This window comes from Sturnus vulgaris, chromosome 1 (assembly GCF_052056855.1).
Source record: "Sturnus vulgaris isolate bStuVul1 chromosome 1, bStuVul1.hap1, whole genome shotgun sequence".
Lineage (NCBI taxonomy): Eukaryota > Metazoa > Chordata > Aves > Passeriformes > Sturnidae > Sturnus > Sturnus vulgaris.
In genome coordinates this window covers 5,079,677-5,140,624 of record NC_142243.1, presented here as the reverse complement: position 1 = coordinate 5,140,624, position 60,948 = coordinate 5,079,677, and the positions used below count along the sequence as shown (strand labels likewise).

The following is a 60,948-nucleotide window of genomic DNA, read 5'->3' as shown; positions in this document are numbered from 1 at the left end:
ATGAACTCATCCCAGGAGTATCAGGAGTTGCAGGGGGATAAAACAAAAGCGGGAGGACCTGGAAGGGGAGAGATGTGACCCGCCCTGGGGCCGGGCTGAGGCGGCGCCTCATGAGGCGGCAACATGGCGGGCACCGCGTCAGGGCAGGAACGCGGGACACGCCCCCATTGGCCGCGCTCCCCTTGGCCACGCCCACCTCTACGCTCGCCTATAAAAGCCTCCCTCGGGCCGGGAGAGGGGCCGGCACTTCCGGTCGGACATGACGCCACAGTGTCAACATGCAAGATGGCGGCGCATCACCGGCAGAACACGGCGGGGCGGCGGAAAGTGCAGGTGAGGGCGCGGCGGGGCCGGCACGGCTCAAGGGGAGCCCGGAGCCTCGCGGGCCACGCCAGTGGCTGCAGGGTGTTAGGTTTCGGGGGTTTCTATGGCAGCGCAGTGGCCGCACTCTCCCACAGCAGCGCTGCGGTGAGGGGAGGCAGCGCCGCACGCCCCCAGGGTCTCTCCCCCGCCTCCGCTGGCCGCCGTGGCGGGGGCGAGCGGCCGCTTGAGGCACCGCGGCGGATGAGCTGCTGCTCGCTGCCCAACGGGGTCGGGTTCTGCAGCCCGCAGCAGGCAGAGCTGGAGCAGCTCAGATCAAAAGCGGCAGAGCACGGGGGGAGGTAAGTTGAGACCGAGAGAACGGTGCCCCCTGACCTGCTTTGGTGTTACGTGAATTCTCAGCAGCGACAGAGCTGCACATTCCTGCCGCGGCTGTCTCGGCTGTGTCCGGTGCCAGAGTGCCTTTAAACTAGGTATTAGGAAGAAATTCTTTACTGCGAGCGTGGTGAGACACTGAAATAGTTTTCCCAGTGAAGCTGTGGATGCCCCATGCCTGGAATTTTTCAAGGCCAGGTTGGACGAGTCAGTTCTGTGCAACCTGGTTTAGAGAAAGCTGTTCCTGCCCAGAGCAGGGAGTTGGAACTGGGTGATCTTCAAGGTCCTGTCTAATCCAAACCATTCCATGACCCTGTGATCTGCTTCACATCCTATTTCTGCTTGGTTTCGTAGTAAAACACTGTCCCTTTACACACATGAGCAAGTAGCAAGTTTCTCAAGTTTCAGAAGTATTCCTTGGCAGCTCCAGGCAGTATTTGTTGCAGGAAACCCATGGCACAGGCAGTAAGGTGGGTGTAGACATTCTCAGCACACTTGAGGAAGAATTAAACCCTCAGGCTTGGGCTCACGTGTAGCTATGAGTAGATTGTTGTAGCCTTGGTGGAGACTGGAATTACCCAAGTGTGTACAAAAAGTCAAGACTCTTTAATAATAAAAGTCACTAAAATGGTTTTATTTTATGGTTCTCAATGCTTTTCTTCTTGTTTGTGATACTGCCAACCCTTTAGATGTTTTTACAGCTTTCACGGTGGAAAAGATTGAATGCTTTATCAATGTGCAAAGCTGCCTAGTGGCAAGTGCCAGTTTCAGCTGTACCTATCCAGTGTGATGAAATGAAATATTGATTAGGCTTGATATAGCATTAGGAGCTTTCAGAACAGAGGTGGGTTTGTTTTTTGGATACATCATTTATCACACAGAGGAAATGGGCAACTCTTTGGAGCATTTAGTGTTTTCTGTGGTTAAGGGAAGCACTTTTTCAATTCTATATAAAGAATTCCCTTACCTTACCAGAAAAAAACTTGGATGTTCTTTAAAATATGAAGAATGCCTGTGCTATAAACGAGTTTTTGCAGGTTACACCCTTTTATTATACCTTGGTATTTGTTTGATGCACTCCTATTTATGAAGTAGTGTTTCCCTGACAGCAGCATTCATCAAAGAGCTCATTGTTTCCTTTTTTTACTACTACTTTTGTTCTCCAAGCATTGCTTAGCTCAAAAGCTTGTTTTTGCAGGTGGTTCTGTGCTAGTTGATGTTTTGTCTGTTCTCATTGTGCTGTGTGGTGGTGTTTCGCCTCATGTACAAATGACACTGGATGTACCTGACGCTGATCTGTGTCTCAGCAGTGCACTGGGAGTTTAGATTCAGATTTACTGTGTTTCCCAGAGAAGCTTCCCAGCCCAGGAAGTGTTCAAGACCGGGTTGGGCTGGGCTTGGAGCAACCTGGGATAGTGGAAGGTGTCACTGGCCATTGCAGGGGCTGCAATGAGAGCATCTATAAGGTCCCTTCCAACCCAAACCATTCCATGATAAACATTTTTAAAGCTTGACTAGAAGCTGAATTTTTTTCTTGACTCTTATTTTTTAACTGCTTGGTTAGTGACAGGACTTTGTTCGAGTAAAGGAGTTTTAAGTGACTATTTTATCCATTAGCTGCTAATTGAAAAATCAAACTACTCATTATTTATTTTCATTCCCAATGGCTGAGCATTTAGGGTGCTTCTGCATAGAGTTTTGGAGAGAGACAGACGTGGAGAAATTGGTTCCAAACCCATGAGGCTGGAAGAGGCTTTTACAAAAGACACCTCTCAGGCATGGAGGATCTTGATTCCTTACATGCAGGAGAGCTGGTTGAAGTTTATGGAAATCAGAACTATTATTAGCTTGGATGCACCTGTTCTACTGGTAAGCAAAGCCATCCAAAATAGTCAGTTTAGGGTGTTTCTGCATATAATTGCAGTTTCTAATGGTTTAATCAGAGTGGATGTTTTAGGCCTCAAAATAAATTCCATGCATAGAAAGAGGAAAGAAGTTTAACTCTTTAAATGGGAGTCAGGCATTTGAAGTATCCAGTGGCAGGTGTTTGTGAAGCTTAGCCCTGCCTTTCTGAAGGCTGCAGGAGTGAGGGTGACTCATTTGGGAAGGGAAGGGGGTGCAGAGGTGTGTCAGACACTGCTGTTTGGTTACTAGATGTGATATCTATGTTGTTTTTATATTTTATATATAATAAATGTAGAAACTATAATTACAAATATATTTATTTCATATATAATACTTAAGCAAACAAATAGCCAGTATGTTGATTCCTTTGTAAAAGGATAAAATGAGCTTCTTAACGCCTTCTGTTACTTTTATTCTGGAGCCTGGATAAAAATTAAAATATTCTCCTTAACTAAAAGCCATATTTTGAGGGATACATATGCTCAACCAAGATAGTAAAGCAATGTTGTTTTGGTTTTTTTTCCCTTGGTACTTCACTGCTGCTTCTTTCCTTCTGGATACAATTCAGATCTCATGGATTTTGAGAAACACCTTTTTCTTTTTTTTATTGCTCACTTGGAAACAAAGAATGAGTGCCCTCAGAGCTTAGCTGGTTACTATTTCCTCCACGTGGTTTGGTGGGATGTTCTATAAGCAGACTTTACCCATCTGTGAAGATAAATTCTGTTATAATGAATGCAATGTAACAAGGGTAACGTGATCCCATATCAGCAGATACACTTATCCATGCAGGAAACATTTGTAAGTCCTGCAAGAAATTCTTTTGGCTTTGTGTGACAAAATGTATCTGTTGGCAGTAGCTTTCCCTCTGAAGCTCTTCGGTAATCATGACATGATTAGTCCTGATCCATTTAGGGTACTGAATCCCATAAACTCTTTATCATGAGTGGATGTTTGTGCCCTGCTGCTGTGGAAGATTCTTACTCGTTATGGGAGCTTATAAAAGCTGCAGCAGTGCTGATGTCAAAGCATTGGTTTTTAGTAAAATATTTCACATCCCACAAGCCCTGCCCCTCGCAGGCAATGGTGGCAGTAAAGCCATGGTGATCTCTATGCCAGTTATTGTCTGTGCTTTGCCCCGGCTCTGTGCTCTGATGGAAAGGACAGAGCAGGGATGTGCTCCAGCCTGTCCTGTGTGGGGCAAATGCCACTGAGATCTCAGAGCCCTCACTTCCTGGGGGTCTCCACACCCCTTTCCAGGCAGATTCCAGTACTTTATCTTCAGTGTTAAGATCTGTATGCTTCAGTGTATTGGTTTGAAAGCAAAACCAGTGAGAGATTCTAAGTCAGTAATGCAATTTAATAGGGGAAAAAAAAAAAAAAAAAAAAAGAGAAAAAATAAAATACATGCAATAATACAAAAGAAAAACCTCTGTCAGAGTCAGAATGTAACCTGACACCCTGTCAGTCAGGGTGTTGGTAGCAGTCCCATTCAATGGTGGCTGCATCCTCCTGGATGACAGATGTGGTCCAGTTGAAGCAGTGCTCCTGTAGAAGGTGCAGTTTTCCTCCGAAGGTCCAGCGATGATGTGGAAATGGTCTGACTTCCCTCTGGGATCCAGTAGAAAGGTCTGCCCTCGGGTCCCAAACCCCAGTTTTTTTATCTAGGTAGGAAAGGCTTGGCTCCTGCCCCTGGCTGGGGCATCTCCCAATGGGATGTTGTAATCTTATCAGTCACACAATAGGACTTAATGGCCCATTGGCAGAATATATCTGCTGGAGGAAGGATGGGTTGTGAAAAGATAACGATGATCATCCCCCGATCTTATCAGATGGCACATCAGCAGAGGATATCTCCCACAGAGATAAGGATCACCACCCCTCCCACATTTCAACAGGTGGTGATAGAATAAACATTTTTGCATTGTACCCCAGGACATTCAGGAGCGGAGGTGAATTTTACCACAGCAGTTTCTCCTCAACCAGAACTTTAATGCTTTTATGTTGTTTAGATATGTTTGTGTACACACAGGCTTGAAAATATACTTTGTTTTTGTATTTGTTTTGTATACTTACTAAATCTACTCATATTTCTTAATTCTATGCTAAGTGACACTCAAAAAACCCAACCAAACAAAAAAGCACTTTATCACCTTTTCCCCCCCCCCCCCCAAATATGAACGTAATGGAAAACCACATATGGATTATCAGCAATCTTCCTCTGTTCTTATTAGTGAATGTTTTGGTTTTGTGGACTTAGCTGCATGTCCACCACTCTTACACAAGTTTCAGCTCTTTTAGTCAACTTGCTGTTGCTTTTATTGATGCATTTGAAGTTCCCCATGCATTTCAACAGATTTTGTGTAGCCCTTAATTTTTCCCTCTGTGTTAATATGAAATTAATGCATTTAAATACAAGCCTGGATGCTTCTGGTGTTATACCTCCCTTTCCAAAGGATTCCATGTGATGTGCAACAAATGTCTTATGGGGTTGTGTTGAGCCATATGTGCTGTGTGTCTTGTTCTAGTTTTGGTAATATACAAGATGTTTATTTCAGTTTCAATAACTGTTTAGCTGGAGTAGACCATTCAATATTTTTTATTTGGATGAGCAAATAGATTTATTAAATATTTTCATTGCAAACAGCTCACAGTTATTTGGATGTCATTAGGTCTCCAAAATTAGTTGGAGAGTCCATTTTTTGCTGTACCTCTTCAGTTCACACTGTTTTCAGGACAAATGGTTTGCCTTGTCCTTAGCCAGCTGCTCAAATTGCAGTGCTCATTTGAAGTGTTGATGTGGTGTCCCATCAACTTGCTGGCCACAGAATAATTTTCTCTCATTTTAATTTTCTTTCTTTGTCCTTGTAGTATTAGAAATTAAAAAAAAAAATTTAAAAGTCCATGTTTAATTTGGATTAGAATTACTTTTATGATTGAGGAATATCTGTCATGGCTTCTCCCCATGACATGGAGGAAGTTATCATTACCTAATAAAATAGGGATTTTTTTTTTTTCTTCTTACCATTACTCTTGCGATTTTTAAGACAGTTTATCAGGACAAGTATACTATTCCTTCTGTGGACAGTAAATAACACTTTGTAAAATTCGAAGTCTCAGGAGAGACAAAAATAACTGGTTGAATTCTGTGCACACTGGCAGTCACTGATGGGGAATTTTGTATCAAGCTCTTTTTCATTGTTTTGCCATATTTTTTTAATGTCAAAGATCTCTTGTATTTATACCCTCCCCCCCAAAAAAAGAACCTACAAGATGTTAATCTTGTTTAATTCAGTTGTTACCGCAGAGTTATTTTTTCAAGTTCCTCCAAGGGAGAAAGAAGGATGATTTTTGGTTTCCTGCTCAACTTCTGCTGAGGTCCAACTCAGGTCTACCAGGGAACAATAACACTGAAACAATGTAACCCCATCTCTTTATCCCAGTTCTTTTAAAATGAAAACAGTACTCGCCATAAGATGTTTGACTAAATTAATATGTGGAAGTCATTAAAGGCAATAGAGAGCAAATTAACTTTGAGTATTTCAGTGCTGGTGGTAATGAGAAATGGTTGTCAGTCTCCTCTGATCATGTCTTTGGGGAAAAAGCAGCATTTGGTTGAGCTGACTTCAATTTTGTCAAGATTAGTGTGAAGATATGACTCAATTTCCAAAGTCCTGTGAAAGTTTTAATCGTGTATAAAAAGCACCTTATTTACTAAAGTTAGCCATCACTTGGGGATTTTTTTTCATTTTTAAATACTTACTACTGTGTTTTTCTTGAGCTCCTTTAAATTAAAAAGAGTAACACCATTATGTGCAAAAAGCATCAGTGTTACCATGCTTAGGTGACTAACATAGTTTGACAATCTAACTTATGACTGGAATGAAGAGCTTCTAAATTATACCTGAAAATATAACAAATATGGGAGGTGACTGACAGAGGAGGAACAAATCTGAAAATTGAGGATTTCTCAAAGAATATCCTTCTAGCATTTGGGAAAACAAGAGGTGAAGGGCACTGCTGATCTTGGGCCTGATATTGTGTCAGGAAAATATTGTTCTCTCTAATGAATAACATTAAAGTTGATGACTTACCTCTAGGTTTGTGTCTTAGCTGCTCACATTTAGTATTTTTAACTGAGTGTTTTCATTGGCTTTATTCAAAGAGTTTGACAGCAGCATGAATTTGATGGGCAGCCCTTTGCCTTGTGTTTGTATCATGTTAAACCTTGACTTTGACTCGAACATTATTTTATACACATAATCTGTGTGAGTCTTTTAGCAATAGAGACATGATATGATTCAGCCCAGCTAAGGAGTGGCACATACATTTTGCTCCTTGCATCTCACAAAGAAATAATACCTCAAGTGCTTGAAGTGTTTTAACATAACACTTCTGCGTGGTTGATGGTGTCTTCTTTCAGCAGCATCTCTGGAGCTGCGTGTAGGTGGAAACTTGAGCATGGATAGCAAGAATGTTATGGATGAGTCTGGAATGGGTGAGAGAAGCTGAAAGTCTTGGAAATGAGGATACAGTCTAAAACTGGGAGGGAGAACTGTGATCCTGAAGGGGCTGAGAGTGGCTGACTGAAGGTCTTTAAGAGCATTGGGACATAATGCGATTATGTACACATATTGTAATATACAATTATCTCTTATGTACACTGCATTAGTAAGTGTAGTGAAGGACTTGTGGAATGGTAATGGAGAATGCTGAGGCAGAAGGATTCAGGAGGCTCTTAATTTTGATCCTTCAGCGTTGGTCTGTAGAGCAGCTGTTTCTCAAACACAGAATAGCACTGGACATGTGTTTTCTGGAAGCATCAGTGCTCTGGCTGTGCTGCCTGAGGATGGAATGATTGGATGAAGGTGTTTCCCACATTTACCAAATGGACCTGTCAGCTCTCATGGTAAAGAGTCTGAGCTGCTATAAAATACTTCTGTGATAAGGACCACTGAACATCTTAATTTGTTTGATTTATTTTGTGTCACTGAAATCTGATCTGGAAAACATTTTCTTTATGCTACTTTAACACAGTTACTGGAGTGAAAAATTACTTTCACATCTTTAGCCCAAGACTACTCCTTTTAAGCATTTTCAAAGCACTAGTACATGTGTATCCAGAGGATTCCTGCTTTGAGCAGGTTTGATTATACCAAGCATGAAATTTTGCCTTGTTCTGATTATATAATCTGGGAAGGTGCATAACTGGCATCTTCCCCTCCTTTTCCCTCAGCGTGAGGGCTTTCCTCAGAGTAGTATGTAAACCCAGGGATCAGGAAAGTGAGTCAAGTAGCTCTGAAGAAACTGCAGTGTCTTAGAATTGTATTTTCTGAACACTAATAATGGAGACTGCTGTGGCCATCCGGGGTCTCCTGAAATTTCCTTCTAGTTTTTCTGAACAAATCCATGAAATAGCCTTTACACACAGTACTGTCAAACATGGAAGGAAAGAAACTGATGGAACAATTTATCTGAAAGAGCACTAAGAGTTTGAGTTTCTTATTATATTGGCAGATAGGTAGTTCTTAAAAAATTGGTTTCAAAATAATAGTGACACCTACTGAATTTGTATCTGCAGTCTTTCAGTGCTTTGTGAGCCATGGTGACCATATCCTCTCTTTGTGAGGCTGGGAAATACTGGCATTGCAGCTATGGAAACTGAAAGTGGAACCCATTTGGAAAGTGAGACAGACTCAGTGTGTTGTCTAAGATCATTCAGAATGAGCACACACAACAAGGAATTGAAATGAGGATTCTCTGGGTCTAACTAAGCTTAAGTTGTAATGATTAAAAGAATCTTTTGGCCTCCAGTTCTATCACTGCTGAATCTTTTCTATGACTCTTCCTCATTGTTGTGGGCAAATTACTTTGGTGGTGCTGGTAACTCTCAAACTGACAGACTGTGCTTGTAAAACTCTTCATATTTTCCACTCAAGAACCTTACAAAGATGAAATCAGATGTTCAGATTTTATAGCCAAGTCAATATCTTAATACCATAATTGGATTTATGCAAATGTGTTTTAGGTTTCCTATGTGATTAGAGATGAAGTGGAGAAGTACAACCGGAATGGGGTGAATGCACTTCAGCTGGACCCAGCATTAAACAGACTCTTCACGGCAGGGCGGGACTCCATCATAAGGATATGGAGTGTCAATCAGCACAAGGTCAGTCAGCAGAGCCTTCCTGCCTCTAAACTTACTTTTTTTCCGAGTTACCCTGCTGGTAAGCTGCCTACATGGCTATACTTGATGCTGTTTTTTTAACAGCTGCCAATTATTATGATCACAGAATCCTTTTGATATTGGTCATACTGTGATATCTTACATAACTGTGTAGTTCTCACAAAAAATATTGAGAGAGTGATTTCAAACAACTCTGCATTAGGAAACTTTAGATCCATATGCAGGCTGATGAAGATACCACAACAGGATGTGATAGTCACAGTCTTCTCCATTGGTGATGTGCTTATTTTTTCTTAATTTGCAGCAAGACCCTTATATAGCATCTATGGAACACCACACAGATTGGGTAAATGACATTGTGCTCTGCTGCAATGGCAAAACATGTAAGTACTTAAAAGTTTCATAACTGCAGTATTCAAAAATTATATACAAGTAAATTATCTGGTGCTTTAATTATTTTCCATAGCATTATTTTCTTAGCATGTAAAATTAATTTGTGATGTATGTTGTAATTTTGGTAAATCGTGTAAGCAGCTGTTTTAATAAAAATTGAAATGTGTATATAAATGATTGTTTTAATCTCTTTTGCAAAACAAATTAGAGTAGTACAAATATGCTCTAAAGTAATATATAAGCCATTAAAATTTAGTCTTTATTCTTTCCAATTTAGTGATATCTGCTTCTTCAGATACTACTGTTAAAGTGTGGAATGCACATAAGGGATTTTGCATGTCAACACTAAGGACGCATAAGGTGAAAAACATTATCTGTAAATACTGTGTGTGATCACTGCCATTCTTACAATTATTAAGATGTAGACTTCAAAAGGATAACATTGATTGATATTGTTACATTTATTTTATTATAGGACTATGTGAAAGCCTTAGCATATGCAAAAGATAAGGAGCTGGTAGCATCTGCTGGGCTGGACAGACAGATATTCCTCTGGGATGTAAATACTCTCACAGCACTGACTGCCTCAAATAATACTGTCACAAGTAGGTACCTGGGGAGGGGAGGCAAATCCAATGCATTTTACTGAGTAGCATAATCTGTGAGGTCAGTTTAAAACTGTGGATGCCTTTTTCTATCGGTACATTTAAAAAATGGACAAAAGATTTGAAGGTGGGGTTTGTATGCATTCAGTCCATTTGTTGTGTTATGTAATAGCTGGAAATCTAGAGCAGCCAACAGTCATGGCATTTAGAATAGAGGACAAGTCTCTTTGAAGTGTTTTTCCTGGACTGTAACATGCTGGTTTCTCTAAAACTTGATAGAGCTTTAACTTGAGAAGCTTTTAACCTCTCAACCAGCCTTTTATAAAAATGTTCTCTTAACTTATTTGTTCCTACATTTTCTGTGTTTTATAATTTGGGGTTAGTTTTTTGTTTGTAGAGATGCTGAAAAAACAGACAGTAGAGCTCCTAAAGCAGGACTTGATACATTTGTCAAATCTCTGTCCGAGGAATACTTACTAGATAAACTAGACTAAAAAACCTAGATAACTAGACTAAAAAACACACAAAGTAACACAAAGCACTGATTACATATAAGGATATCATACTGGTGAGATCTAACTCACTAGAGATTGGAAGACAAGAGGAAACTGTAGGTTCTACTCATCAGAGTTAATTCTCAATGTCACCATCATCTTTCAGGAAGTCACCTGTCCTGCTTTACTCTCCCAGAAAGGCATTATGTAAATTGTGAGACCTTTCCTTTATACAGCAATTCCAACACTGAATTTTTTTAGAATGGTCAGGGTAGAGCTGGTTAAGTTGCTTTTCTGGGAAGTGTCACACCAGTCTTTAGGTTCAATCTGGGTCATGGAATCCTGGTTTATATTGGCTATTTTACAGTTGATTTTTTGAGAAAGAGTCTAGTGTGACCACAGTGTACTTTCCTGCTTGTTAGGTAGGTTGGAAAAATGGTGTTCCCGGTGACTGATCTTTCATTTTTTAGTTAGTTTGATATTTAAACAATAGCAGTCTCAGGTAATTACTGGGAAAGAACAGAACTATCTTGCACACTGCCACACGTTAATTTTCTAAATAGGCCTAGTTGCTTATTCAGTCATAGGTTAGGAATGACTCAAGGAAAATCTGCAAAACTAAAATTTGGAATTGACACAACATATTCCTAAGACATTTCAGGAATATGTAATTCTGTAAGTAAGAGGCAGGCATGTAGTTTTGTTGGTATGGGAGTTTTTATTTACTGTATTGGGCTGATTTCAAAAGATGTGTTTAATTTTATAGATTTGGTAATTTCTAAAACCAGAGGTGCATCTGCTAGAACAGAACTGTCAGTTCTGCATTTGTTGTCTAAAGAACTTTTTAGTTCAAGTATAGCCTTGTGCTGATATGTCTCAGTAGCCTTTGGAAGACACATGGCTTTAGAGAGCTGTGTTGCACTGTTGAATGCTATTGGGATTGCACATGACTAAAGAGATTTACTTTATATTTCCCTGAAATATAAAATCCTTCTATTTCTTCCCTTTTTTTACTGAAAGTGGAATTATTTTATAGCCAAACTTTGCTAATAACTGTAGGTTTTACTGTCTTCTACTTGAACAGAGTTTTTGAAGGAAGAATTTATCTGTGAGCTCACAGGAAAACTCAGTTGTGGGATAATAAAGAAACATAAAAACATTTCTTGTACACTGTAACATGATACAGAACTTAAATGATTCAAGTGAATCAGAAATGGGAGATGAGGAGTACTGAGGAGCTGGTGCTTGTTTTAAACCCACGATCAAATGGAAGTGGAGACATTACCTCTAAGGTGACAGGGAGAAATTTGCATTTCTGGAGTAGGAGCACAAATATTTCATAAGGGGGAGGAAAAGGAAGCAGAGGAGTTTTTTCTTTCAACTTAGTGCTCCCCAGTAACTGTTTCTGTTGGAAAGAACACAGCATGTGTCCTCACAGAACCTGTTTTCCTGAGTCCTCTCAAGCAGTATGGATTTTTTCAGAGTACAAATGAGAATTGTTCTTGTGCTTTAGTTTTCTGTCTGATTACCTGGAAGCAGTGTACACAGACCAGCAGTAAGAGGAAGCCGATTTTTAAAGAGTCTCTCAGTCAGCAGAGCTATAATTCAAATTAAGAGGCAGTCTCTTCCAGAAGAGAGTGAAGTTGAGCTTTGCTCTTGTTCTGGCATAAATTCTGCTTCTGTACATTTAAGATTTGCCTATTCCTGCTCTCCAGCTTTTGATAACTCTGTATATTATCCTTTCCTAAATTATTATGATTGTTCAACAGTGTGCTAACCTTCAAGAGTTTTCAGTTCTGTGTTTTGCTTTTAGCTGTTCTCTGGGGACAGTGGAAAACTCTCACTTTATTTTAGCTCCAAATAATAGATTTCGTTTGACAGTTTGCATTTGAATGCTATAATGCAGTGGCTATGAGGACTCTGAAGTAAAGCTGCATAATTCATCATAACATCATAGAATATCCTGAATTGTAAGGGACCCTCAAGGATCATTGAGTCCAATTTCGGGCCCTGCATGGGACAACCCCAAACATCTCACCCAGTGCCCAAGAGCGTTATCCAAATGCCCCTGGGGTTCTGGCAGTCAGGGGAGCTTGGTCACTGTACTGCCATCCCCGGGGGGAAGAACCTCTTCATGATTGCCAGCCTAAACCTCCCCTGACACAGGTTTCTCCACTGTGACAAAATGTGATATTACATTATGATATTAGGTTACAAGTCCTGTGTTGGAAGCTTAGCTCTCTCATATAAATAAATCATTGTATGAAATTTCACATTTTTACTGGCCATGCAGCTTGTTGCTATTCTCAGCCTTCTTGGCATACTGATGGTATGGATTTGAGGCTTGATGAAATGCCTGATTGTGCTCTCTAAATAGATGATTTTCATTTGCTGTGTCTGTGCTTTGCCAAGTTGAGGGACTGGTACTTTAATCTCCAGAAGTGGGTTAGGCTGGTTGGTATAGAATTCCTCAGCTCTGATGGTAGGTGTGATGCTAAGGAGCTACCATATGGTTTTCACAAATACAGAGGTAGCATCCCTGCTCAAATAACACATTTCAGTGCTGCAGTGTAACTTCTCTGCATTTCTGCTGATCTAGAAGAAGACCTTTAATACAAAATGTAAACTTTTACTGTTACTTAGCTTTGAAAAAAATCTCTGCACTTAAACCCAAATGCTGTGTGTTACAAGACTGTGAAGAAGTCATATTCCAATAACATAGGTGAGCAAGAGTAGCTTGATGGCACAGATCTGTGGTGCCAAAAGGTCACCCAGATTGTAATGACCATAAATCTGAGGGAATGCTTTGTTTTTATGCAGTAGTAGATTAAGAATTGGAATGGGGTTTTCCCAGCACTATGTTGATTATAATCTTTCTTATATATGGGGCAGAGTGGCACTATTTTCATGAGTCAAAGAGTATTAAAATACCAGTTTTGAGTGAATAAGTATGTTTTTCAAATAACAGCATTAAAATTGAAAATATGAATTTTATTTTGAAATAGCTTCTTCCCTGAGTGGGAACAAAGACTCAATCTACAGCCTTGCAATGAATCAAATGGGAACAGTTATTGTATCAGGGTCCACTGAAAAGGTAAGCAAAATTTGGTGAGGTTCATTTCATTTCAGTTCGATTTCAGTATAAAGAGACAATTTTATTCATTGTAAGTGTCATGTCTGTAGCAGCTTTTGTGTTTTCAATAGTGAGGGCAGACACTTCTCTTAAGTGGGAGTGCAAGTGTGGGATACAAATCCTGCCTCAGTCTGAAGATGTGATGTATCCATAGAGCTTTAATACATAGGGGAGACAATCAGATCATCTTGTGTAACCCTCTTTGTCAGAGATCATTAAATTTCCCCACAAGAGCTCTGATTTTGAGGGCACATGACTCAGATGAATATCAAGCAGTTGCTGCAGGTAGGAGAGAAGGTGCCAGCAATTTGCAAGATCCCTGCAGGAGGTGGGAAATGAAGTGAGCTAATGAAGCTCAAGTGTTCCCAAGAGACAGCCTTTGCTCTTTGTTGTCAAGGAAGGTGAAACAGGATCAAGTATCTGTGAGTTGGGGTTTTTTTTACCTGATCTAACCTTGAGAGAATTTTATTTCCAAGACAATATAAAAATGAAAATAGGATACACCAGTGAATTATCTGAGAGGATTCTCAGAAGCACATTTTTTACCCATGTCACACTGTCTTGTTTCTAGTCACTTCTATTCTTTAATTTCTTTAAGACAGAAGAAGCCAGAAAAATGAAATTAAAATCAGGAGAATATCACATCTGATTATTAGATCTGCTTAAGATACAGTTATGTCTGTCTTGTTCTAACAGATATTTTTAGTGATGGATGTCCATATGTTCGAATAAGGGTTGGTTCATTTGGAAAAGTTAAATTTCTGCAGAGGTAACACACTGGTGGAAAGAATGGTGTTAATGTCATTTATCCAATGTCTGTTCCCATAGGTTCTAAGGGTGTGGGATCCAAGGACTTGTGCAAAACTAATGAAACTCAAAGGGCACACGGACAATGTCAAAGCTTTGTTGTTGAACAGAGATGGCACCCAGGTATGTGCTTTAACCTGAGACAAAGGCATTTTACAGAAAGCAGAAATGTCACTGATCCATTTCAATGGAATTATTTAACACCATAGATTACAGATGTTTAGTGGTTAAGGGGGGAGGCTGATGGGTGAAAGTTGTTTTTATTACATCTGGGTGTGGAGTGGGTCATTTACATAAAATACTGGAAATCGTGACTAGAGTTATTACCTTTTTAGCACCATTTTAGTGGAAAAAATATAACTATATGAATTACCATATCTTTTTATGGGGAAAAATAGTTTGAAATCCTCAAGTAGCTGTTTGATTGAAGTGTGCTGGTTGTTGCTCAGTGTCTTTCAGGCAGCTCTGATGGGACAATCCGCCTGTGGTCCCTGGGGCAGCAGAGGTGCATAGCCACGTACCGAGTCCATGATGAAGGTGTTTGGGCTCTGCAGGTCAATGAAGCCTTCACTCATGTGTATTCAGGAGGAAGAGACAGGAAGATTTATTGTACAGATTTACGAAATCCAGATATCCGGGTGCTGATCTGTGAAGAAAAGGCACCAGTTCTTAAGGTAATGATTTAATTGTTAATGTTGAATTCAGAAAACTGTGGAGTGTTTGAGGTTAGAAGTGATGTCTGAAGATCATCTGGTCCCCTCCTCACCCCTGCCCAAGAGCACTGGAGCCTGGAACCACATCAAGATGGGTTTTGAGTATCTCCAGGAATGGAGAATTTACCACCTGTGCCAGTGTTCTGTCACCCTCACAGTATAAAATGGTAATTGAGTCTTCTCGTGAAACAGTGGCTTAAGGTATAAATTGATTAAGAAATTCACATTGGCTAACAAGTGTTGACTATACCACGTCTTCAGCAGATTGGCTCTGTCTCCTAAATTATGTCTAAAGTTGAATTGCCTGAAGAAAATGGATGCCTGGCAGCTGCTGAAAATATGCAAATTCAAAAATTATTGAAATTGAATATGCTTCACACATGAGAAGTTGACTTTATCAGGCTGTAGTCCAGTTTTAAGAAACTGAGTTGGCATTGCCAAGATTTTGTACAAAAGTGGATTTTTCTTAGCAGCAGCATATGTGCACAGGACTGTTTTAGAATCTGCTACATACTCATGGGAACCAGGAGTAAAGTTGTTTGTGGGTTTTTTGAACACCTAAACATGATGTTTGCATTCACAAGTCTGAATCTGTCAAAGAGATTGTTTTTTTGAATTTTTTTGCTCTCTCTAACTTTAGTGACATGACCTTGGAACCTGCAGGTGTATAAGGCTTTCCTTGGGAGTGAATAGCAGCTTAGTGTGTTAAGATAAAGTCCTGGATATGTTAATTTAGTTCTGGAAAAGTCAGAATGTGAGAATTTCAGTTCAAAATGGAAAATGAGGGTGCTGGTCAACTGTACAGAGGTCAGAAGGGGCCTCTAATCTTGGCTACAGTGATGCATTTATCTGAGAAATGTAATATGAGAGCCAAATGTTTAAAATTCTGCTTTTTCATTAGTATAGAACTTCAGATTGAAAGTAGTGCTGTTTCTGAGATACTTTGAATTATAGGAGTGGGTCTACATAAAACAATACAAATTATCAAAAGGAAACTAAGTTAAGCATGACTGAAAGTTTGTTTCATTATTTAGATGGAACTGGATAGATCAGCTGATCCTCCTCCAGCACTTTGGGTTGCAACAACTAAATCCTCTGTGAATAAATGGGTAAGTGATAGATTTTACAGTGTGTGAATAAAACTGGGTAGTCATGGGATTTGCAGTCTTGGTTTGGGAGCTGTTGGGCTGTTGATTTCAGTTTGACTAGCATGTGCTGTGATTTGTAAGCTTCCTTTAAAATAAATAATAAAATACTAATATTGAAATTGCTCAATAGGTATAAAGCTTTGAATTACTTTCTTTGCTCTATATTTATGATATTTCTAGAAATAAATTATATTTCTTGGAGCTGGATAGTTAATGTCTAAATAGCTGCATGAACTGGCAGTTGTTACAGCTAAAAGCAGAGTTTATAGATGATTATGAATGTGTCATTATTTTCTTTCTTTCTTTCTTTAGACTTTGAAGGGAATCCATAATTTTAGAGCATCAGGAGATTATGATAATGATTGTACTAATCCCATACCACCCCTGTGTACACAGCCTGACCAAGTTATAAAAGGTAAACAGCTGTTTTGCAGAGAACCTTGTAAAATCTGTTATCTTTAGCAAGAGTGATGGAGCTTTATGATTGACTCAGTTTTTTAAATATTTTGATACTTTGATTTCAACCAGAACAATGTAGTTATTGTCTATCCAGTGTTGGTTACAGTTAAAATCATGTTTAAACCTTGGTGACATCCAAAGTTTACACAAAAAAAGTGAAACCAAAGAACAGCATATATCATGTTATGCTATTTAATTTAATGTGATATTAGAAAAAAAATGACAGTAGTAACCTTAATTCTTGTCTGTTTGCCAGGGGGTGCTAGTATTATTCAGTGCCACATTCTTAATGACAAGAGGCACATATTAACCAAAGACACAAATAATAATGTGGCATACTGGGATGTCTTGAAGGTAAGGATGTAATTTCAGATTTTCTATTGTTGGATGATTAATTATTTTTTTCCACTTTCTAATATATATATTTTTAGTGTTTGAGATTTCTGTGGTAGAAAGTCAATCATCTTTCTGTCTCAGGGTATCATGCAAAGTTTGCCCTTTGAAAAAGGAGGGGGCATTTCTGAACTTTTGTTGCTTTCCCTGATGTGAGGCTGATATCTGCATTCAGGTCAATTCAATCCAGTATTGACATCTGCATTCTCCTGAAATTCAGACCCTTGAATTTTTTTCCAGGAAATAGTAATGTCTGTTTTGAGAGGGTTTGTTTCAAAGAGAGCTTGTGTTTGCTGGGAAGGCAGGAATGGCAGGAAAATGAGCAGAAGGAAGCCTGGCTCCTGCCTAGTGTTGCCTGGGGAGACTTGGTGGGACTTTTCTTTATGTTGCTTTACCCAATGATTGGTCAGAGGAGAGGGGAAAGTGCAGAGAGAAAGGACTCAAATCCCACATCAGTGAGATGGTCAGCAATTTCTTCTCTGGCAAAAGCCTGTTTAAATTCTAAATGTTTTCTTCTTGAACTATGCAGTGCAGCAGCCAAGATCAATAATGAGGTAAAGCACGCTCAGCCAACTTACTGAGTTGTTGACTGAAGCAAAAAATAAATTAAGTTGGAGGCTATAGAGTTATAATAAAAATGTTCTAGATTATTTTTGGAAACGTTTTCTTTATTTCAGTATGTATTTAAGTGTGCAGTGTTAGATCTCAGGACAAAAGTCAAATGCTAATGTTAATTTTTACTTTCATTCAGGTTTTTTTTTCTTAGGCTGTGAGAAGTCACTTGATAGATGTTTAAATACATATTCACTGTAGAGGTGAGATTATTTGCCAGGTCAGAGTGTTGTTCCCTGCACTTGAAAGCTGAGACTTTATTGAGGATGCTGGAAAAAGAGAGAGAGATTTTTCCTGCCTGTAGCTGCACCCTTCAGGCTTTGCTTCCTGAAACTTTTCCTGGATTTTGAGACAATAAATTCCAAGGTTGCAGTCCTTAGTGTTTGCCTAAAATAAGTATTTCAGGATGACTCTGCAAGTGGATTATAATAATTTGGATTTTAACAGAATTACTTAAAGGATTTTTGAAGTAGAAGCAAAGCCAGAAATAAAACATCTGCACAGAAATTCACTCACTGCTGTTCCCATTTCAGTAGTTGAGCTGAATTTGTTGCTTGATGTGCAGGAAATACTGGTGTTTGATGGAGTCCTGAAATACTGGTCATGATGGGGAGAAAAATGAGAGGGTATTAGAAGTCTACTCAGTGCAGGGAAAATATTTTCTAGTAATTTGAAGTAATATTTCCAGACCTCTCTACTGGCTTGATGCCACCACCTCAGAGATAAATAAAGAATAAAAATTACTTACCATATAAATTGTTTGACTTTTAAAAAGGATTTCACCTCTAACTTATATGTTTTTGGACTGCAGTGCTCATGGAGAGATCATAAGTCACAATCATTCCAAATGTATATGAAAATCAAGGAAAAGACTTGGGGTGTTGATATGACTGAGAACTTGTACATTTATTTTGGTCAACAGGCATGTAAAGTTGAAGACCTTGGGAAAGTAGATTTTGAAGAAGAAATTAAGAAGAGATTTAAAATGGTTTATGTGCCAAACTGGTTTTCAGTGGACTTGAAAACTGGGGTGAGATACAGCTCCTAAATCTGTTGTTTTAATGTCATATTGCACTCTTTTCATATATTGTTTGTTCAAAAAGGTTTTAGTTTGTTAGCTTTAGAAGAACATTCATTGCTTATCTGATGGGTTAAATTTACTTTCAAGTAAAAGAGCACATTTTACCTCTTCTTTATAATCTGAAGAACAGATTTTTTTATTTTTTGCTTGTGGTATAGCTCATCAATACTAATTATGAATTAATACATTTGGTAAACAAATTTATTATTTTGTTATAAATATTAATACAGTATTAATAAAGTTATTAATAAATATTGTATTAATACAGTTTTGTAAACAAAGTGTGCTGTCATACTTTCAGAAATTCTTTGGTTTGTATTCCCAGCTAAGTAGGAGCAAAGTTAAAAATTTATAGACTTATTTAATCCCAAACAACTACTACATTCCTGTGGTCTTTTGCCAACAGATGTTGACAATTACTTTGGACGAAAGTGACTGCTTTGCAGCCTGGGTTTCAGCAAAGGATGCTGGATTTAGCAGTCCTGATGGTTCTGATCCAAAATGTAAGTTTTAACTAATATTAATGTTTTATTTTAACAAAGAAATCAGCATAAATTCCAGTATATATGTTTTGAAGTATTCCAGTGCCACGTATGTCAGTATCTGGTTGGATTTTAGGGCTTATTTTCTTAATACTAAATTCTGTACCATACTCTTCAAAAACAGTATTTCCTTCTTTTCTGAAACAGTCATGTTCAGGGTTTTCATTTATTTTGGTTTTAAACCTCCAAGATGCAAAAGGGAAACAGTAATTATAACCTAATGTAGAGAATGTTAAAGCATGTGAGTGATCCAACAGCAGAGATTCTAAAATCAGCTTTTCCTGAAAGATTGATTGCAGCATGCAGCTCTCAGATTGTGGCAAGCAGATATCTGTGTCCAGAGTTTGCTTTGGGAACAGAACTGCTCAAATTCCTGGGGAATTTTCAGCTGTGGATCAAATGGACATTATTATGTTGTCTGTGGGTTTTTTGTGTGATTGAAGTTCTGCCTCACTGTGTCTTGGCAGTAAACCTTGGAGGGCTTCTGCTGCAAGCACTTCTGGAGTATTGGCCTAGAACACATATCAATCCAATGGATGAAGAAGAAAATGAGATAAACCATGGTTAGTAGTTTAATATTTTCCTTTTTTACTACTTGTCCACACATTGTTTGTTTATATATCTATTCCTTAAACAGATACATTTTTTTGTCTTACACGTATCTCTCTGTGCATTATAGACTTCATGGCTTTTAGCACTTCTAAATTTGCTTAAAAAAGTGTGTTGTACTTCTGAAAGTATCAGCAAAAATCTTACGTTTGTCTGTAAAAAACATAGGTGAATAAATTATTCTGAAGTTGCAGAAACATGATGAAAAATATTGATGAAAAACAATTACTGGCAAACTGAGGCTTGGCTTGGAAAGGAAACACTAGATAATTACAGTAAATAGCAATGATTCAGTTATCAAACATTAGCTAGTATTCTCTTGACATAATTCCAGTTTTCTTCTAGGTATTGTGAACAAAATAAAATAAAAGCTTTATTGGAAAAAATGCATTCAGTGTAATAATATGTGGAGTAGGTCTATAGAAAACTCCTTCAAGTGGTGTTTAAGGTAATAGTGCTAAGTCTAATCAGGCCTTAGATGAAAGCCACAGCCATGTGAAATATATGATAGGAGTTCCAGAGTCTCTTATTTTGCCAAATTCAGCTTCTGAGTTGGAAATGAATTCAACCCAAGTCAGCACTGACTGAAAAGCCTCATCTTTGGTGATTAAGAAATTACTTTCTATGGATGGATGGTGCAATTAAGAAAACTGTGCATTCAGCATATCTTGCTGTTTTGTGACAAGACTGTGCCAAGAATTAGTTACTTTCTTCTTTCAAAATTGGCCTCCATGGAGGGTTAGAGCACTTGGCAGACTCTTCTGGATCCCATTGCTGATTCTCAGTGTTGTGTATTGGCAGTTTACAGCTTAGAGCCAGACAAGGTATGACAAGTGTCACTCACAGGCTTTTGTGGTGTTGGGTTGTTGATGCTACACTGCTTATTCTTGTGTAGAGTTGTGGATTAGTGGAATGTTTGGAGTATTCACAACAGAATCAGCTTTCATTGCTCTTCCAAAAGAAAAAAATTAGGAGACTGGCACTGAGCAGTGACTTGAGAAGATGAAGTGTACCTGTTGGACATCAGCATTTTTGTTATAGAGATACAAATTTAAGTAAACACAAAATACAAGCAGTGTTGTTTCTCTCAATTATACAGAGAAGTGTTATGAAAAAAATCTTTCAAACTATAGGATTTTTCACTTGCTGTAACTTCAGTATCATGTTTACCCCTTCCAATATAGATTTTCTTTTTTGGTTTCTTTGCTTGTTACAATTTCTGACCTTTCTTTGGCTATGTGTGTTTCTGGTTAGGAAGCTGAGGAATCATTCATCTCATGAGCCTGTGCCATTTAAATTTCTTAGTGTCACTTGAATTCAACATCTCTTCAAATACAGTAGCGAGGTGCTACAGTGTAATGGAGATGATTTTTCCCAAGTGCAAGTCAGGCATCCAAATTCTTCTACATTGTTTCAAGATACCTACTGATTAGAAGCTGCACTGTTCAAGGGGTGTATAAATAATGATGATTTTTTAAAATCTTGTCCTATCCACTTGATATGGAATCAGGTTCTTCAGTCTTTGAAGACCACACTGCTGTAATTAGCTGTAATAAACTGAATTTATAACACAGGAACTTCAAGGCACTGTGAGTCTGAGCTTTCCTAGTACACTGTTTTGACATCTGGCAAATCCAGGAAGAAGAGCAGTGCCAACAGCCCTTCAGAGTTCTACATTGTCACTCTAGAGAGAAGAATTGTCTTGTCTCAGCAGAGTCTCTTTAGTTGATTCCTAATATTAATATTGTTCAGTTTGACAAAAGAAATGGGAAAAAACCTCATAATTGGTTTTTGTCTCCTGGGCTTTATTTTCCTTTTTTCTTAGGTTTTTGGAATAGGCCTTCCACAAACCTCTATTGGTTTTTTTTTTTTTTACCCTCTAGTGTTTCTTTTTATATACTTGCTGTATCTTGGAAATGGGGATTTTCTTGGTTTTCATGAAGCATATGATCTTATTAATTTACAAAATGTTTCTGCTGTAGGTGCAATGTGTGACCAGTTTTAAGGCCTAGTGCAGTCTCACTGCTGTTTTACATGTGGTTTTTTTCCAACAGTGAATGGGGAGCAGGAGAACAGAGTCCAGAAAGGAAATGGATATTTCCAAGTGCCACCACATACACCAGTTATTTTTGGTGAGGCTGGAGGACGCACTTTGTTCAGGTATAAGAACTCACAAATACAAATTCAGAGGCTGAACAATCCTTTTCTTAGTTCAAGCAGGAGTGTTATCAAACATATTCTTTGGATCTGTTCTGTACATTTAAGATGTGCCCTTGGCAGGCAAAATAAGCAGCTGATGATTTGGCATTGTCCAACTGAGCATGAGAGTTTGAACATCAGCAAGGTGTGGGGTTTTAAAGCAGTAAGAATTCTGTACACTCCTTAGTGTGGTATTTTTGGGTGCCCATTTTCTGCAAACTGATAAACTATATTTTAGAATGAAATTGTGCTACTTTAGATTCTTGTGTGTTTTGCTGGTCTCTGAGTATTAATTACTCAGGAACTGCTACTCACTAGAGTTGGCTTCTGCTCCCAAAATTAGTTGATGATCCTGTAGAAGGTCCTAATCTCTGGCAGGGAGGAACACAGGTTCTATATTGCAGTGTGTGTACTAATTACCCTTCTGTTTCTCATTCTACATTGAAAAACCTAACTGTGATATGTGATACATCAGAGACTGTTTAATAGTGTTGCAAAACAAGTGCTGAGCTTGCAAACACCGAATTGTTTGATATTTACTGGCATACTGGATTTTAAATGTAAGGAGTGGGGCATGTTTGATTTGTTGGTTTTGTTTTCCAGTCTGAACAGGCCCCAAAATGATGTAACTTTGGTCAGTAAAACAGGGAAACCATTTTCAGCTTGGAAAACTGACTCTTTTTCCTTCCATATCAATGAATATTTATATTGTACCTGGGGCTTAATATTTGTCTGCATTCTGTTCTGGTGGATCTTCCCTGTTACACAGCTGCTCCTCTAGAGAACACTGGAAAGACCCCACTGGGGGGGACAAGCCATGTTTATGGGACCTAAAAGGTGGCTTGCAGGATTGACAGAATACCTGATTGAAATTTATAAAATGAAAAGTGGATTTTTGCATCACTGCATGTGCACATTTCCTGAAATTGGTTTTATTCTTTCTTTTTAGTGAGGGCTTAGCAGATGCTTCACATGCAAAGCTCATTTTTCCTAAGGAGGAGAGAATTGCTTTATGCCAGGTGCCTTTCCCCTTCTCCTGACAGTTCTGTATTCCAACACACAAACATAACACAATCCAGAGCAAAGTACTTTAATACATTTTCTGTGTCATAGCCATAGTCTCCTGAGATCCTACTCCCTGTTTCTGCTCTGGGATCTGTCTTCCTACAGCTCTTTCTGGTCTTTACAGAAAGTAAGTGATCTCTTCCCCAGTAAGTTCATGATCCTAGCAGAGTTCAGGCTCTCTGCCCATTAAAAGGACAGAACCTCTTCTGAAAGCTTTTTAATGTAAATTGCAATAATTGTTGTTACAGTAAAGGTTATTTCTGTGTGTCTCAGGTTGTTATGTCGAGATTCAGGAGGTGAAACTGAATCCATGCTTCTTAATGAAACGGTGCCACAATGGGTAATTGACATCACTGTGGATGTAAGTATCGGGTGTATAAGTTTGTTTTTTCTTTCTTCTTAGTTTTTTTTAATGTACTACAATTAACTTTGCAGTACCTGAAATATTTGACATTTTTGCTGTGTTTGTTTTTAAAATGAGTGGTCTCAAGGTCTGTTATCAAGACCCTTCGAGATGCATCATTTTTTGATGTGTCCAGTTCAAGTACTTTTACTCGATTTCTTTTGAAGGACTGTCTTAGATAAAGAATTCGAAATTCTGTGCATAATTGGTATCCTTTTTCAGGTGATGAACTCAAGAACAGAGAATACATTTCATATTGCTGCTGCCTTTTGATACTATCTAATTGCCTTTGAAATAAATGATAATTTATATTCAAAAGCTAGATGATCTGTGCATCATCTAAATTGAAGTGTCTCAGGAGTATGAGTAATTTGGAAGTTGGCTGTGGTGGAGATGTTGATTAAGAATCTCTCATGAGTTTTGATAATTAGGAGCTGAATATACTTCACATAGCAGCTGCTGCAAATAGGAGCTGATAATGGTTGATCCTAAATTAACACTTATGAAACTTGTTTCCTTCTAGAAAAATATGCCCAAGTTCAATAAGATTCCCTTCTACCTCCAACCTCATTCATCATCAGGGGCAAAAACTCTAAAAAAGTAAGTAATGCAAATATGACTATCAACATTGAATATCCAAATTGCAAAAAAACCCTGCAAGCTCAAGAAAATAAACAAGAAAAAAAAAAGAAAACACCAGACCAATTCACTGATTTCCCAGAGAATTGTTTTGTGCTTGATGAATTTGTAGAAGTTCTTAGTCATTTAGCAACATTGCTCCAAAGCACTAAGTTACTTCAGTATATTTAAAAGAACTGTGGATTTGGGTTCAACAGGCAGTTGTTCAAGTTTATGCTAAGAAATGTCTTAGAACTAACTACTGAAATGAGACTTTGTCTTTTGTGGTGTTTAATCAGACAACAGATTAATGTATAGATTGTTACTCTGTTCAGAACCACAGCTTTGTTTCCTGTTGCTAACAGAGAATGAATAATTGCTTTTTGAAAGGAAAAGGGACAAAAACTGCCAGTAGAGAATGCAAACTAGTTTGCCAGTCACATGAGCTATTACTGGGAGGTGGGTTGGTTAGAAAGTAATGCAGATTTTTACCTGATCTTTTAAATATCTCAACTACTTTTCTGAGTTTTTTGATGTGTGACTCTTTGGATAAATTGCTGTTACAATCATGGTATTCTGGATGATCCTGATAATTTACTACTAGACAATATAAAGATGATCTCTGTGTAGTTGCATAGTTTGCTACAGCTAAGGAAGGTGGTGTGAAGATAAGAAATACAGTTTGTTTCTCACGTTTTTTCCTGACAAACTTCTCTAACTCCTGTAGAGACCGGCTGTCAGCCAGTGACATGCTTCAGGTGAGAAAAGTGATGGAACACGTGTATGAGAAAATCATAAACTTGGATAACGAGTCTCAGACAACGAGCTCTTCCAACAATGAGAAAGCAGGAGAACAAGAAAAGGAGGAGGACATTGCTGTGCTAGCAGAGGAGAAGATTGAACTTCTGTGCCAGGACCAGGTATGTTCTCTGTTATCAAAACCAAACTCTAGCAGTGAATTGGTTGTGAATTTTTGAGTTCTGAGCTTCAAATATGCTGTAGATTCTGTTACCTTTACAACTAAGTAAATGTTTTGACATTATGTTAACTTAGTGCTGTCACAAGTTTCTGGTTGCAGATAGGCAGATGAAAGATTTTTCATAATAAACCTGTTCAGTTTGGTCTGACGTGGCCCTTACAGAGTTACTTACAGTCAACAAATGGGCTTAATACAATTCCATAGAGGTGTATTTTTAGCATTTCTGGAATGTTTTGAATTCTTCTCTTTTGGCAGTTTTCAAAACTGGTCCAAAACCACTAATTGCCTAATAAGTTTAATGGAAATTAGGTACTGAGGAGGTGGTTGTAATTTGAAGTTACATATTACTCTGCTAAAATTTTTCAGTAATGCATCGGGCTCAGTTGCTAATTGAAAAATCCGAGCCTTTGCATGGCTCATCTTGGTATCAGTTTTCACAACCCTGTGGGTAAATTGGAGTGTTTGGTTTTTTGTTTTTTTTTTTTTTTTAATTTCTGCCAGCATAGCAGGCTAGTGGAATAAAAGGTGCTTTTTTTCTGTGTAGGTTTTGGACCCCAACATGGACCTTCGAACTGTAAAGCACTTCATCTGGAAGAGTGGTGGGGACCTGACACTTCACTACCGCCAGAAATCAACGTGAGGGCAGCGCACACCCAGAGCACTCATGAGTTACTTGACCTTGCTGTGCTGGTTCCAAGAGTAGTTCTAGAGCAGCCCACTGAACCCCTAAGGTAGATGAGACTTTTAATGCCTCAGTATGGACGGGAAGTAAACATTTAATTGAAGTGACTAATAGATCTGTAATATAGAGGAAAAAAAAAATCTATATGACTTAAACTAAAGTCTGTCCTAGTCTCAGTCAATGAGATGGGAGGTCCCTGAGTGGTTCGTGTTGTGTGAGGTGTACAGAGAGTGGATGATAACCCAGTGCAGACTTTTGCTTCCTCCTTTTTGCTTTTGGTTTTTTCCCAGGACATAATCCCCTCATCTGCTCATGCTCGGTATCAAACAGATTTGGCCGTATTAGTCACTGTTCACAATGTAATTAAGAACTGCACACAAGGTATTTTTAGTACATTCCATTCATAAAGTTCCAGCAATGATTTCTCACAGGTTACTTATAAGCATTTCTGCCACTAAAAGAAATTTGGAAAAGAAAACGCCAGAAAATAGGTGTTGCATACTTGAATGAATGGGCCCATTTAGTTGTAAACCAAGGGTTAACATGAGAATTGTTTTAATTGCTTTAGAGAGCTGTTGACATGCAAGATAAGAACACTAGAAAAATATCAGAGCAGTGTGAGTCCAGTGATGCTGTGCATCATAATAGAGTGAATGTGCTTTGCAGCAACTTAGAGATTTTTTTTTTTTTTCTAAATATATATAACTACTTCCTGCACTGTCCTAGGTGTTCTAAAGACACACCAGTCTAATTTTTGGTAACTGTGCTCCAAAAGTGTGTGACATTTTGTTAAAACTTCAGACCATTCTGATTATAATTTCATATGTTTAATGTTAAACTTTAGAAACTTCTCAGCAGATTTCATATTCATGAGATAAAAATACTGATTCTTCTTTTCCGAGATTTTATATGCAATTGTCCTTTTGTTAGAGATTTATGCAGATCTTGTTTTCACTGCTATTTCTAAAAATCTGTGGCTGTCATAGGCTCATGGTAATCTTTTGTAGAGGTTTAACTTATTGGGGGGAGGGAGGGTAAGGGCCTTTCAGCTTTTTGTGAGAAAATGTGGGGATATCCCAGAAAACCATTTGTAGCCAGAGAAAATCACAAGTCCTCAAAGAGAAATGGTTTAGAAATTACTCTTGTCTGAAGCAGAAGCACAAGTGCCTTCAAGGGGCAGTATATTATTGGAGTTTCTTCAGGAGACACATGCTCTAGCTCTTCCTGTATCTTGTGATCAAGATTTAGGTTGAGGCCTAAGGAAAGTCCCAATAAATTGTATTACTGGGATTGTATTGGTCAGGCAAAAAGTAAAAGTATTTTTCATCATGTTTTATTTGAAAAAATAGTCAAAATATAGTCAAATAGTCAAAATTGTCATTCCCTTCTGCACTTTTGACCCAGCAAAATAAGTTCATTGCTTAGACAAAATCATGGTTCAGAATTAAGCCTGCATGTCTTTTCCCATCTTTTGAGAATCAAGTTCAGTTTTTTAATCCCCATTTCTGTGTATGCTTAGTTTGACACAACTGTGCTTTAACTGCACATTTTTAGCGCTATTTGTGAATTAAATGGTTAAACAGAACTGTAACTTTTATTGGTAAATTGTCCTGACTTGTATTTATTAATAGCAAAGGTCTTTGTCTGTTCCAGTAGGCACTGTTTGGGTTATGTTATGTTTCCTGGTTGTCTTCCTGTCCAATTGTATACATTGGAGTTGCTCACAGTAATTTTTTGTTTGAAATCAGCCCGAGGTTGTAATTTTCCTTCTGTTTTTTTCTTTCTAACCATCCTGAAACACAGTAACAGGAAAGATAATGGAAGAGTCTGCAATGCCAGAAGGGTAAATGATGTTTCACAGTTGTATAGAATAAAAGGCTTTAGTTAAAATACTTTCAAGTTGTTTTGTGTACTAGATGAATTGTGCAATTTTGGAGCTTGAATTTGACATAGGGCTTCAGAGTGTTTTGAAGCCTTAAATAATGCAATGGCTAAAGAAATGGCAGTGCCTTAGCAGAATCCTGTGAAGATAATCTTGTAATGTGATTGAATGTAAGAATTTGAGGTACTCAGACCTTCAGATGTGAGCTCTGAGTCCTGTTGAGGGGAGAACGTCACATGGGCAGTGCTGCTTTTGTACCATCAAAGTATTTTGTGCTAACAAGTGTCTCATTCACTTGCTGCTGGAGCTGTCTGGGTGTGGAAAGGTTGTAAAAGGCACATGGGAAACCAAGCTGGGTTTCCTGATGTTGAAAATGTCAGGACAGAATGCTCAGAGCTTTTGCTGTGGGAATTGTCAGCTGAGCTGCTCTCTCAGACCACACAGTAATTCAGTGCCCAAATGTGCTCCCAGATTCCCAGCTCTGACTTAGGTGCAGTACAAAGTGAGAGAAGGGGTTTTTTGCTACTACCTTTTCAATTCTGTCACCTTTTCTGGAGTTGTGCTGTCCATAAGAATCCTGAAGGCTGGAGGAGGAGAGCATTGAGTTAATATGAGAGTCGTAGCTCCTGGGAACATTGTGAAGAGTTTCAGATTGCTAGAATCATAGAAAAGGCTGCACATTTGCAGAAGTTATTTAATTTCCAAGTTCATAATGGGAAGGAGTTGGAAATCTAGTGTTTAGTAGTGCAGCCTGTCTCCCAGAAAAGCATTTAAATTGTGTATGACAGGTAATTTTTTATTCTCTTTAGGTGGGGTGGGGCTGAGAACAGCAGAGCTTGGCTCAGAACTTGTAGCTGAAGTGTGAGTATCGTTTTAGGATGAGAAGAACTACTTGAAGGATTTACCAGTAGTGTTAAGAAACACGGAAAAAATATTCAAAATAAGCTCTAGGCAGAAAGGTTGTGGTCTCCCCTTCCCTGGAAGTGTTCAAGGCCAGGCTGGATGGGGCTCTAAGCATCCTGTTCTAGTGAAAGGTGTCTCTGCCCATGGCAGGGGCTTGGAAATGAATGAGCTTTATTATAGAATCATAAATGGTTTGGGTTGGAAGGGACCTTAGTGTAGTTCTACCTCTTGGGCTTGGGGTTTATTAGTTAAATTGCCCATGTATTCCCCAGGAGAGGGGCAGCCAGAGCCTGGCAGGGCAGTTACTGGTATAGAGACATTACAACAAGGTATTTTTCCTTTCACAGAGGTCCTGTTTGATTCAAACTTTATCTCTAGAAACTTGACATTTAGAATCAATCTTTAAGCACATCATCTTACATTGTGGATGTGGTGCTGGCTCCTGAGCAGAGCCAGGTAGTCACCTCCCCACTAAATAACAGAGCTGTTGGGAGAGCACACACACTTAACAAGAGAGTGGTGATTGAAATAGCTCCCTGTACTACAGTGGAGGTTTTTCTGTACAGAGCTGTGCAAACACCATGCAGAGTAGAGGTGCTGACTGGAGCCTGGGTGGGACTTTTTTGATCTCTCTCTGAGGATGTTGTGACACTATTCTAAATTAATTTTTCAGGGGACTCCAGATGCTTAATTACATATTGTAGCTTAAAAATGTAACTTTGGGCAAACAGTTGAAGTTCTGCTAGAGCAGAAGCAATGCCAGTTAATGTTAGCTTAAGGCAGAAGCCAAGAAGGAGGTTGTGTGGGCAGTGCCCAGGAAATGGAACATATTAACACAGTCTAATCAATGCAATGAATAACCTGTAGCTGCCTCCTCTTAAGAGCCTGCTCTTGTGTAACTGCTTGGAGGTGAAAGTACTTGCCCAGTTTTGGGGGAAGATGGAGAATGCACATGGAAGTATGAGCCCACCAGTACACGAGTGGTGTGATGTCTGCTCAGCATTGCAGAGATCTATTTTCCTGCAGCATTTCTGAGTTACAGCTCAGAGAAGTTCAGCCAAGTGTGGCTGAGCAGCTTCTGCACAGAGCCTAGAGCAGTACAGCAGGAGGTTCAGTAGATTGTCAGGCCTGCTGTGAAAGTTTAAGAGGGAAAATTAAATCACCACTGCCTGAATTTGGTGTTACAATAGCTCTACCAGTAGGTGTTCAACTTAAAGACAGTAAATGCATCCATTCACTCATTCAAGTTCAGCCAGAAGTAGTTCAGCACCCATATTGCTGTTAATAATGAGATTGGCATGTTTATCTCTAGGATGGTTATTTCCTTATCATGATCTTGGGAGTTTACAATCATTCCTAGTACAGGGTTATGCTATGGAAAGTTCCCATGGATCAAGTTAGGCTCAGTTGGGGCAGGGCTTGGCCAGCTTTCCTTGGCCTTTGTTGAGCAGAGGTTTGAGTACCTGGGTGGGAGGAGTCCTGTGGTTCTGAGGGCTCCTCCTGGCTCAGCCCCATCAGCCCTGGGTGCTGTGGCATTGGCAGGAGCACGGCTCAATGGAGATGGGCTTTGCCTAATCCTCACTCTAATACTTGAGCTGCTGGGATTTAACCTCTGCCAGACCTGTGTCCTCAGGCTCAGCTGTTGATTTTTAGGGAGCAGCTCAGGTCTGGAAGCTCATCCTGTTGTGTCTGGCGTTATAAACCACCCTGCTGCTGTAACGTCCGAGGTGATGACCTTCTCCTCCTCCTGCTCCCTTTGTTTTACCCTTCTCCTCCTGCTGTGCAGATAATCCTTCTTGTGTCTGCAGAAGAGCTACTGCTCTCAGGTTTAGAGATGCTCTCAAAGTTAGAGAGTGGGAGAAAGGTCACATCCAGCTCCTGCTTACCTGGAAACAGGTATTTGGGACAGCAGCAGGCTGAGTGGCTGTTTGGTATTGGCTCTGAATCCAGCCACCCTCGGGTGCTTCTCCCATTCCTTTAGGTTTTCTTAACAAATTAAGATTCCAGTCACTTTTCTCACTTTGCACCCACAAACAGGAGTACTCTCTTCTTTCTTGGCTGCAGCTTTGAGGGTGTAGTATCCAAGTTGGTAAGAGAAATTTGATGAGGAGGTCCAACTCTTCACCTCATTTAGCATTTCAATTATCAGGTTTCAGGTTTGGCAAGCAAAACGTTCTCCTGCTCAAGGTTTAACTACTTGGTTTTCTAAACTCGTTCCCAGAGCCAGTTAACGTAACACACAGAGGCTGGACACAGACTGAAGTAACTTTAAGCCATTTATTATGATGACATTTGAAATCTAGCATGAATTTTGACATTCCCTGCCCTTAGATTTCTAAAAGGTGTTTATGGTAGAGTCACTTAAATGAGCTATTGCCCTCTCAGGGCTGTCTTTGAGAAAGGTAAAGGACTAGAAACAGTCCTAAATAAACAACATGAATAAAACACCACCTAGGTGTCTTCTGACATCAGGCTCCAAGATCAAACAAACCTAGGAATAGTTTAAATTACATACATTTATTTTGAGTGTTTGGCTGCTTGCCCTTGTAACAGTCAGCTGGGGGAACAGAATAGGAAATTTATTTTAGTGACATAGGAAATAAAATTGGCTCACAATTAACAGACTCTTTAGTAGACTAGAATCCACTGTCAATTCTACTGCCTTTAGTTAGAGCTTAATACATTCTTTAAAGGAACAGGTGGTTTGACAATCCCATTCAGAACTACTGTACTTGCAGTATTTCACACTAATACCAGAGCAAGGAGGGATTTTGTTGTCAGGGTGGACTCAGCTGGAGCCCTCATGTGCTGAGACTTTGCCTGCAGCCTTCGGCTGAAGCTGAGCTGTCACAGGCAAACCTGTGGGACCCTGAGTCCCCCCCTGCATCAGTACCAGATTTCAGCCCAGTCAGCTGTCACTTAATGACCTGCACAGTGCAGAAACAGTAGGAGCCAGGGCAGAGCAAAGGACAAAAGACAATATTGTGCTAAATAAGTGTACTTTAGTTTATAGCCTGAACACACACCAGCATTGTACCCCATTCTCTTAATTTACAAAGGATTTTCACTGCAGTAGCTGTATTATTGCCTAGCAGCAGCTTTGATATTCCATGATGAATCACTGCCCTGAGGATTATAAAACCATCCATGTCTTCCATTGTTTGTCATGTTTGCCATTACATTCAGAAGTGATTTGGAGACAAATGCAAACAAAAAAAAAAAAAAAGCTAGAAGAACCAACTGCTGGTGCTGCACAACAGCCCCGTGTCTTAGAACAATTTGTATAAAAATAGTAATGAGTAAATAGAAAAGCACAAGCAAAGGAAAGCTATTTCTTGGTCACTACAGAAGCAAAGACATTCAATCTTCACCAAAAAGATTCATTACCCCTACTTTAAAATCATCCTCAATTTGTTTCAAGTAACCATCATCATTCCCTCCCCCCTCAGTGTTTAACTGCAAGGCCACCACCTGGTCCACTCAAGAGCAGAAGTGAATGACAGGACCCACCATCATGGCTTTGTCCCATTTGGGGTTGCAGTTTCCAGCCCCATTGTATTTCTTTCCTGCCCAAGTAGGTATAAAGAAGGTACACAAATGACTGTTGCAGAGAAGGGAATTAAACCAAGAAAAATAACAGTCTAGTAAGAGTACTAGAGTAATAAGTAAAAGTATTTTAGTGTAAGAAATGCCTTGCAAGTCACAAGAACCGTCTAACCAAGAGGTACCATTAGAAAAGCTTCCTAACAAATCAAAACTATAAATATTTTTTTTAATGCCATCAGACATGCTGATAAAAATCACCACTATGTGTCACTGTTCAGGCACAGCACCTTTGTAAATACATTCAGAAGCACTTGTAGGCAAATGTGAAGCCCGGAACTTGATGCTCTGCCAGTGTCCAACTTGTTTCTGCATCAATTTCTCTATTGATTGGGTGATTTTGGACAGCATTCAAATTCTGAACATAGATCAATCCATTCAACAGTGATTGGAAAAGACAACAGGATATGTACTTCATGTGATTTCTTTTCTAGTGTTGTCTACACTAACAAAATAGAGTAACTCTAATCTTTCAAGATCAGAAAAATACTCCAAGCTGTAGCACTGCAGCATTCAGCAGTCTGTAAACAGCAGCAGGGTCCATTTCACTCAGGATCTTGTGCAGCTGCTTCTCCTTTCTGCTCACTTGCTGCTTCATGCTCTGGTGTCTCAGCAGTGGTTAATGAACTCTCAGTGCTGTTCACAAGCTTGGATTCCTGGTTGTCAGCATCAGTTCCTAGTGTTGTTTTTGAAGAAATGTCGTGAGGAAGATCAAGAGAAGGTAAAGATGGAATTGAAGGCAGGAGGTCATCCAGTGTGGGCTGCTTTCCTGATCCTTCAGGATACGGAGTTAAACCTTCAGGGTCCAAAGCTGAGGCGTTTTCTGGGAAACGGAGATAGTTTGTAAAATCAAAACACATCAGACTAACAGACAGTGCCTCAGTATTTTCATTTAAAGAAAGAGATCCACAATATATAAACTTAAGGAAAAGAGCAGCAGACTTTTCCATTTTTAAACCTGATTTCTTCTACTTTTTCCCCTCCCATTTTTGCCATTCTTGCTGAGTTTTCTTAAAATTTGCCTATTTCCAAAAACAGTGATGATTTTAAGTGAGCATGAGTTGGTGCCATTCCAGAAATAAGATCTAAAGGAAATCTTGAGTGCACTTACCAAAATAAGCAGAGGCTTGACTATTTGGCATTAGTGTTTCAGGGCCTACAGAAGCCCCTGCTGCTGGCATGTTGAAGGAGGCAGCTGGGGACAGGTTGGACACTTCTGTTAAGCTCGTGAACTCAGAAACTGAAATTCCAGACATATCTAGAAATCCTGAAGGAGAAATAAAGTATTAGTTAGATGCAACACAAAATTCTAGATGCAAAAAGACATGTTCTATCCAAACTGAAGTCCCTTTCCCACTAAATGCAAACAAATTTAACTTACATGGTACCCTAATTCTACAGCTCTGAAATCCAGGGAAGTTAAAAACCTCAAGTAAAACCACCACCAGTGCTCACAGTTCTGAATTTAAATGTCTAGCTTGTTTAAGACCATATTAGTTTATTTAGATGAACTCTAAAGAATTGGTGAAAAAAAGCACCCAGGAAAACGTACCTGGATCCATAACCCTCTGGAGAGGGGGAGGAGGAGAAAGGGAGCTTTCTGGTGAGTAACCACTCATTTCCTGCTCTGTGGAATGATCCAAGTTCATAACTGTTTCAGAGTTGTCATTCTGAGAAGTAGGTGCCAACAATGGAGTCTGGAATAAGACAGCAAGAAGTAAAAACACTGTTTTACATCAGAAGCTTCACCTGTAGCCAAGCCTCCCAGGAAAGCATCCTGCCTGTCTGCACATGCACCAGTTCAGAGAGAAGCTGTTGGTGCTGAAACTGAAAAGTCAAACACCACTTAGGACATGTTCCAGTTCAGCCTTTTAAAGCCAGTCTGTTCTCAGAACTTGGTTCTTGGAGGTGTATCTTTCCCTTAGTAAAGTAGGTATTCTAACATCATCCTCATTGACTGGCATAGCTGTAGGATGCAAGACTTGAAAATAGGGAGAAAATATCTGGTAAGAATTTAAATCAGCAGACACTGGTGATCTGGCACCTGCTCAGCAGCACCAGCTCTACCCTCCCCTTCACCAAACTCCATTTCATTCAAGCAAAACTGAATGCTGTAATCAAACATTCTGTATTACCCTGTTCCAAACAGCAGAAAATTTTGAAATTTCAAAAAAAACAAGGCAGAGATTGGAATTTCTTTCTTTCCTACCTCTGTGTAACCATTAGTGGATGGCACAGGAGTTCCAGCTTCTGGTGAGGGTGAAGATGATTTGCTTTCTGGCCTTCTCTTTGATGTCACAGACTGTGTTGGAATTCTGTGCAAATAACCATATCCAATACCACATCCTAAACTGTACAAGAGAAAAAAAATCAAGACATAAAAATGGTGCTCTTAACAAAGCTAATATTTTAAATTTTGACTCATTTAAAAACAAGAAGCGTTTGTGTCTTTTATCTATAGCAGGAAATATCTACCTGCAAAAATTTCCACTTAAGAGTACTCAAGGAACACTCTGCAGAAAACTTTGAGACATGCACAGCTTAGCTTTCAGTGAATTATTTTGTATCTTTACAAAATAGTTAATCTGACGTGATGGGGGTTTTGTTCTTGCTTTAGCTGAATGTTTTGACTCTGAGAATGCAGATAATGAATCTGCTAATGGGGAACTCAAGACAGGAGTTTTTCTATTTGATTCAACTTGAAAAGGACCTGCCCAGTTCCTACTTCTAAGCTGATTTTTTTTAATTAACAGTTTTGGGTGAGGAAACAAGGCTTAACTTGGAAACACCAAAAACTGATGTTAGTAATACTCCCAACTCATTTACAGCAAGTGTAAAACCTGTCAGCAAGAGAGATCAGTACCTTCCTTCTCCACCCCAAGCTCCATTGGGAGTCACAACTACCTCTCGGATGGAATCTGCTTCAGTGTTATAAACCATCAGCTTCAGCGGCTTCCCCTCGTGAGATTCAATCAGGGAAAAGAAATCCTCTGACTATGAGAAAAAAGAAAGAAAACAGTAGTTAATAAACCCAAATGTGCAAGTCAACATTTTACATAGCTATTTACTCACTGTGAGCTATTAAACACTCAGAGACAGAAAAATCACCAATGTAGTTTAATCTTTACTGGCAACTTCTTTTTATTGTCAGACTAAAAAGAAAGATTACGTTTACCTTAACAATAAAACTTCTGTCTTAAACATCAGCCTTCCAAAATCCCCCAACACCATCCCCCTATGTTTGATTAGATTTATACAAAACCCAAATCCCACAAAAAACATTTGGCAGGCACAAAGACAATCCCTCCCTGCTGGAAGGAACATGCACCCTACCTCCTGGAGAATCTGATCAGATCCAACAACGTAGTCAGTGTATGGCTGGAGACCAGCCAGGGCTGCAGGAGATGAAGGCTCCACATCCTGTCAAAGAATGACATGAGTCATCTGCACCCACAGCACGATAAGCTACCAAATCTAAAAGAACAGCTAACTCCCAGAGCAAGGAAGGAAAGAACATTCTGTTAATGGGATAAGAAATAAGTTCTTGAATAGTCTACATCTACATGCAAAACATGCTGAGTAAGAAAGATGTAAAACATGAGTAAGAAAATTCTACCAAAGATGTAAAACATGAGTAAGAAAATTTTACGAATTTAAAATTACATCCTCTGAAGATGTTGGGAAATTGCATTTACTTAAACAGCCAGGAACATAAACATTCTTTCCTATTCAGTTCTACTCTTTCAGCTCTTCCTCTTAATTTTAAAATAAATTTGTCATGTATTTTGTAACATTAATATTACTTTACTGAAGTTTAGTTAAAACAGAAACACCAATCAGGCCAGAATCTTTTGGCTTTTGCCACTGATTCTTCAATATAAAACGAAGAAACCCTTCCCACCAATACTGTTTGGTGTATGGGGTTATTTTTGTCACTGTCATGGGAACCCTGACAGCCACCCACTCCTTGTCCCTACTCAAAAAGCTCAGACAAACCTTCAAGACTGTGTTCCCTTCCTCTGTGTGTCTGCATCACTGTATTTCACATTTCTGCTAAACAGCACACTGTAAAACAAGGTTACACAAGCAATAACGAGCCAGCCAAGAATTGCTCCTCACCAGAACATGCCAGACGTGTTCATTGGCTCCCTGGAAGCTGCAGAACCTCACGCTGGCTCCAAGGAGGCCTTGTCCTCCCCACATGTTACTGGGGATCACCTCCACCTCTCGGATTTTCATTGTTTTGATGTTATACACCTCCAGCTTCACTGCTTTCTCAGCATTTGCCTTCAGCAGGTCCTTCAACATATTGTTTTCCTTGTTCTGGAGAGCAGAGACACAGGATTAACATTACTTCCAGTTGCACCTGTAACATCTGTGGCAGAATTTTAATACATAGAACCAAAACTATCAAAGTTTAGGTTTTATGGTTCACAAACAATCCCAGCAATTTCCAATTCAATTTTCATTTACTAGAAAGCTGTCAGTACTGTCAACACACATCCCTTTAAATTAATACATCCTGTTATTCCATTTCATCACTGGCATTCCTGTCCTTCACAACTATTACATAATACCAGCAGTGTCAGATGCCAACTGTGCAGCCTAACAATGAGCAGCAACATTTCACTTCATGTCTCTGAGCCCCATCCCTCTTCAACAGCCCTTCAAAGTCACTGCAAACTGACCGTGAAAGAATATATTGATTTCTGTCATAAGATTAAATGATCTTCCCCCAAAATCTCCCCTTATAACGATCTCTTCCAAAAAAGACATCTCCTCTCATAAACCAAGACAAACTTAATCAATTCAGCTTGTTTGTGGTTAGGGTGGAGCATACGAGGCATAGGTTAGCCTTTTCAATAAACTAACAAAACCCCATCAAACCAAAGCTGAACTCTTCTCTCATAACTCAACACACAGGAACTCTGTTCTTGGTCTCAAAAGTATAATTAGACAGGCTATGATTTTTTTTTTCATGTTTTATCAAATGTTGAAGCAAGTTTGTTTAAACAAATGTTGAGCTCTGACTATTGACTCACCAGTTCAGTATTCACCTTGTGGCAGAAAATGTGTACGAATGAGCAATAACATAAACATTGTGTTAACCTGTTAAGGTGAGTAAAGGCATAAACAAAACTTTTCCTTCCAACTTGGATCTAGCCAAAGACACTTTGAACACATGCAAGTTTTACTTTACTTTTATTGTCCAATGTGAAAAGTTTCTCTGCTTGTGACAGTTATGGCTTTTACCTTTCATTATCACTACAGCATCCACAGTTCATGTAGAGTGGAAAAAAAAAACCACTGAAATATTTTAAGACTTACAAGCCTCGTGTGTCCTATGGCAATGATGAAATCAAAGAAAGGTTCCAGTCCTCCTTGTTGGGCTGGGGAGTTCTCTTGAACCTGCAGAAGATACATTTTATTGTTATTCTACACCGATCTCCAGTTACGTAAGTGAAAGTGTTAATCTTTACACTTGGTTCAATATTGACTTTGGAGCTGAGCCAGAGATAAGGCACCAAATGACCACCCTCGAGAAGCAGTCCATAATTAGGATCTTACTTTTATAAAACTATGAACAGATCTCCAAATCAAACTGTAAAAAGCAGGTTTTGAACCCCATATAAGACACAAATGTTGTGATTCAGAGTTCACAGCCTGGAATTATTAAATCCTGAATACTTTGGAGAGAGGTTTGGTTTTCAATGTGCTGATGCAGGATTTTCTTCCATGGTTCTAACAACCTGAGCATGGTGAGAGTCCCCACCTGAATCAGAGCCATTTTTCCATGAACACAAGTGACAGCTGGGCTGCCACATTTCCAGCCCAATGGAACAGGAATATTTACACAAATACACTACAAGCACACGCCTGCCCACAAATTCTAGTCAAGAAAACAGACACCATGTACAAAGGATTCCTAAAAATAAGAGTTAGGACATCTCATTTTCATTAGAACCAAAGCTGACATAGTCGAGATGCCATCAATAGAGAGAATATTCAGAAACCACATTCATACCAGGAAAAACCCACCAAAAGTTTGCAGATTACATTAAAGTCCACCCACTTCAAGGTACACTGACAGAGCAAGATGGTGTTAAGGAATCACTGCAAACCTGGACGGTTTGCTCTTAACTTCACTTTCTGTTAACTCAGCAGCCCTTAACCTAAGATATATTTGACACCTGAGGGCCACCTCACAATTTAAGCACAAAATTACAACCCAGGCATCATCTAAACTGGGAAGTTCATTGCTAGGGAAGTTAAAACTCCTACATCTTATATTTGGTTTGGTGTTACCAAAATCTAGATATATATTTTTACTTTTTTTTAATAGATAAAGTTGTATTGGTATTAGGGCTTTTGATAGCAGAATTGTCTATAAAAGTTATAAAATATATTTAATAGCATAGTTACTTCAGCAAAAGCTTCTAAAGCAAAAATAAGAATAAACATCATGCTTTGTTTTTAAACAGTCAAGACTGAGCACTGTAACCACAGCTGGAGTAGAAGTATTAACTTTCATCACAACCTTGAACTGCATCAAAAGCAAACAGGCAGCTCTATACTGATGCTGAGAAACACAGAATTCAGATGAAGTGGAAACAGCACGTGGCAGCAGCGCTCCCATTCTTATTCCAGGGAAGGAAAATACCCACTAAAAGAAACGATAACTCATGCAAACAGCTGTTATCTGCCCATCCTTAAACTTCCAGATATGCATTTACACCACTGCGCGTGCAGACAATCTGCTAAAGAGAGGAGTTACAACAAACTTGTGTCTACATCTGGGAGAGGCAACCTCGGAGGAAAACACCGCTGGAGCGGGAATTAACGCCCTAACACGATGCTGTGAAGATCCACAGAAAAGGGAGCAGGGAAAGGAGGGAAGCAGGGAGGGAAGAAGGGAAATAGCGAGAGAGAAGAGCAGAGAACAGGGAGAGATGGAGGGGAGCAGAAAGAGAAGGGGAACGGTGAGGGGAGCAAGGAGAAAAGGAGGGGAACAGGGAGGGAAGAAGCGCTGTTCTACTCTTAAACTACTCCAAGTTCCCCGAGAGCGGCCCCACGGGCTCCCCCCAGGCTGTTCAGCACCCAAGTCCCGCCAGGTCGCGGCCGCCGAGCCCGCTGCAGCCGCCGGGACGGGCATTCGCCGGTACCGGGAGCGGCCGCCCCGCCCCTGCCGGCGTGGCAGCTCCGGGAAGGAGCCAACAGGTGGGAGCCGAGCCGGGCCGACCCAGCCGCCCCAGCGCCCACCGCCCCTCGCGGCCCTCCCAACCTCCTTCCCCCTTACTCACCCCGTGCACGTGGAAACCCTCGGCGCCGCCGCCGGGTCCCTCGGAGCTGGATCCCAGCCCCATGGCGGCCGCTCCGCCGGGACCCGAGCGGACCCGGCCCTCAGGCGGCGGCGGCGGCGGCGGCCCCGAGCACCGGCCTGGCGGCGCTCCCGCCGGCCCGAGCAGCCGAGCGCCGAGCGCAGCGCCGGGACACGGCCGAGCGATGCGGGAGCGGGGCTCGGCTGCGCGGCCTGGCGCGCGAGCGGCCGGGAACGCCCCCTAGCGACGGGGGCGGGGCGGGGGAAGCGAGGCGTTGCTGCGGGGGGCGGGGAGGGGGCGGGGCTAACGCGGAGGGGCGTGGTCACTCAGGGGGCGGGGCCAGCGCTGGATTCCCAGAACCGCGGAATCGCTGAATCCCGGAATTTTTTAGGTTAGGAAAGAGTTCTGAGATCACTGAATCCAGCCTGTCACCGAACGCTTCCCTGGTGACAGACCATGGTGCTGAGTGCTTAAAACACCTCCCTGGGCAGCCCCTTCCAGTGTCTCATCAACCCTTCGTGGCAAGAAATTCCTCCTGATGTCCAACCTAAACCTCCCCTGGCACAGCTTAAGGCTGTGAAAAAAGCCCCAAACTCATCCACTACTGTTCTCATCCTAGCAGCCTTTAAAAATCATCCCCCTGTTCGTGTAACCCAGAAAGACATTATTGCTAATTTTATCCCAGTTCTGTCCCTCTCTGTAGACACAAAATTGTGCTCAAGAACAGAATTTCTACCAGCTGAGACAACTTTTAGCATTAATAGCTGAAGAGGTAAATGGGTATTCCAATGCTGCTGGTTTACAAGTGGTAGGTGATCACTAAGAGGTGGTGATATTTCCACCCCCCTGAAATTTCATGTCTGTCCCACTGTGTTCTACTTAGGATGGATCCTTCTGATTCTGGCTTTCTGAAAATTGTCAAAGTAGAAGAATTAATTTGAAGTGTTACTATATTTATATCATTAAAATATAAGTTGTATTTTCTGCATGAACATTTTCATTTCAGTATAAAAGTACTGATTTCATTAAAACTCCTTAGTGTGTATATATCTATAAATATATCTATCTATATAAATATATATATATAAATACTGCTGTCACCTCCAATATCTCATTTTTCAAATGATCCATCCACATAATCTCTGTGGTTCAAGTGTGATGCATAAAAACAGGAAAAAAAAAAAGCTGCTTTTTTCATCTTCTGCTTCCAAGTGAAATTCTTACATTCCCTGTCACTTCAGGAGCTATTTATGCTTGAAAATCTGCATACTTTGGTTCATATTTATCCAAAGAAAGCACAGGATAGTCTCAGGAGTCTTTTTAAGTAACTTTTCCCTGGAGTTGTCTCTAAGCTGTGACTGCAGATCTGTGTATCACATGCATTGGGCATATGGGAAGTAAAAGTATTCAGGAAAAAAAATATTCAAACGTATATCTGTGGGATTTTTTTGCTGTGTATGTTTGGGAACCTTATGTCATAGCTGTATTTTGTATTAAACTGCTTTTCTTCAGAGTATTTTTTGTAACAGGTGAGCCAACGAGGAGCTGCAGTGCTGTGTAATTGTATTTTTACAAACAATAGAAATGAGAAACATTTCTTCAGACGTACCAAAAGTAGATGCCAGAGAAGAGAGTCTGATTCCAGAACTAAATAAGTACTTACAAAATACAAGACCATAACAAACAAACAAACTTTAAAAAGAAAAAAAAAATCTAGAGGAATTCTTTGTGTTTATCACAGAAGGCAGTGAAGAGGTTCCCATCCCCAAACCTTTCTTTATCTTGTGTTAAGGTGGAGGTGAAAGAGCCCACGAATAGAGAAAACAAGCAGTAAATTAGCAGGAATAGGTGGCACTTATCCCATCTTTGTGGAGGAACAGGGCAATGAGCTGGCACACCACAAGCAGATGTTTTGTTCTGCTTGCTTCAACCACTAGGAATACTGAACATCCCATTTTTTAACAAGCAGTGATCTGAAGGGAAGGTCTGCAAACCGTAATAAAGTAAGACAAACTACAATAAGTAATATTTTATGGTTATCTGAGTATTATATTCTTGGGAAGAGGCAACATGGCTCTGCTAAAGGAATATCCTGTCTCACCCATCTGGAAATACACAGAAAGGAGCGATCTGCTTGCTTGGATTTTGAAAACCCCCTCACCAATGCTTTATCAAGGTTTTTTTAAGGAAACTAAGCAGCAATGCTTTGAGTTATATTTATATCAATAAGTGACTAAAAGATAAATAGATTATGAGAGTGAATGATCACTGAAAATAATTCAAAGAGTTATCAAAAAACACAAACATTGGTTTTCCTCCTAATCGAAAAGCCTGGAAAGAGAGATAGACACTGAGATGACAAAAGGTGTAAAAATATGGGTAAAGTCTTGTTTTATTTTTAAATTGTGGTTTTACATTTTGCTTGTCACAAGTTCCAATAATCTGAAACTTGATGATCCATTATCCCAATGTTTCATCCACCTCTTCAGGTTAAATGAGGAGTTGTAAAACAAAATAAGTCTAGGGGTGATTTGGCAAATGTAGGCATGTTTTACCTAATTTACTAAAAAAACTAGCACCAAAAAATAGTGCTGCTGTCAATAAATTACTGAAAAAAAAAAAAAAATCTAATCTGCCCCGGGCCACTCTTTGCAGCAGTTTTGTTTGTTTGGAAAAATACTTTAGCTCATGTTTATTCAACACTTGAGCAGTGCTTCCATATTAAATTTGTCAGCTTACCCGGAGCCCAGAGATTCCAATAAATTATTAAAGAGCAGCATTGCATAGCAGGATTTGTAGTGACACTTTGTGTCTTCTCACAGAGAGAAATCCAACTTTATTTTCATGTGGCTCCCTTGAGGGTGATTCTGTGCTGCACTAAAGTTTCATTCTAAATGGTTGCATGGGTGTTTCTGGAATATCAGCACAAGAGTTTCAGACACTACAGAAGAATGTTATTTATTAGAGGGAATAAATTTTAGGAAAACAAAGATCAGTCAGTGGAGAATTATATGTATAATATGTATATGAATATATATGTTGTATATTCAGTGTGACTTCTTGCAAAAATATTTAATTTTCTAAAAATATACTTTCTAAAGGAGAAAACTTTACTTTCCAATCTGGAAAATGATGAACAATTTTGTTTTCAGGTCCACAATCTGAGAAGCCTTGCATGTGTGCTTCAAGCATTAGGAAGGTTTGGGGTTTTTTTCATTTGAATGTTGTTTCTGTTACATCACTATTCAGAATTTTACACACTTAGCGGGTTTTTGGTTTAGTCTTTAGAATATGATTTTTTTTTTTAAGATTTTGAGGCTGGTTTAGAGCTGGAAAATCAAAGGAACAGGAAGAATGCAGGGACTAATTAATTATATTATGCAAGAATGTTTTTACAGCTAGTGGATAAAAATGATGAAGGACTTTGCAGAAGGCTGAAAATGTCTCCTGGATCTTGAGAGGGAGTGCATCAATTGTATTTCATCCATACCCAGGCCTCACTATTTAAAAAGTAAAATGAGATCGTTAGATTTTAGCCAAATATGAATAAGTATAAATATGCAAAAACTAATGTATACTGTACCTTAGTTTATAATTATCTAGATTACATGTCTTGTTTACTATAAAATCTGAGATAATTCATTGGGGGTTTTTTGTTGGGTTTTTTTTTTTTTTTTTTTTTTTTAGTGGCTATTTCTATATTATTCCAAAACTTTTTCAGTCAGGGAAGAAAGTTTATTTGTTTCTACAGAGGAAAAATACAATTAAGGTTGGGGGTAACACTGTTTCATCGTGTCTACTTACATGTGGTTGTAACTTTGGAATTACTTTGATGCAATTGTATGCCAGAGGCAATGAAGCTGGAATTAAAGAGCTTTCTAAACAGGTTTTACTGACTGTTCCACTAAGAGGCAAATCCTGACCTCATGACAAAAATGTACAAGGACTTTAAGATTTTTCAGCCTCTTCTCATTATTTTTTTTTTCTGTAATTATTCATTCCTCATTGGTTGTGTTGTACAGGAAACTGTCTGCATTTAAAAGTTCAAGCTTTTGAATTTAAAAGGGTTTCCAAAAACAGGCAATGGAGACTTTTTTGGTCCTATGTGACACTGAACAAAGGTGGCACACTCATGTCTTAAAAACTGGTAAATCCCTAACTCGTGGGTGAAAATTGTTGTCAAATTTCTTAGCAAACACTTTTTGAAATTTAACTTTTTAATCCTTTATTCTGTTAATTGTGTATTAGGCAGTGAAAACAGGACTGTGTTATCGGTAATAAATAGCTAAGATTAATATTTTAGGCATTCTCCCAAACAGTTTGTGCACAGATTTTCCTTTTATAATAAAATCTATCCATGATAAAAAACATTGGTAGTGCAAGGTTAAAATCATAACAACTGGCAGGAAATCCGAAATATATTGTGGTTTTTACAGGGCTTTAAGCCAGTACAAATACTGCAGTGTTATGGCATTTCCACACAATGATATCTGCATCGGGTCTCTGCTTTTGCAGATACTGAATTTTGAAAGAAATGTCATTTATCATTCATGGCAGTGGAACTAAAACAATGTCACACAGAACTGACAGATCCTGCAGAGAATTGTACACTTTAAATGGGTTTTTTTTCAAAGCTCTTTGTGTGCTTAGCACTTAGAGCTTGCCTGCAATATCAGTCTTTTCTAAAGGTTCCTATGTAAATGTGAAATGTGTGCTGACTGCTCCACATTTAGATCTGTAGATACAGTATAAAAAGCTGCAGCTGAGCTTGCTGTAGATTTCTTTTTTCAGTCAGTGGAGAAAAACTGGCAATTCTTGACTGTAGCTGTTATTAAAGATTTCTCAAGCCCACTGTACAAGTAATTTTTCAGCATGGCAGAAGGATTGTGTAGTAGAAAGATCTTTGGCTTCTTTCAGAGCTGTTTCACTGTAGAAATCATCAGAAATTGGAATAACATTCGAAATCTCAAAGGATTAATGTTTTCAAATATTGACTGTCTAACATCAGTCAGCTTCAGAAGTAAGTTTGCATTACAGAGGAAATTCTGTGAATGCATTTCTTTAGTTAAGAATGATGAAAAATATTAATAGAATATTAGTTCTTCCCTCATTATCCATGCAAAATATTTATGCAGTAATATGCCTATAATAAATTTCAGGATTATGAAAGAAGTTGACCCTAAACAATGTTTTGGTCAATATGGTTTGGAGTGGGCACTCAACATTACAGAGGACAATAATGTTTACAGAAAGTCATTATTCAAAATTTAAAGGAAGAGCACCTTGTAGATCAAACCTGTTTAAAGTGCGTTTTCTTAAGGAGATTCATTTCATCTTCCACTTGTGCAGATGATTTGCAGGACCATTATTGTGTGAACAATTTAATTTAGTCCTGAACAATTATGTATGTGATAGAATTATCCACTTCACTGGCAAATATTAATAAATCTGTCACGATCTTCAGTTATATTTATTTATACCTCTTGGAAGGCATTCACAGGATGCTCATGAATGGGAATTCTAACAATGATCTGACAACATTTTCATATATGCATCATACATAAACAATTTAAGTGATCATCACCTTGTTAACAGTATCACCTCTTCAGAACTTGTAAAGCCTTGAATCTTTTAACCTTGGAGAAGCATAAAGGAAGATAATTCTACATTTAGGAGTTGGGAGGCAGAGCCAAGGGTTCAGCTGTGTCCAGTTTTGTGGATTTTGTTGTGTTGGTGTATTTCAAGCTCTCTCTTGTATTCACAGAAGAGAATTTCCATTTTGTACGAATAAGATGTTGATGGTAAAGGAAGTTGTGGTGCTTCCAAATCTCTAGAGTGCACCTACATTCAGTACAGTTATACAGAGCATTATATGAGTTCAACAGTCTGATTTTTCTTATTAGTAAGCCTTGCAGAGACTACCCAGTTTATTCTTTTGTCTCCTTTATTGTGCCACAGTTCCGGTGCTATCAGAGCTGCTGGGGTTGGTAGGCAAAGGTATTTCCTGTGCAAACAGAGCTCTTGGAAATGTTCCAGCATTTAACCAGCTGGAGCTGCTGGATGCAGGAGCTGCTCAGCTGGGTTGGTGTCAGTCAGTACTGCAGCCATCAGCACACTGGAATAATTGGGATTTTGGGATAAGTCAACTCAGAGCCTCGGTAGTGAAGTTTCCAGCCAGTCATTGAACGGACTCCTCTGGTTTGGACCAGAAAAATGTGATTTCAAGGTCCCCTTCCCTTCCAAAGGACACAAATGAAACTGCTCTGAAAAACTTCTAGAAATTGTTGTGGTTGTTAATTAATTTTCTTGCACTCTTCATCATTGCTGCAGGTTTTTAGAACACAGCAGAGGACACAGATCTCTGACCCTTCGAAGGAGCCAGGACCAATTTCTTCCCAGCAGAATTTGGCAGCATTGGTTAATGCCAGCACCATCAGCACCAGGACTATGTACAGGCTGCTGAAAGCTATAAAGATGCATCAACCTCTACTCCAACAGAGAAGAGGTTTCTTTGCTATTCAACAGATAGTAAAGAAAGTACTTTTTAAAATCTCAATCAGCATCTCACTAAACAAGGTGAGAGAAATTGTTCTTATGGTGTCACAGCCTCAAAAAATACAGAAAAGGAAATATTGCTTAATTTTTTCAAAACCGTGGAATTATCACAGGGGAATTCTTAAATCGTATTTCTGGCAGTGAAACGGAATAACAACCAAAAAGGAACACGAACTTAAAAAGGAAATCCAGCCACGTTAGCAATTTTTGTACTAATTTATCCATTAAATAAAATGTATTAATTTGAAAAATGTTTTAAAATTCACATGTAATGCAGTAAATCATCAGAAGAGAGCATCATATTGCAAATATAAAAATCAGGTCACACTCAAGAAAAGGGAAGATTGCTCAGGTTTAGTTTTCTTCTTGCAGTAAAAGCCAGTTCTTAAACCCCATAAAGTATTGGTATGGAAAAACTCCCATTTGCATTTGTGAATGTTTGATTCTCAGGGCCATTAACTGGCAGAAAATTGCATTGAATTAAGTATGAATTCCATCTACACTTTTACTGAGAATTAATGATATGCAACATATCACAAGCTTTAATGTCTTGCAGCTTCATTTAAATAGAACAGCCATTAACATTTTGCAGGATTGCTCTGATTTTCAAAGAGAGGCCATCTCCTCGTTATTTGTACTTGACTTCCTCTGTGTTTCCTCGACTTGTTTATTCATGATAGAAATTATGCTAGGCCTGTCACTTCAGATAATTAATGATGCACAAGGAAAGCCAGTAAAGAATACCCTTGGCTGATTATTCATAATTACTCAGATACTGCAATAGTTGTGCTAATGGGGAAATCTATCTTTGATTTAATTATAAAACTAGATTGAAATTGTTTTGGAAAAAAATTGATCTGCTCTGTTTCTGTCTTTTATGATAGAACTCAGTAAAGAGAAAATAAGAAGCTCTTGATACTTATTACAATTGTTATCTAAATGCTTCGTTTTTAATTACTTCTTATTTTCTCAGACAATAATGAAGTTGGCTTATTTTAATTTGGGTGATTGATTGTCAAGATGCAATAACTGTTTCTCCAGTCTACACACCAGCACATTGTTTTTACATAAAAGCACCAAGCAGGAAATTGTTCCATGAGATAGGTTGGCATCACTAAATATTTTCCAGGGAAAGACATAGAAAAGGAGTAAAGAAATGAAATTATGAAAACGAGAGACCTGTATTCCCTAAATACTGTCTCTGTAGGACAGAAAAAATATTCACTCAATACTCATACCTAAAAATAGAAGAAATGTTTGGGTTTTGCAGGTCATTGTCACCAAAGTGGTGACACTGATCCATCCATCCATTAGAGTGTGACACCTAACGATGGGTTTGGAGCTCTTCCTAAAAAGGGGAAATGTCCTACATGCTTTTTTGGGGTGGTAATGTTAGTTCTTTTATTATCTGTTCTGATAGTATTTAAAGTAAACAAATTTGGAATATTGCTTCATGCCAATTCATGTGTAGGGCTCTTTATTTGCTCATCTCCTTTTATTTTCACAAGTTTTTATATTCTAGATGAGGAGAGATCTCATGTTCAAGAAACAGAACTGTGAACAGGCAATAAACCTTTACCAGAATGTTGTATAGAAATCATAAGTATATAACATTAAATAAGCTTGAAGAGCGTGATTTTAGTCAGATTTCCACTCCAAGTTTTAAAAAAACAACTTATGAAAATATGAAAACTCTGCTTTCTTAATTTCACCTACAAAACTTTTCCCTTCTGGATAAAATCCAGGATTTCAGAGGAGTTTCTGTAGTGTGACATGGAGAATTAATAGATTTGACAGTTTTGGAAGAGCTTTCTACTTCTAGAAGTTGGAGATGTCAGCAGCATCTGAATTCCTCTTGGCTCCATGGCTCTGCCATTATTTCTTTTAAAAACCTTCCTCTTTTCCCAAAAGAAAAGCAGTATTGCTCTATCGGTTAGTTACAGATGCAAAACAAAACAAAATTAAGTCTCCATGATTTAAGTCAATATTTAAATTTTTCCAGATCTGATATCTGAGTTATTGTAAAGTAGCAATAAAATGTACTTTAATGCCTTATAATTTTTAGCTAGCTTTTCAGCCCCGGAAATATTAAAATTTATGAGAAGTAGCAACCTTAATAAAACTAGAAAATAATTTTTAAAATTGTTTAAAATTCTTTGAAGTGTTGAAGAAAAATATGAATTTTGGAATCTGGCTATAACTGCTTCAAAGGACTCTACTGGTGGTAAGACCTGCAAGGGAATGTTCGTGGATTTGGAATTTTCAGAGCAACACCTCTGAAAAATTGTGTGTCTCAGTTTGTGTGGCTGCTCTAAGGCTCGGTTTGTAACCCAGATTGTAGCTGGAATCTGTTCCCATCTTTAGTGATTTCCTCATCTTTGCTCAGCGTAGCTCCCTGCAGGCTGGGATTTGTGTGAGAGTGGATGGCACAGACCTTTTATCCTGCATGGGTCTGGCAGCACTGGATGAAAAGAACAGTAAAATGTTCATTATTTAGATGTGCATTTTTTTTTTTTACTTCTGTAAACACTGATGTCCAACTAAAAAGCCCCAAAAATAACTTGCTGTGTTGAAATGGGGAGATCCTGCTCGTCTCATCACAGGGTCTCGCCTCTTTAATTCTGCACCTCATTCAGCTTTCTAAAACACCAGGGAAACAAGCAGCAAAACTAAGGATACATTTTCCCCGGCTTGGTGAATCAAATCCCTTCACCCCCTGTGAGAGGAAAGGTTCCAGAGCTCCAGCAGGTGAAGGATCTGGTGCCAGGAATAGAGTGATAACAAATCACTTTTCTCTGCAGCAACAAGCTGCTGGAGCAGCCCAGCCGTGCCTGTAGCATCACCCTGGGCACAGCTGATCATCACTGCTGAGCTGTAAGGACCTGGGAATGGAGAGCCCACCAGTCAGTGTCCTAATGCTCCTCTGATAAATAAATTATCCCCCCCCAGCTGCTCGGAGGGATTGCTCCTTCCAGGGAGAAGGAAACGCTGTTCTTTATCAACGCTGCGCTTGATTTTATTTGTCATCATCACCGCCGTGCAGGTGTCTCCTTGTGGATGGGGTTAAACAGCTCAGTCAACAGCTGGCACGACCCATAAAATCTCTTTCTCAAACAAAGGGGGCTTTGTGCATTGAGCAGGGGTGTGCCGCGATTTCAGGGTGAGAGTGGGAGCATCAGCTCGGGGATTTAAGGGAGAAGTTTGGAGAAATGCAGGCATCTGTGTCCCAGGGAGAGGTTTGAATTGGCAGCTTTCCAGCCACACATGCCACTGACAGAGTTTAAATTTATTTAGTGCCTGACAGAAGTGCTTCATTAATTGCAGAAGCACTCCTTGTCTAAGCGTATAATCAGAAACAAGGTACTTAAGCCGTCATGATTCAATGCAAGAGTTGTGGTACTTGGGGAAAAGTAAACAAACTAATTTTCCTCCGAGGCTGACTTCTTCCTTGGCAGACTTTATAGGCTTAGTGCCTGATTTGTCTCTTTTTTAAGTGGTTGATTTTCCATTAATCTGTGCATCAGAACTGGCAAGCACATGATCTGTAAAACTGTAAGAACTGTGAAGCTATAAATAGCATATGAAGAATGGCATATGTATGAGGAAAACCTGTGCATTCATCAATATATTGTAAAAAGTTAGACATCTTTCTGAAAGAAAACCATGCACTTACTGCCTATAAATTTATATGCTTAGACCTATGCTTACTGCAAATATTTCAAAATTCTCTTTTTTTGTACAAGAACTTTTTTTATTTCATGGTGCTTTATATAGGTAAATAAGGAAACTTCATGTTGAGAAGATTGGTCAGCCTCTTTTTTTTCCAAATAGGCACATGGACAATCTTATCAAGCTCTGGGATAATTTGGGAAAGCTGGAAAGGACAGAGCTATGAAGAGAATGCTTCAGATTTGTCCAGATCCTGTAGGGCTTTGGCTCTTCTTGTGGCACAGGACCACAACTTCTCTGACAGATTGTTTACAACTTCTGGAAGTGATTTTTCTGCTCTGGTGAACTTAACCACTCCTTCCATTGTTTGGGATAAGGCTGCATTCCCAAGCTTTGTCTCTATCAAATCCAACACTTGTACAATAGGGCTGTCTATAAGGAAAGCTGGTTGCTATCCTGAGGTTTTCCTGTGCATTTTCATTTAACTGTTAAGTGCAGAACTCATTTGTGCAGTCCTTTTTCAGTGCTTGAACCGAGTTCTGACGCTTAGAAAAGGACTAATTTGATTCACCACTTCCAAGGAGTTATCCTGTTATTCTCCAGGGAGAGAACAATGTGCCACTGTGTCCTCAACTCCTTTAAAGCTCACAATGTTCTCTTTTCTTCGGTCACTGTGAGCTCTTCAAAAACAGCATGAACCTTTCAGAAGCTGGCAGTACTGACAGTACCCTGTGCTTTGTGCTTGAGGACCTTGGCATGGCCGTTAACACCAAAACAGGCATTTTGAGTTCAAGTTCCAGGTGTCAAAGCCATTTTCTCTTTCCATTCCCTTTCTGCATCAGCACATGTTCAGTGCAAAGCTGTCAGCTCTCTTACCCCAGAGCCATAACTGTTCAGCATCCTACCCTGGAGCTGCACAATTCAGCTCTCCTGCACTCCTTTCCCTTGGATTTCTCAGGGCAGGAAGGAGATTCCAGTCAGGACCTGCCACTGCTGCAGGTGAACATCTTACCCTAAAATACCAAAACCCATCTAAAAATATTTCAAGGGCAGAGTTCCTAATATCTATTTGCTACTATTAAAAACTGGAGGGAAACCACTGAATGTTTGGGGAACTTGAACACAGTAATTCAAACACTATTATTAAAGTTTGCCATTGAATTCCTCATTAGGATATTGGTTTACTGTCTTTTGGTCTCATTCAGGTTGAATTATGTTGTTTACCATGGGTCAGAACCATAACCATGAGTAGAGAACTCTGTTGCTCAACTGCTTTGCAGCATCCAGACATTTTTAAAAGATGATATTTCTTGTCACACACTTGAGGGTGAAAAGATTTATTGCAACACTTTGCATCAGCATCAGGCTTACAAAGGAGGCATCTGAACAGAGTTTCAACTGATGAAGAAAATCATTCTGAGTCTATTAGTAACCAAATGGGTGGCATACATTAATTATTACTGAGTCCAGCTGGCAAAGACACATCTCACATCCATGTGGTTAAATTCTTTTATCTCTGAACAAGAGTGTCTGCAACCCAGTTGCCCACTGGAATCATTTATGCTTTAAAATGTGACCAAGTATTGTCTGAGACTGTGGTGGCTGACATGGGGCAAAACCACACCAGGAACTGTGCAAACAATTTCACAACATAGGCAGCAGAAAGAAATTTCAAGCCTTGGGCTCTGGTGCAGTTTAGTTCTTAATGTAGAAAGAGATCTGAGCCTGAAGATATCTGTGGAAAAGTTCCCTTGGAACTAAACCTCTGGATTAAATCTTTGGTTTGGGATTGGTGATCTTGAAAATGCTGAGCATGGAGTTGGTCAGTGCTCTCCTGAGCACTTCATCAGTTCATCACCATAAATATCCCTCTCCATACAAAGTCCTGCGGTTTTATTTCTCCAAGGCAAACATGGAGAAAGGATATATCAGGGTGCCTATCATGTTATCTTTGCTACTCCAGTTAGCAGCCATGTGTGCATCTTTGCCTGGTTGGAAGGTTCATCCCAGTGACCTGGAAGCTGAAAGTTTGTCATGTTTGGGAATATCTATACATAGAGAAAATCCATCAACCCCACACAGTAACAGGTAATCCCATTGCTGTGACATCAACAGATAAGATACTGCAAGTTTCCCATTTTCTTTTCCAGCAAGCACTTACCATCAATTTTAATGGCAAGGAATTCATTTTCCAAGACCTCCAAACACACCAGTGAAAGTGCTGATTTCAAGTGCTGGCCGTGAAATGGGGAGCTGGGGAACTACATCCCAAACAGCACAGCTCAAACAGGACCAAGCACAAAGACTGGAGCAGCTCTCCCAGGGTACAGCCCCAGATGAGGCTTCTCAGGTGCTTTTCCTTCTCATGTAGCATTTCCTCTGATGCCTTGAGAGGCTACCTAGAACAGAGGCTAGAGAGTGTTAAAGGAATAAAGTAGGTATTTATTAAAAGGCCTTCAAAGGATACACCTTAGGCAGTACAAACGCCTGGCTGTGGCTACACCCAAGATGGACCCAGAGTCATGAATTTTCACACTTTTATACGTTTTGGTCCATTTACATATTGGGGTCAATTGTCCAATTACAGCTTCAGGTTATGAAGTCCAGTCCTCCCAGATTCTCTCCTCAGTTCACTGCTGTTTGCACTTTTTGGGCCTGAAGCTGCAGTGGTGTCCTTGGTTCTGGGGCTGGAAAAGAATTGTTTTGTGTGAGCTGTGAGGAGAACTTGCTAACACTTTATATGAAGTTCAGAGTTATACACTAATGCAGTGCAGAATCTGGAAAATCTGAAAGCTAAAACTTAAGGCATCACCTCCACTGGAGCAGTTTCCACAGCAGTGTGAGCCAAGTCCTCAGGTCTGAGCTCAGACAGCTGAGTGCCCAGGGCTGGCAGGGCAGGGCTGCAGCCCTTGCTGGTGCACACACCACCCTTGCCAAGTGGGGTTTGCCAGCAGGGATTCCACTGGTGCTGGTCTGGCCAAGGATCTCCTGGTTTGGAGGTACCCAGTGAGTCCAGGAGCCCTGTCCCTCCTTCCAGCCCTTCTGTGCTCGTTTCAGTGCCCTCCCTGTCTTTGCCATCCCTGTTTAACGTGCTGGTGTTGCTTTTCCTGCTGGATGGGAGCACACCTGCAACTTCCCAGCAAAGGAAATCCTGATCCTCGGGCAAAAATAACTTTGCTGTGAGTCCAGGTGCACGTGTTCTTCAGCTGCTGCCTTCTCAGAGGCTCTGGAGCATGTGGCACTGCAAACACCGTGAAACTGCAGCTAAACGACACCAACCAGAGAAAAAAACAGAGAAAACGGAGCCACATCCACACGTGGAAGCACTCAGCCTTTTTCTGCTCTTTATGTTGAGCTTCCTGACATTGGCTGTTCTTTCAGGATGTTTCTGTGTGTTTATTCCTGCATCCGTCCATCACATTGAGGCCACAAGTTGTTGGGTTTTTTTTTTTCCCAGAGATTCTGATGTTGAGAAGAACAGGTATGGCAGGGTGTGGGCCTTTCTTTTTTACACCATCATGAGTGATGTCATGAAGAAGAAAGAAGGGAAGAGAAAGGTGCCTTCATGCTATTCCCTGAGCATACAACTGAGATCAAAATTTGTCAGTCTTGAGTACATGAATACACATGCAAGAAAAGCACAAATGTACAACCCACTTAGATACAGAATATTAGTTTCTAGATATTCTTTTTTTAAAACGTCTTTTCATTTTAAAAAATAAATGAACTTGTAAAAACCTCCATGCTGCAAGAGTAGGATGGCATCAGCCACAGAGCAGGTTGTAGCAGTTTAAGGTGATGAATTTCTAGTTTGGGGCAAGGTGTGATTTATGAGATAATTAGAAAACCAAATGCATAACCACCCTATTTACACACGAGGCAGTCAGGATTTGCAGACAAAAACTGCATTTTGCTTTATATTAGTCACTATTTGAGAAACTGGGAAATGCCAGTCAGAATTTAATGTTGTTGTAATTGAGATAAATAGAAGGAAGAGGGGCAACAGGGTGCAAGAGCAGCAGAAAAATGATTAAAGGAGTTTTGTCCTTGTTTGCAAGAGGGCTCAAATCATCTGAAGACACTACAGGAATACTATGTAATGGCTACTACAGAGAGAAAAGATGTAGAAAAAGCTCTCAGTCTACTTGTAGAAATTGAAAAAAAAATTAGTTAAAATGGTGGTTAGATCTTTTTGTGCACATTCCTTCCTGTTACAAATTGCACATGAGCTCCTAATTTGTTTTTCCACCTTTTTTCTTCACAGTGAATAGCATTTTCTTTTTCACTTTAAACAAAAAGGATTGAAATTAAATTAATAAACATATTGAAATACTATATATGAATGTTTTTACCACTTTTTCCATGTTGAGTAAGGACTCAGAGACAGAATGTAAGCTGTTCATCTTGTATTTTTTCTTCTTTACTTAAAGTCAAAGTGAACTTTTCCAGTAAGCACAGTGGGCGAGATTCTGATGTCACAAATACTAAACTTTTCCTTTAATTTCAGTTGAGTTAGGAGTGTTCATAATGTTCCACAGGCTATTTTTTTCTAAAGCATACAATTTATTTGCTTGTAGAAAAATTGCACCCATAACTCTTAAGAGTTATGAAAACTGTGGATTTGAGCAAACTGCTTTCTAGTGCAATGGTTACTTCAATACTGAAATGGGAGATTGAGTTATAGACTGAAGTTTCTGCAGAATTTGGAGCAAGATCAAGCTACTCTGCTGTTGGAAGTAAATAAATAAGACATTATTTCTCTAAACTTTTCTTTCAGTTCTGTGTGGTGCTAAAATAATTTGTATTATTGATGTTATGCTCATCTCTTTAAATTTTTGAATGTAATCAAATCGATATTGAGAAATAACAGTGTGACATTGCAACTAACTGAGCACTTTGGTCTGACCCAACAAAACATTTCATTATGAGCTGCAAATGAACAGTTAATGAGTTTAATGAAGCTTTATGAATGCTCAAAATTAATCATCAATCATTAAACATATTAAAGCAGGTAGCAAGTTTTTCTGCTTAAAGGAGCCCTTTGACCTTGATTTGATGAGCAGTGTTTTGGATAATTAAGAGTCTAACCATCCTAATTCTTCATACAGCACCCAGCTGTGAAATGCTATTCCTGAAAATTGTATCATTGCCTGTACCAGGAAATGGTTTTCTTTTTGTATCTTCTGTGCTCAGACAAGCTGAAAAGATTTTATGGGAGGTTTAATGATAAGATCGTTTGATTCATCTATTCCATCTAGTTTGTCAATAATACGTTGCCTTAATATAAAGATTTAATATATAGATTTTATATTTAATATATAAATTCATTTTTATGAGATTCTGTCTGTAGGAATTCAGGTGCACAGCTGTGCCACTGCCCCAGAGGAAAGAATTCCTTCCTAAATATCTAATCCAAACCTCCTGTCTGTCAGTCTGAAGCCATTTCCCCCTGTCCCAACACTCCATGTCCTTGTCAGAAGTCCCTCTCCAGCTCACATGTAGCTCCTTTAGGTGCTGGAAGGTGCTCTAAGCTGTTCTTTTCTTGGAAGGAAAACATTCAAATTATTTTGACAGTGACCCAAGTCTGTGTGATACTTAAAACAGTTCCAAGGCCAGAATTCAACTCAATTAGCAAGAGTAAACAGGGTGTTGTCAGATGCTGCCGCTGCTAAAAAAGTGGGGTGCTAGTTTTTGTTACTCATCTCCCCACTCACTGAGTTTATGCACTGGTTTACTCTCTGAGTAGAACATGTGCCAAAGCAGTCCTGAATCCATCACCTGCTCAGATGGTGCACAGAGGCTTTATATAAAGCTCTGTCATATGCAGTAGTCCGTGTTAAGAACATTATATAAGACCTGACATCTCCAGCAGCCCCCAGAACCTGAGATTTCTCCTGCCCAGCTGCTGGAACCCAGCCTGGTGTGCCAGAACACCAGGCCCTCACACCTGCTCTGTGATCTCCTCCTCGCCTCCAGTCACAGAATCAGGGAATCATTAAGGTTGGAAAAGTCCTCTAAGACCATCAAGTCCAACCACTTGTCCTCCACAGCCCCTTTGAGTACCCCAAATCCTCAAGTTTACTTTCTTTTCCCCTCCTTTTTAGCTGCACTTTCCCAATTAACTCCCTCCAAAGCTCAGCCTGTAGTTCCTTAATGGACCATCCGTGCTGGTCTAGACACTTTTGTTCTTCATCCCACCCTGTTCATCCCTTGTCTGCCAGGTCTGTGTCCCTGGGTTTTGTTTATCCCTTTCCCTTTTACCTGTTATCCCTTGTGATAAAAATCCCTTGATCTTGTAACTTTATCAAGTCAGATGCTCCCGTGTTCCATGGGCCTTCAACAGTCTGTCCATCAAACTTGTTTTAAAAATCACTCTCAGAGCAGTTTCTGTGTGCAATAGAACTTCCCTGCACCTCAGCTGCCCTATAAATTTATCAGGCAGCATTTCTGAACCTCAGTTGCCTAATAAATTTATCAGGTAGCATTTCTCGTGAATGTGTATGTCCCAGGGTGTGCTAAACTGGGATGTTATTCAGTCCACTGCCCTCTCCATCAAACAGCATCTTGTGAAATATCAGAAAATATGGATTGTCTGCACTTCATGGGACCAACTTTGAATCTGATGAACATTTTTAACATTAAAGTGAGCGTATATATATATATGTATGTCTGGAATTCAGTTTGTGCTTTAAGGCCTCCCTGAAAGATGACTTCATCCTCATTCTGTGCTAAATAACTCACACTGGATCTCATCAAATCCACCCAAATATCCTTATGTGCTTGTACAGTCCTGGAATCTTTCTCCAAGATCCTTCTTATCCCCCTTATGCTCCCTATCACTCCTAAAATATTCTGTTCACCTAGGAAAAGCTTCTCTCATCAAAAGATTTAATCCTGATCCTCTATGAATGAGAATAAAAGCTGTATACTAATTAAAGGGTGCTAGATCATTAATTATTGAAACAATGCCAGAAGTCCAATTAACTAAATAGTGCTAGAGCACCAGCCCAGATGTTCTGCTTTTTCTGGACAGAAAATTGTTAACACACTCTGGCATAACACTGGTTTGCACCAGCCCCTGCTCCTCATAGCGACTTCTACACATGGTTTGGAAAGCCAGTATGGACAAGGGCCCAGAGGCAACATGGATGAGACCTTTCTGTTTCAGAGATAAAAGGGTTTTGCCATATGGACACAAACAAGGCTGCTTGAGCTGGTTTTGTGGTGTTGGAGTTGGACACGATGATCTTTGTGGGTCCCAGGGGGAGATGGAGACATCCCTCAAGAGCTCTGCACTGAAACAATGCCTGGAGTGGAGGAATTCTGAAAACAGCTGTAATTCATCATCCCCAGTATAATTTATTTCTCCTTTGGGCATTACAACACAGCCCAGCATCAAAGCCACAGTGATGATGGCGTGTGTATGGCTGTGGAGGGCAGATTATGGACAAACAACTGCTCAAGATAAATGTCTGATGTCCAAAAGGAGAATAAACAACTGCATTCTTAAACATGGCTGCATGTAGGGAAGACATAAAGCCTTTGGAAAAATAAATTAGTGGTAGGAAATGAGTGAGCTGGCCAGGCCTAACAGGGATGATGAATGAAGTGAAGGTGGGGGAAGAGACTGCTTGGGTAGGAGGCCACTGTCTGACCTCCCACCAAAACTAACTGGGAGCTTAAAATTATCTATGATGTAAGGAGGAAATGTGCTCAAGGACTAAAACAGGGTCTCAGTGCTGAAATATCACACTGAACTTTTTATGGCTCCCACTAAAATAAAAATGACTTGTGAAAGAGGACTGTAGGGATTATATGGGAAAGGTCCTGGATCATGCATTCCATGGAGAGTGGATCCCATTAGCACACCTGCCTAGGTGACCCTTGCTGTCTTCTCCAGTTCATTTCCTTAACTCTCCCTTTTTTTACTTGACAGCTGCTCTCTGACTGCAGTTCAAGGTGAGCTTTACTTCCCACCCATTGATGGCCTGTGTGTCCCAAGGGGATTTCCCCTGACCATGGAAGCCAATCTCTGGATTTCCATCAGCTGCAGGCATTTCTTGTTTCCCTCCTCTCTGGAAACAAAAAGCAGGGCTGTGATTATATTTATACATTTCTATTTCTATTTCTATTTCTATTTCTATTTCTATTTCTATTTCTATTTCTATTTCTATTTCTATTTCTATTTCTATTTCTATTTCTATTTCTATCTATGTGTCTATATTTCTATATATCTATACACATATTATATATCTATATCTATATCTATATCTATATATATCATCTATATCTATATATCTATATCTATCATCTATCAACTATATCTATCTATATCTTTATTTAACTAAAGAATTGGTGCATCTACTATGCCCCCTGATTGCACCTTTAACCATTACATGGATATAAATCATGACATTCCACAGGCACAAAATACAAGAGACTTGTAACTTTGCAGTTAATGGGGATATAAAAAAATGCTGTGGTTTTGTTTATATATTTGACAAAGATCAGTTCATGGCACATGGAGCAGCAGCAAGCTGGACTGACAAATAAATCTCCCACAGGAGAAATAACATGTGCATAATAACACAACATGTGCACCCACATTGGCCTCTCGAGCCTGGGTCTGCCCTGCCTTGTTTTTGACTTGATTTGAGAGAACTCCAAATTTCTCAGGATTTTTCTGTCTGTGTGGGAACCATACAGTGTGGAGGTGTTTGTGTAGCCTTGGGCTCTACATTGAGCAGTTGGGTTTTTTCCACACAGAGAACATTTTTGATCAGTTTAATGAGTTATGGGTATAGATAAGCTGCATTGATCCCAGATTTAGACACAGCTTCTTGGCAGATATTTTAGTATAAAAAGACATTTTCTTGGAAAAAAAATGCGACTATTTCATTAAAGATGTTTCAGTTTCTGGTTCTCAGTTGCCTGGGTAAGTTGCAATTTATTTGAGCTGGGAAAGGGTGCAGCTCTCAAACTCTAAGTGGTGAGGATTAGAGCATATCAATTTTATTTTCTCTGCAGTTTCTGTGCTGGGGCAAAACCTAATGTGAAAGGGTTTCCCTCTATTGTGGGAGCATCATCTCCATGAGAAAGATTTGGGAGTTCTCTGAGGGAGCAAAAACCTGCAACCCAAAAGAAAGGGGATGTAGGTTGGTGCATAAAGGTGGGGTTGGAGTATGGGAAATTTGGAGTGTTGGAGTCAATTTGTATCTTGAAGCCTGTTTATGGTCTTTTTCACTCATGGAGGGTGAAAAATTCACTCCAGGGTGGAGAGTGACCACAGTGTCACCACGTGCAAGCCTCAACCACTCCATCTTCCAGACCTAGATGCTGTGGTGACGATTGCTCTTTTGGGACCTACAGGACAAACTGCCTCCTTCCTTTTTTGTGTTAGGGGTGATCTCTGGGATCATCCCTGGGGGATGCTCTTCAGAAGGATGTGCTGGCAGGGAGAGAGATTGGAGGCCACGAAGCCAAATCAAACAGCTGGAAGTGGCAGGTAATACTGGAGTCTTCTACTTGAAAAAAAATCCTTACATTTAAAAAACAAAAAACAGTGAGAAAATAACAGCTTCCATTGTTCAAAGCCACAGACACGGCTTATGCAGAGGGATGGTATGGTTTGGGTGTAAAATATGTTGTTATTTGATCTAGGTATCACTTCAGATTTCCTACTCCAAAGCCCCGGGGTACTACACCCACATTTGTGGTGGAGCCCTTATCAGATGGGTCATGACTGCAGCACAGTGCCTCAGCGTGTGAGTTGGATAAAAACTGTTAACACTCCTGTTCTGCTCCTCATTCTTGCTGCAGATGGGAGCCAGAGCCTTTTCCTCCTCAGAGCTCCCCATGCACAGCTGGACATCTCTGCTCACTTAATCAGGGGAGCTGGGAAACTCTGCTGGCTTCAGCCTTGATATTACATATTCATCGCTGACTTCCTGGGAGTGGCAATCAAGCTGATTGCTGATTTGCATTAGAGGAGGTGCAGTTGCATGAGTGTGAGCATTCCTCATGGGTTTGCATCCCGAGAGACCTGCACAGAGATGGGAAGATGGAACGAAAGGGGTGTTTGCTTGCTCTCAGGCTGTGTCACTGCCACGGGACACCAGCAAGCCAATACTCCTCTTTAATTGCTCCTGCCTTTAGTCATTGCACTTAAAATAAAGTGTAACCAGCTGGTCCTTCACACTCTGCTCCAGCAAGGTGCAGAAATGGAAAATAAACCTTCTTGTTCAAGACCAAGCTCAGCACTGCAGCAGGTCATGCTGCATCTTCAGTTTCTTCCCCAGCAAACTGCAGGCAGCATGTGCCTGATTTGTAATACCACTTAGAAAAAAAATTTAGGTTGGAAAAGACCTTTAAAATCTTCACACGTGTGTCAGCCTATGTGGACTGGATCTACAGAGTAAGTTGCTTCATGCCTGTACATGTCCCCTGAAAGCAAGGGATTGGCCAGAGGAATGTTTGATTTATTTTTCAGAGTAGTTTTTTTGTTTACCAAACCATTATGAGTGGAACAGGGAAATCTGGGGAGGTCTAAAATCAGGATATTTGATGATGCTACTTTTGGTGTAGTCAAACAATTGTAAGGAAGCAGCTGCTGCCTCAGAGCTGAAATGCTCTGCTGAGGACCACAGACAAAATTCAAGCCAGGCAGGAACTGGGCTCCATGTCCAAAAAATTATCATCACCATTCACCCAGACAAAACCTTGCTGCAGGAAACCATGGGAGGAATTAGCTGGATGGGAAAAGCAGCAAACATAAAGCATCTCTAAAAGTGCAAATCCTGCAGTGCTGTGCTATCCACGCTCAGCTTTACATTTGGGAATGAACAACGAGATCTTTGCTCCAGAAATAATGGCTGGCACAAGGAGCAGCCTTCTCCCAGGCACATGGAGTGGTTTTGTGGAAAAGCCTCTGTAAATTGTGGGTTCTGCTGGAAAGAAAGGTGGAGAGAGGTATTTTAAATCAGTGTGGGGTAGAGGGAGGCCACTGCAGTCCATTTTTTGGGTGGGAATAGGTTGTTAGAGCAGTTCCCTGGCTCAGCTGGGAACAAGCCCTTCTTCAGACCATTCCCTGGGATGGAGACATGCTTTATTCTGTCCGTCTGCTGAATTAATCTGTTTTTTGCTTTGCAGACTGTGGAGAACAATGGAGGTTTCTAGGGAAGGATTGCTTGGTGCATGAATATATGAGATAAAATTAAGTACCTGCACTCTTTAACCCTCCTCTCACCCCTTCTGCACCTCTCTGAGTTATTAACAGAAAGATTTGGCCAATACTG

The 60,948-nt window shown here is 39.7% G+C and overlaps 2 protein-coding genes across 2 annotated transcripts; one reads left to right on the top strand and one right to left on the bottom strand.

Annotated features, from left to right (window-relative positions):
- The first annotated feature begins 241 nt into the window (after window positions 1-241).
- WDR48 (WD repeat domain 48) lies at window positions 242-27,615 on the top strand. The gene is made up of 19 exons (XM_014873707.2): window positions 242-333; window positions 8,630-8,770; window positions 9,093-9,171; window positions 9,459-9,541; window positions 9,657-9,786; window positions 13,286-13,374; window positions 14,242-14,343; window positions 14,670-14,894; window positions 15,968-16,042; window positions 16,394-16,496; window positions 16,797-16,894; window positions 18,468-18,575; window positions 19,033-19,129; window positions 19,636-19,731; window positions 21,832-21,937; window positions 23,315-23,402; window positions 23,968-24,044; window positions 24,790-24,982; window positions 25,586-27,615. Exons 1-19 carry the CDS (start codon window positions 286-288, stop codon window positions 25,679-25,681), a joined length of 2,034 nt encoding a protein of 677 aa, XP_014729193.1. The 5' UTR covers window positions 242-285; the 3' UTR covers window positions 25,682-27,615.
- A 3,156-nt stretch (window positions 27,616-30,771) lies between these two features.
- On the bottom strand, window positions 30,772-39,574 carry GORASP1 (golgi reassembly stacking protein 1). Its single transcript, XM_014873708.2, has 9 exons — window positions 39,413-39,574; window positions 37,440-37,520; window positions 36,231-36,434; window positions 35,445-35,531; window positions 34,975-35,105; window positions 34,321-34,462; window positions 33,664-33,808; window positions 33,223-33,378; window positions 30,772-32,934 (listed from the first exon to the last, which is right to left on the bottom strand). The coding sequence occupies exons 1-9, from the start codon at window positions 39,473-39,475 to the stop codon at window positions 32,657-32,659; spliced, it is 1,287 nt and encodes a 428-aa protein (XP_014729194.1). The 5' UTR covers window positions 39,476-39,574; the 3' UTR covers window positions 30,772-32,656.
- Window positions 39,575-60,948: the final 21,374 nt, after the last annotated feature.

Bases quoted from the DNA above. Each gene is read 5' to 3' on its own strand.
- WDR48 (XM_014873707.2), top strand. From the start codon at position 286: ATGGCGGCGCATCACCGGCAGAACACGGCGGGGCGGCGGAAAGTGCAG. The intron at 14,344-14,669 runs GTATGTGCTTTA...GTTGTTGCTCAG, and splicing joins TGAACAGAGATGGCACCCAG to TGTCTTTCAGGCAGCTCTGA. The intron at 24,983-25,585 runs GTATGTTCTCTG...TTTTCTGTGTAG, and splicing joins AACTTCTGTGCCAGGACCAG to GTTTTGGACCCCAACATGGA.
- GORASP1 (XM_014873708.2), bottom strand. From the start codon at position 39,475: ATGGGGCTGGGATCCAGCTCCGAGGGACCCGGCGGCGGCGCCGAGGGT. The intron at 35,532-36,230 runs GTGAGGAGCAAT...ATTCTTTGACAG, and splicing joins AACACGTCTGGCATGTTCTG to GATGTGGAGCCTTCATCTCC. The intron at 34,463-34,974 runs GTACTGATCTCT...TCTCTTGTACAG, and splicing joins GCTTGGGGTGGAGAAGGAAG to TTTAGGATGTGGTATTGGAT.